A 72,089-nucleotide genomic window follows, 5' to 3' on the forward strand; every position below is an offset into this window, starting at 1 on the left:
TGATGAAACTTCTGTACCTTTTGCGGCGCATTGGTGAGATTTTCAGCTGGCTCTCACGTTCTCTCATTACTGTCGTAGCAGCACCAATGAACAAGATACTCCAACTTGCCCCACCTTCGTCGAGAATCCAGCACCTTTTCAACCTCATATTCCTCGTGGTTCTCAACCTCATATTCCTCGTGGTTCTCAATCTCAATACTAGGTGGCGGACATTGCACTCTTTCAGGAAAAGATGACTCTCGATAAGGCTCCAACAAAGAAACATGAAAGAATGGATGTACCTTAATAGAAGCCGGTAATTCCAGACGGTACGCCACTGGATTGATTTGCTTTTGGATGATAAATGGTCCCAATCTTCGATAGTCCAACTTATCACATGGTCGCTTGGTCTTGATATTCCGTCGAAGAAGCCATGCTTTATCTCCAATTTTGAAACTAGGTGCTTGATTCCGAAATCTATCTGCAGACGCCTTGTAGGATTCTTGAGTAGATTGTAATTGAAGCTTCAATGTATTTTGAAGCTCTGATAGTTGTTTTGCAAATCCTTCAGCTGCTGGATTGTTATTTGTTGATGGACTCAATAAATCAAGCTTTGGATGATACCCATAGTTGGAAAAGAATGGTGTGTATTGAGTCGACGCATGGAGGGTGTTGTTATATGCAAACTCGGCTAGCGACAGATATGTGGTCAAATCGTCTTGCTGATAGTTGATGCTGCATCGTAAGTATTGTTCCAAGACTTGGTTCACCCGTTCCGTTTGACCGTCACTTTGAGGATGAAAAGCTGAAGAAAGCTTGATATCCACCTTTAGTATCTCAAAAAGAGATCTCCAAAACTTCGACACGAACTGGGTTCCTCGATCTGATACGATATCATTTGGTAGTCCATGATATCGATACACATTATCGAGAAAGAGTCTTGCTGTGACTTCACTGGACGATGTCTTCTTACAAGGAACAAAGTGTGCCATTTTTGTAAGCCGATCTACCACGACAAAGATGCTGTCAAATGAGTTCGATGATGGCAGGTCCACGATGAAGTCCATGGAAATTGAAGACCATGGTCGACGTGGAATCGGCAATGGCTGTAGGAGTCCATAAGGGCGATGCCGAGGATTCTTGGATCTTGAACAGATGTCGCAAGAGAGGAAAAAATCTTTTACATCCTTTCACATTTGGGGCCACCAAAAATCTCGGGAAATAAACTCCAAGGTCTTGTTGAATCCAAAATGTCCCACAGCTGGAAAATCGTGGCGAGATTGAAGAACTCGGAGTCGTGCTAGTCCTTTTGGGATATATAACCGCTCCTCAAAGTATAAAAGATCTCCCTCCACCTTGAACTTGTCGTCATTGGCATGCTGCTTAATATCAATGGCTACTGAATCTTCAATGGTTACGGCACGTACCTGATTCAGGAAGTCAGCATCAATTGGCATAATAGTAGCGCGAGGCTGAAATTGCTCTGGCTTCAACAATGACGTAAATTGTTGATCAAACGCTGCTTCTCCAGCCTTTGGTACAAGATACGATCTCCTCAATAAGGCATCAGATAGTCCTTGCTGCTTTCCAGGTCTATAAGTGATAATAAAATCGAACCTAGATAGCAACATACTCCATCGAGCTTGACGTCAATTTAGAACTCGAATCAACATGAAATACTCCAAATTCTTCTGATCTGTGTGTACGGTCACTAGATGTGCAACTCCTTCAAGAAAGTGACGCCATTCTTGGAAAGAATCTACTATAGCAAGAAGTTCCTTATCGTGGATCTCATAATTGATTTCAGCAGCAGAGAACTTTCGAGAATAGAATGCAACCGGATGGAGCTTCTTGTCTTCTCCCATTTGTGAAAGTACAGCTCTCAAAGCAAAATCCGAAGCATCAGTTTCTAAATAGAAGGCCTTTGTAAAGTCTGGATGTACCAAGATTGGAGCCGTAGTAAATGCGGTCTTTGAGTTTTTAAATGCCTTCTCTGCTAGAGGTCTCCATTCCAGGTTATCCTTGCATGTCAACCGAGTGAGAGGAGCAGCAACTTGAGAGTAATTCTTGATAAAGATCCGATAGAAGTTGGCAAAACCAAGAAAGCATTGTACGTCTCTAACCGTCTTTGGAACTTCCTGGACACGATTGCTTCCACCTTCTTGGGGTCCATCTTCAAGCCTTCCGTAGTCACAACGAACCCCAGAAAATCCAACTCTATTTGGTGAAATAAACACTTCTCCAACTTGGCATATAGTCCTCGCTCGCGTAGTTTCTCCAATACCAAACGAACGTATTTTTTATGCTCTTCCTCATTTTTGGAGAATATCAAAATATCATCCAAATAGATGACAACAAAATCGTCAAGGTATTCTCGAAAAATGTCATTTATCATATGTTGAAAGACCGCTGGAGCATTGGTAAGACCAAAGGGCATGACATTATATTCAAAATGGCCATACCCTGTACGGAATGCTATCTTCCACTCATCTCCTTTCTTGATTCGTACGAGGTTGTAAGCATCTGTCACGGACCAAAAATACAAACAAGAAATCTAAACAAGAAGTTCAAGAAGAAATGACAAGAAGTAGATTATCAAATGAGTACAAGAGCAACGCCAAAAGAATTGAGCTAGAGCTTCAAGAGATGTGTTGTCGAGACTGAAGAACTCTTCAGCCTCGACTCCTATATATACTACTGGCCTATGGTTCTAAGGAAGCACATCAAGAAGCTTCCCAAGAACTATGAAGCTTCTCGAGCAACTACCCAAGAGCTAGGAAGCTTCTCAAGTAACTTCCTAGAATCTACTAGAATATTCTAAGAATCTTCTAGAGCCTTCTAAGGGAATCTTTAGAGAATCTTCAAAGAATTTTTAGGAAATCTTTGAAGAATATTCTAAGAGAATATTCAAGGAATCTTCTGGAAGTTTCTAGAGACTTCTTTCTAGAAGGTTCTAGAAACTTGTCTCTAGAAAGGTCTAAGGACTATGTCCCTAACAACTCCCCTTAGATCAATTTTTGTAAAGATTTTTGCACGTCCAAGTTGTTCTAAGAGACCAGAAATCAAGAGTAACGGGTGACGATTCTTCTTTGTTACCTTGTTGAGGCCTCGATAGTCCACGCACATCCGCAACGAGCCATCTTTCTTCTTCACAAATAAGATGGGTGCTCTAGTTGACGATTTTGAATGACGGATGAAGTTCTTAGCTAGATTCTCGTCGATGTACTTCCACAACTCTGCCAACTCCATCTGCGATAGATTGTAGATTGGGCCAAAAGGCGGTTGTGCTCCTTCCTGTAAGTCTATGGCGCAATCATATGGTCTGTGTTCCGATAGCAAGTCGGCATTTTTCTTTTGAAATACGTCTTTAAAATCCTTATATTGATCCGGTTTACTTGCTGTCGAGATCTTCTCCCCGGTAGTTGGAGCCGCATAATTGACAAACGGTGTGCCTCCCTTGGACAATCTTATAAATGCTCTTGCTCCAATAAATAAGGATTTCTCTATTTGGGGTTTTTTACTAGGCTTGCTCTTGGGTGGTTTTGTGGAAAAGGACATCTTCTGCAACTTCCAATCTATGGATGGGTTATGCTTTTTTAACTAGGAAAGACCAAGAATAACAGGATTTGATGGGGTTCTAATAATATTGAAAATAATATGACTACTATGGTCCTTAAACGTCACTTCTATAGGTTCTGATTCATGGGTGACACTACTAAACAATAAAGGTCGTCGATCTATGACCTCAACGTGAACAGGTTTTGATTTTTGTACTAAAGGGATCTTATGACGCTTTACAAATTCTTTGTCTAAAAAACAAGCAGATGCTCCTGAATCTGATAATGCTAAGGTTCTCAGTTTCTCAGGGCCAATAAACAAAGGGATTGTAAAACAAAGGGTAGGTTGAGCGGAAAGAAAAGAACCTGATTGTTGTTGTGATATTTCATTGTCCAACCGCATGGTTCCTATTGTGGCTGGGCATCCTCGTTTTACTAAATAAATGCACCCCTAGTCTTGATAATACGTTGATTTTGCTTTTTGGAGCAGTTTCCAACTTTGTGGCCTTCTTCATCGCAATACAAGCATAGACCTTCTTCCATATGCCATTTTTTTTCTTCTAGAGTAAGAGATTTGATTCGTACCGCATCAATTTGCATGTCTTCTACCTCTGAATGTGAATTCATGCTGCTTGCCGACATAGTTGTGGTGTGGCGAACCGTATGTTGTCTTGAACGTTGATCTTGGCGACGTTGGAATAGGCGATTATCGCACTTCACAGCTTGGCTAATAGCTTCGTTGAGTGTTTGTGGATCAGGAAGAGTTAACAGCAAATCCTTCACATCATCCCTTAAATCCCAATAGAATTGACTCATCAACGCTTCTTCATCTCAATTGATGTCGCATGCTAATTGCCTGAAGTCCGATGCATAGACTGATGTAGAACGCATCCCTTGTCGTAGTGACCGGATCTTTGTTGTAGTCCATCGAACCTTGTCGTGTTCACCAAATGCTTCCGCAAATGCCTCCAAAAAGGTTTCAAAGTTATTTAGTATGGACGATCGTTTCTCAAACAAAGGAACAAACCATGATAGAGCTTATCCTGTAAGTAAGGTTCCAACAAGCCCAACACGTGACTCCTCCGTTGGATAGCGTTCGGGCTGTAAAACTATTATCAACCTGATTTGGTTGACGAATCCTCGAAACTTGGAACGTGTACCATCGAACTTGTCTGGAAGGCTAACTCGGGGTTCCTTATGTTGTAGAACCAATGGTACTTGTCGAACCTGAGGCAAAGTTGCTTCTCCAAGTGTAGAAGTTTGAGGTTAGTGCAACCTAGATTGTGCCATCCCAGATGCTCCATCATTATGAAGCCTTGCCACGACTCCTTCAATCTTTGCAGTTCTTTGTGATAACGTAGCGAGGGCATTCATGATAGCATCTAACTTGGACTCTGAACTTTTCGTCATACTAATGTCTTGGCCCCCGACCATTCTAAGAGAAGGACAAAAATGACTCTATAAAAAGATAATATTGGTTTAGAGGAGGGTACTCCGCAACCTCTAAAATGCCTTAAGAGCTTCAAGAAAAGAGGTAATCCACTCTCTCCAAAAAGAATAAGATTCCAATATTATAACAAAAGAAGTATCAGTTTAGAGGAGGATAATCCACAACCTCTAAAATGCTAGTACACTTTCAAGCAGAGGGGTAATCCACACTCTAATAAAGAAAAAACTAGCTCTGATATCTGAGGTGAGTGTAGTCTCGATAAACTATCACGGACACAGAATACAGACTTGATATCTACCATGAAGTTCAAGAAGAACTGGCAAGAACTAGATTAATCAGATGAATACAAGAACAACGCCAGAGAGATGAGCTAGAGCTCCAAGAGATGTGTTGTCGAGACTGAAGAACTCTTCAGCCTCGATCCCAATATATACTTCTATTTAGGAAGCTTCTCAAGCAACTTCTACCAACTAGGAAGCTTCTAGAAGGTTCCAGAGACTTGCTTCTAGAAGGTTCTAGAAACTTATCTCTAGAAGGTTCTAAGGACTATGTCCCTAACATCTTCTACCAACTAAGAAACTTCTAGAAGGTTCCAGAGACTTGCTTCTAGAAGGTTCTAGAAGCTTGTCTCTAGAAAGTTCTAGAAACTTGTCTCTAGAAGGTTCTAAGGACTATGTCCCTAATATGTTGTCACATTTGGTGGTAAAGCTTGCAATGGGAAGACATTAACTAGCCCCTGAATATTGGCACTAGAATTGACCATTGTTTCTAACATCTAAGATGACTAAATAGTAATAAATCTTTTTTATTTATATTTTCATTATATAGTCGTGTTATAATATGACACTGGTCATTATGGAATTTTTTCTTCAAAAAAGAAGGAAGAGAGAAAAAGATTAATGTCACAAAAATACATAATTATCTAGATAAAAAATATTTGGTAGAAGGTAAATGTAGGTAGATTTGATTATATCTTATGAAGAAGATTTATGAATGCAAATTTGACTTTACACATATTTATAGTTGATTGGTGGATTGAAAACTTAATCAATGAATTAGCTACTTGTGATACAAGTTGATTATGAGTCACACATGTAAAAAAGTCATCTTATAAATTAGATACATGTTGGAGATTCTATAGAATGTTACAACATAATTTTTTAACTTTCATCTTTTTGAGGTAATTTTTACTAATTTGGACTTCTAACTCCTCCCTACATATGCTTATATCCTTTATTTTTCTAATCTACCTTATTTTGTCTTATTTATGGCCTTACAAAGTAAATAGAAGCATAATTTGTAAAAAGGTAGCATTAGCACCTTTAATTTTTCTACCCTTTGACTAATATCTATTTTTCCAAGATAATTTGCTACAATATTTTTGAAGTGAGATCTTCAAAACATGATATTTTCTTCACGCTTTCACTTGCTAGCCGTGTTATATCACGACAACGGAAGACCATGGTTGTATTGGAATAGGTAATAGATGAAGAAGTCTATAAGATTGATGGCAAGGAGTTTTGAAACTTCAACAAATATCACATGATTGTACAAAGTCTTTGACTACCTTTTTTATTTAAGGTCACCAAAAATATCTTAATATTAGTTTGAAAGTCTTATTGTATCTAAAATATCTAACTGTTAGAAAGTCATGACGAGTTTAAAGAATACGTAATTATGTCCTATCTTCTAGAATATATAATTATCTTTTAAAATAGAGTAGATTGTTTTTGAACTTGAATTCAAAAGTATCATGAGACTTAGAAGAATTATTCTTGATATTATGGACAAGAAAATCTAAGAACATACTTAATTGAATTTGCTTGACAAAGATTGAATCAATAGTCAATATTGTTTTTATTGCTCAAAAGTAAAAATGCTTCTTCTTCAAGAGAATTATTCTTTTTTAATTAAGTCATGCATTTCCTTCTTTTGGTATAAAATAAAAACATCTAGAAAGGACATCCAACAAACCTTATAGTTTTTCAAGTTGATAAGTGATCTTAAAATCAAATTTTGATAATGATATTCTTCAATGAGTTTGGTGATGATTCAAAATACGTGCTAACATGAAGTATTCAAGGTTCTTGTGATCTATATACACGATAACTAGATTTAAGGTGCTTTTTAAATGATGACACCATTCTTGAAATAAATTTATGATTGCAAAGAGCTCTTTGTTGTAGATCTTATAATTGATCTCAATTCTTGAAATTATTTTTGAATAAAAAACTACCGAATAGAATTTATTATCTACTTCCATTTATGATAATACTACACCTAAGGCAAAGTTTGATGTATTTGTTTCTATGAAAAATACTTTGAAAGAGAAAATACAATATAAAATTGATGCAAAAATATACTCCTTTTTTAAAGCATTAAAAAATGCTTTGGCTTCTATGCTCCATTCAAATTTATCTTTACAAGTCAAACGTGTTAGTAGAACTATAATTTAAAAAACATTCTTGAAAAAGATCCAATAGTAATTAACAAAGTTCAAAAAGTATTACATGTCTCTTATTATTTTTGAAATCTTCCAATCCATGATAATCTGGACCTTCTTTGGATCTATCATTAGTCCCACGTTAGAAATGATGTATCTTACGAAATCAACTTGAGTGATGTAAAAAACACACTTTTTTTTAATGTGGCATATAATCCTATATCTCTAAGTTTTTATAATACAAAATAAGCATGAATTTCATGCTCTTCTATATTCTTATAGTAAATTAAGATGTCAAAATAATAGACAAAAAAATCATCAAAAAATTCATAAAAGACATGATTTATTAGATATTGAAAAGCAGTTGGTACATTTGTGAGTCCAAAAGGCATGACATTATATTCATTTTCTTTGAATAATGTTGAGTAATGTATTTAACTTCTCTATAATATTAGCATAAATCCTCTTAAGATTATTGATTCTTTTTTTGCTTTGTGGGGATTTAAAATATATCATATTAATTTTTATTGGTTTTAGCCTTAATAAATAAGTTTTTGAAAACTTAAGAATTGCCTTCATTATTTGATTTGCTCCTTTTTAGTCAAGTCTTTATTCTTGACATCTTTTAAATAATTGATTGTCACATACAATGGCTTAAGCAATAAATTGTTCCAAAGATTTTGCTTTTAACATTATGAATAATATTTCTTTGATACTATCATTCAATCTAAATCAACATTAATTGATAAGAGCTTTATTATTTCAGTCCATGTTACAAGCAAGGTTTTGGAATCTAGTAATATATACAGTAGCTGACTATGATCCTTGCCATAAAGATAAGAGCTTGGTCTCTACTACTCTTTTTTGATCACTTTCTCTAAATGTGGTCATAACTACTTTTAGAAATGAATTCAAATCATAAAAGAGTCATGAATCTTTCTCTATTAAAGGTGCAAACTAAGAAAGAATACTTCTTGATAAAAGTGTGGCTATAAATCTAACTTGAATAAATCCATTGAGATATTGGAAGAAATGTAATTTTAGATAGAGCATGATTTTTGTAAAAATCCTTGAAATTTTGATCTTGTTCTATCAAACTTTTTAGACATACTAATTCTTATTCCTATCATACTTGCAGAAGAAAAATCCTATAGATTTGGTTGTAAGGTCAATCTACTTGCTTCTTTCAACTACAGAACTTCTTGCTATAGACCTTGAACTTCTTTCATAGGCGTAGGAATAGTATCTCTATGATTTATATTGAAAATACGTGAAATTTCCATTCTTACAATGTTGACAAGCTCATAAAGATCTATAATAGTTTCAAATCTATTCTCACTTCTATTGAAAATAGCATCCATAATCTTTCCTTTCATAGGTAAATAAATTCAAAAAGTTAACTTGAAGGAGGATAATCTGCAACTTCTAATATCAATTTTTTTTTTTTTTTACAAAAAAAGATAATATACTTTATTAAAGAAAAAGATTAGTGCTATAAAATAAGATTATTTGTTTAAACGTGGATACATCACAACCTTCAAAATACAATAATAGAAATAGAATAATTCACTCACTTCTAAAAATAAGACAAAAATAGTAAGTTAATATTCTTATCAAATTATCAAAGACATGAATCTCAAAGAAAAAAAATCCTCAATATACTCTTATGTCACTGAAAAGAATTATAAAGTCACTCAAAGATGGTATAATATTGAACTAGAATGGCCACTGACAAAAACAAAAAGACTATAAAGTCTTGAAATAAGACTAAGGACTAGAAAGACATTGGCAAGAATGAAGAAGACTTCACTCTTGCCTCCATATATACTCTTAACTAGGAGCTATGCGATAATATGCTATAGGACCTCCAAAACATGTTGACTTTGTAAGACATGTATCTTAACTTGTAAGGCAAGTTTTCTATATGTGTGCCACATACTTAGCTTGTTTTATAAGCTACTAATATGTGGTTAACTTATTGACTAAGTTTCTAACCTATTAATCAATTACAAATACATATAAAGTTATACTAGTATTTATGAAGCTTCTAAGAAGCTTTTCTAAAAGATATTATAAAATTAACCTACTTTTATCTATTTTTATCTATTTCTATCTAATTATATAGATATTTTCTAAAAAATATATATATATATATATATATATATATATGTATATATATATATATATCTATGATAACTAGTCTTTGATACTTTTATTAGATAGCTCTGTTGCCATACTCCACTTCTTTATCATCTTGGTGAATCTCAAGATTAAAAATCTACCTTAATTTATTGGAACTTGAATTTTGAAGCTTTGGATAATCTTTGATATTATAGCCTCACTTTTAAGAATAATAATATAATTCCTTCTATTTCAATATTTATTGTCTTTGTAGTATCAATAGTCTTTGCAAGGCATCAATCTCCATTAACATTGGTTGTTGTACTATAGTATTGTATAGTGGCATAGAATTTTGTCTTATAGGTTGTACTCCATAGTTTCTGAAATCTATAGTATCAATCCTATCATCAATGCTAATTGTCTCTTTAAATGTTTGTAGATCCCTTAATTCTACTTATTATTGAATCATGGATTTCAATCCTTATATAAATTGATTTATCATCTCTGTCTATGAAATATTATCAACTTAGAGACATAAAGACTTGAATTAATAAATACAATATTGTATTAACTTAGATTGTACAAAATTAGTCAATTGATCGTGTGCTAACTTTTTTGCATTGATGGATCAAAATTGATTCTTACGTTTGGTCTCAAACTCGTCTTAGTTACAAAATCCACCTTAAGCTTTATAGTATTGAGTTTGATGTTGCCACCAAATGACTATCATACTTCTTAAATAGCTAATTGCATACATAATTCCTTAAATGGTGCTTACTTTAGATAGTTGGGGGTATTCTCATGTACTGAAGAGCTATTGGTATATATTTTCTTACCTTGAAGTTTCAAAATATGTTTTGAATTTACTTAATTTCAAGCTAGAAGATATCAACTTTCTTACCTTAGAAGCTTTTATTTGTCCTTAAAAAATAGCTATTTGGTCTAGGAGGTGTTGCACCTGAGTTTCCATCTAAGGTGGCTCCATTATATCTTCCATGTTATAATTTCTTTGTCAAACTTTGCTATTATAATGCATTTTATCATTCTAATTGACTTCTTTAGAGCAGCTTGTGGTAGCTCTAAAATAATAATTGAAGTAATTAGAATAATTGATCTTTAATTAGATAGTTATTATTAATATATTATTAAAGAATAGACTAATAGTTACTTTGATATTAATGAAAGACAACTAAATTCTTTTAAAGATCTAAAATCCTTTCAATCTATAGAAACATAAATTTCGATAGAAAGTAGGATAAAACAGATTAGAATAAAATTGAAGAGGACTAAAAAAAATAGAATATAAAAGATAAAATAGAGTAAAAAGAAATAAAACAAAACAGAAGAAAAAATACAACCCATATTTTTATTGAGAGATAGGAACTAAAGCCATACCTAATTGTTTATCTCTAAATGACCTTAGTCCTATTTATACATTGTCCAACCATCCTAAAACTTTTTAGAATATTCTTAATGGTAGATCCTATGAATATAATTGCCCTTCTAGAAGCTTTTAGAAATAGGTGTCAAAAACATAAACTAAAATATTATGTATAAAGCAATGAAATCCGTGTCAAAGAAAGAATAAAAAAATAGAAATAAAGAAGTATGTATATTAAAAGAGACTAAAAAGGCTTATTGCCAAAAGACAAAAAAACTTGAGACTCTTGATACTAGACTAGAAGCAAGAAAGGAGTCGATAACAGTGAAGAGGGCGTCACTCTTATCTCTACATATTCTATCTAATTAGGGACTACGTGACAATATTCTACAGGACCTCCAATATGTGTTGACTTTGTAGGACACATACCTTGACTCAGAAGGCAAGTTTTTCTATGTGTGGGTCACATAGTTAGCTTTGTCCTCAAGCTAACAACATGTGTGGTACATGGCCAACTTATTGACCACTTTTTTAATCCAAAAAGTCAATTAAAGACATCTATAAAGCTTCTAAGAAGCTTTTATGGCAAATAATATAAAATTAACTCAATTTTATCTATTTTTATTTATTTCTATCTATTTATATATGTAATTACTAGCTAACATGCATATATCCATGACATTAGACTCTCTTCTAGGAATGAGTTCCACAAGGAGAGATCATCATATGTTGAGAAAATTTATGATTCAACAAATTATATTTGCCACATACTCTGAACTTATTTCTCTTCGTAGATGATTGATAAGGCCTTTCAACCATTGATAGTGTTCCATACCAGGGCAAAAAGACCATCCAATTATTTGATCATTGTTGAGGCCTTCATAACCTCCTTCAAATAAAATATTTAGAACACTATCAAGAAATGTTCCTAATTCTAATAAAATCACCAAATATTAGAAGTCCCATCCAAGGTCATGATACCAAATGCATTGTATCTTGCCATCTATTCGAGGAAGAACATGTCGTTCTTGAAGGTCTTCATCTCGATTGCGTCATCTTGAAGGTTGTCACAATTATAATGTCTCATCCAACAAGTTAGCAAATAAATTCTCTTCAGTCAAATCTGCTAGTTATTGGTTCTTCATCTCTTCAGCGTCACAACTATAAAGAAGCTAAAAACAAGGATTGAAAGTAGAATGTTATCTTGCCTAGATCTTGTTTCTTTTACAAAGAAGGTTTTTATCTTGATTTTGATGGATGTCATCGATGAAAAGCCTCTATTGCCTTTGCTGCATTTGCAAGATTCTTTACTGGCTCCCATGTGCATTCACTCATATCATATATGTGCCAATGGACAAGATATTCCAATTTATTTTGGTGCCGCCTTGAATCTAAGACTTCTTTCATTTCAAACTCTTCATTATTATCCACTTCTATAGGAGGAGGTGGAACTTATCTTTTTCTTGATATATCCATTGTCTTGTATGGTTTAAGAAGAGACACATGGAATATTGGATAGATTTTCATTGACTCCGATAAGTATAAATGATATGCAACTAGATTGATTTGTGTAGAAATAGAAAATGGTCCAAGTCTTCAATAGTCCAACTTGTCACAAGGACGAGTGGTCTTGATATTGTGACAAAGTAACCATACCTTATCACCTATGTCGAATGGTGGTTGTTCTTTTCGAAAGACATCCACATTGATCTTTTGTTGTGCTTGAGCTTCTTTTAACTATACCTTCATTATTGTATGTAGCTCTGATAAATCATTTGCTAAATCTTTTGTCACAAGATTATTAGCTTTTGAAAAGTCAAAAGTATCAAGTTATAGGTGATAACTATAATTGGTAAAAAAAAGTGTTTATTTTATAGAAAAATATATTGTGTTATTATATGTAAATTTTACGAATGGCAAAAGAATTATCCAATCATCTTATTGGTAGTTGATAGTACATCTTAAATATTACTCCAAAACTTGATTAACATGTTTTGTTTGTCCATCAATTTGAGGATGGAATGTCGAAGATAGTTTTATATTCATTTTTAGAATCTTGAAAAGAGTCCGCCAAAATCTTGATACAAATTGAGTTCTCTTATTTCATATAATATCCTTAGATAATCTATGATAGCGATAGATATTATTAAAAAAGAGCTTAGTTGTTTCTTCTCATGTCATGGATTTTGTATATGATACAAGATATGCCATTTTGGTAAAATGATCTTTTATAACAAATATAGAGTCATAAGAACTTGAGATTGGAAGATCTGTGATGAAATCCATAGAAACAGAAGACCATAGTTGTTCTAGAATGGATAATGGCTGAAGAAATCCGTAAGATTGATGATGAGGAGTTTTTGATCTTGAGCAAACATCATAAGATCATACAAAATCTTTGAATGCTTTTCACATTTAGAGCCACCAAAAGTCCTTGGATATTAGTTCCAAAGTTTTATTGTACCCAAAATGTTGTATTATTGAAAAGTCATAATGAGCTTGAAGAACATGTAATCAAGCTCCATCTTCTGGAACACATAGGCATCTCTCAAAATATAGTAGATTGTTCATGAATTCAAACTTGGAAGTATCATGAGGCTTTGAAGGATTTTCCTTAATATCATAAATAAGAGGATCAGAAGACATACTTAACTAAACTTGCTTAATGAAAGTTGAATCAATAGTTAGTATTGATTTCAATCCCTGAAGATGAAGATGCTCTAGTTTCAAGAAAATTATCTGTTGTTGATCAAAAGTAGCAACTCTTTCTTTTGATGTAAGGTAAGATTGTTTAGAGAGTGCATGTGACAAACTTTATTATTTTCTTAGTCGATAAGCGATCTTCAATTCAAATCATGACAAAGACATACTCCAATGGACTTAGCAATGATTCAAAATACATGCTAACATATAATATTCAAGATTCTTGACATTTGTATACACGATGACTAGATAAGAAGTAGTTTCTAGATAAAAGTATCATTCTTGAAACAAATCTATGATTGCAAAAAGTACTTTATCGTGGATCTCATAGTTTATTTTGGCTGTTGAAAATTATCTGGAATGAAAAGCTATTGGATGAAGTTTATCATCTGTTCTCATTTGTGACAATATGGTATCTAAAGCAAAGTGTGATGCATTTATTTCTATAAAATATGGCTTAAAAAAATCAACGTGATATAAGATTGGTGCAAAAACAAAGACTGTCTTCAAAGCTTCAAATACTACTTTTGCTTCTTGATTCCATTGAAGTTTGTTTATACAAGTCAAACATGTAAGTAGAGTTGCAACTTGAGAGAAGTCTTTAATGAAGATCCAATAATAGTTGACAAATTCCAAAAAGCATTAGACATCTCTTATCGTTTTTGAGATCTTTCAATCCATAATAGTTTGAACTTTCTTACGATCCATCATAAGTCCATCATTTGAAATGATGTATCCTAAGAAATCGACTTGAGTAGTGTAAAATACACACTTTTCTATCTTGACATAGAGTCCCGCATCTCTTAGTTTTTGTAACACATGACAAACATGAAGTTCATGTTCTTCTATATTTTTAGAATAGATTAAGATGTCGTCTAGGTAACAGACAACAAAATCATCTAAAAACTCCTGAAAAACATCATTCATTAGATGTTAGAATGTTATTGGTGCATTTGTAAGTCTAAAAAGCTTGACATTGTATTCGGAATGTCCATACCTTGTTCAAAACACAATCTTCCATTCATGTCTTTCTTTGATGCGTACTAGATTGTATGCTCCTCGTAGATCTTTTTTTGTATAAATCATAACTTGATTCAAGTGATCAAAGAGTCCAGATATCAAAGGTAGCAAGTACCTTTTCTTGATGGGAATCCTCGATAATCGATACACATCCATAATGATCCATCTTTTTTATTCACAAATAAAATTGGAACTCATTGTAGAGATTTGGAATGGCGTAAGAAGTTTTTGGCCAAATTCTCTTCAACTTACTCTTTGGATTCAGCGAACTCATTTTGAGATCAATTGTAGATCAATCCAAATGGCAATTGTGCTCCTTCTTGAAAGTCAATTGAACAATCATAGGAACGATGTTCCAAAAGAGTATCTACATTCTCCTTCTCAAATACATCTTAAAAATCTTGATTTTGGCTTAAAATGTCACTTGAAGTCTTTCTACCATTAGAAAGAGGTGCGGCATAAATGACACAAGGTGATCCTTCTTTTGTAACATGTAAGAAAGCTCTTGCACCTATAAATATAGGTTTAATTATAGTAGACTTATGACTTTCTACTTGATTAATTATGCTTTTAGTTATATTTTCAGAAAAATTTAAGACTACGAGAAGTCCAATCTATTTTAGGATTATATTTTTTTAGCCATGATAAATCTAAAATAACTGGATTAGAAGGAGATCTAATAATATTAAATATTATAAAGCTACTATGACCATTAATAGCTACTTCTATAAGAAGGGTTTCATGAGTAACATCTTCTGAAGACAACAGATGACCATCTATGACTTCTACATGAATAGATTTAGTTTTCTTTACTAAAAGTTGGCTATATCTTTTAGCAAATTCTTCATCTAAGAAACATACTAAGGCTCCTGAATCTAGTAAGGTAGAGGCTTTGTGATGTTTAGGTCCTAGAATAATATTTATTGTAAAACAAGGAGAGGGTTCTGAGGAGAGAATAGGACCTTTATAAGGCATTGTACAAGGTTCCAGCTGCACAGTTCCTACTGTAGCTAGATAAATTCATTTTTCGACTTGCTATCTTCTTTGGTCGTCGTATTCCTCATTTTGTGGTTGTGTTACTTCTTTCGGCAATGTTGAGTAGTGTGCTTAGGTTTTCCATAATATAAGTACAATCCTTCTTGATGTTGATAAGGCTTTTCTTGCTTAGTAAGAGATTTGAAATGTATCGCATCAATTTTCATATCCTCTACTTTCGAATATATGTGTTGAAGAGATGTTGGTGTTGCCATTGAATTATAATGATGTTGAGGTCCACCTGTATGATTTTGAGAAAAAAATTCAAAAAGATGATTGTTGCACTTCAGAGCAAAGTCAATTGCTTGACTCAATGTTTGAGGATCAAGTAAGTTGAGCATTAATGTTTTTATCTCATATTGTAATCCATAAAGAATTTGGCTAACAAATGCAACATCATCCCACTTGATATTAGTTGTAAGTTGTCAAAATTGTAATTCATACAACGTTACTAATTGATTGTCTTATCGCAAAATATGGATCTTGTTGATTGCAATACAAATTGCATCATGTTTTCTATACATGGATCAAAATTCTATCAAAAAAGGCTGCTCATTATTTAATATTGGATCTCGTTATTGAAGAAAAGATGAAAACTATGATAATATTGAACCTGAAAGAAGCATACCATTGAATCTAACTTGCGATCTTTGAGTTGGATAGCTTTAGGGTTGAAGTTCAATCACAAGTTGTATTTGATTGATAAATCATCTAAACTTTGATCTGGTACAATCAAACTTCTTGGGTATGACAATTCTTGATTCTCCAACACTAGAAGGGTGTTTCACTATAAGAAAAGGGACATGATTTGGTGTAGATGTTGAAGCATCTCCAATCATGTCTATATCTTCACTTCCTATCAATCTTGTTGCTCCTTGTGGTAGTAAATTGAGTTGATGCATTGCAAGCATTAACTTCCTCAATTGCTCTTGCATTTGTGCCATTGCATTCTTTATTTCAACAAGTGTTGCCATGATAACACTTAGAAAAGAGAATTGTCTAATATCGCTTAAGATAAATAGATTAGAGGACTTGAGAACAAAAAAAATACTAAGGACAATATCAGTTTACAAGAGGGTAATCCGTAACTTCTAATATGCTTATGTCTTATCAAGAGAAAGGGATAATCCACTCTTAATCAAGATTAGACAAAGCTTTGATATTGTAAGTGTACTCTTGTCAATTTGTCAAGGACAAATACTTGATAAAAACAAATAAATAAGTGAGACTTTTTTCAAAGAAAGATGAAAAAATAGAAATAATTCAATATATGTATTAAGAAAGAAAGTAGAATGGCTATTGCCAAAAGGCAAGAAAATTAGAGACCTTTGAAACTAGAAAAGAAGCAAGAAAAGAGTTGAGAAGAGTGAAGAAGTCTTCATTCTTATCTCTATATATACTATCTACCTAGAAGCTATGTGATGATGTTCTGTAGGACCTTCTAAAACGTGTTGACTTTTTATGACACATGCCTTGACTTATAAGGCAAGTTTTTCTACGTGTGGGCCACATAGTTAGTTTAGTCTTCAAGCTAACAACATGTATTGCACTTGGCCAACTTATTGACCACGTTTCTAATCCAAAAAGTCAATTAAGGACACCTATAAAGTCAAAGCACCATCTATAAAGCTTTTAGGAAGCTTTTGTGGCAAGTATTATAGATTTAACTAACTTTTACTTACTTTTACTTACTTCTACTTATTTATTCTTTTAATTACTAGTTTACATGCGTATGTTCATGACACCTGATCATATAATATTTGAACATTAATATTTAAACTATATATATATATTAAATATATATATATATATATATATATATATATAGTTGTGTTTTTAATTTTTTTTAAGAAATAAAGAAAGTTTAAAAGTTTGTACTTTTAGTTACATTTAAAAAGAGTTGATTCTCTAAATGATATTAAATTTTATTTTTTAATTATTCTTTGATTTTTTTTCTAAACTAATGATAGAAAGTTGTTTGAGTTATTAGAATCGATGATTCTATGCAATATAAAAAAGATTAAACATTTGTAATTAAGATATATCAATTAGCACCACAAAATAATGAAAAAAATTTTTCTATTTCTATACTACAGAATATTAAACTAAGATCTTGTTATAAACAATAAGAAATCCAATTGAACAATTCAAAAGAGAACATGAGAATCTTCTACAAATCATGGCTTCAATCTTAGCATGATATATTTATAGGCTATTGTTAATGCCAATGCAATTTTTGCTATTGTTACTACAATCCAGAATCCATTTGATACATTTATATTGTTTTATATTTTTTTAATTATGTTTCTATTAATATTTTTAATACATATATCAAATTATTTAGAAAATAAGTAAAAATTTAATAATAATAATAATAATTTTTTAAAAAAATACTATAATATATTATATATATATTGATGTGTGTATATATATATATATATATATATATATCTACATATATAAGAAATTATACTTATTTATTTATTTAGCATTGATTAATGGTGTGAGTGACATGTGGTGGCAATAGCAAAAATTGTAATGACATTAACAATATCCAATATAAAAATATATATAAAAATATGTATTGCATAAAATGAGAAAGGCTTCAAATGATTTCAACTCCCACCCAGCACTCATGCATAGTGAAACTCATGAACTCCGTTCAATTTCCGCAGTTCCAAAGTCCTTTCCACTCATCCATCTACAAAAATTGTACATTTTCCCGTTATTACTCGAGACAACACATCACAGCCAAAAAGACACATCCATATAGAAAATAAAGGACATAAAACGAAAAGAAAAAAGAAATCACAGTCACCTCCTCCTCTGGGCAGCCCGAAATGATGCTGCGGCACGAAGTAGAGAAACCACCGTCGCAATGTATGCGAGAATGAATGCGAGAATGCGAGCGTGCAAGCGAGCGAGTGAATTTGTCGCAGACCCTGCCTGCCCTGCGAGGGAGAGATCTCACGCTCCCACGTCGCTGGATTGTAACCGACGCGAGCTCAGAGGAAAGGAAAGGCATTCGATGCAAGTCTGGCCACGATGCTGCTGCTGCTGCTGCAGTAACAGTAGCAGCCATGAATGAAGGCACCGCAGAGCATCGTTTCCAGAGAGAGAGACCATCTCGACTGAGCCAGATTGCAGAGGAATGAGTGTCTGTCTGTCTCTCTGCATGAGCTGCTGCTGCAGGCACGCTTCCTCGCGCTGGAGCAGGGCTGGGCTCGCAGCGACGGGGGAGGCAACATGAACCTCGTACCTGGCTCCTCCTCCTCCTTCCTGCTCGGAGTGGGCGTCGTCCTCGGGCCACAGCCCGTCTTTAAGTTGGCCTCACCGAGTCATGATTCGTCTTCGCATGCTGTCATGGCCAAGCGCGCCTTGTGCGGGAGCATTAGTCATGAGTCCATGCACAAGCCTCGCACGTGTGGCGTTCATTGTATGATGTGGGGTCTCCACTGCCCCTCTGGCAGAAGTGGAGTGAACCCGTCCCTGTGTGTGTGTGAAAAGAAGGCTTTTCGGGCGGCTGGCTCGGGTTTCAGCGCACACATTGCCTCACCCCCGCCCTTTGCAGTTGCTGATTGAGTTGTGTCATCGATTGATGCCTGGATTGCCACAGACACGCTGATCCATAAACCTCTCTCTGGGCGACGTGTTCTTTAAGTCCGCACTGGTAATCAAGCTCGCGGTCTCTCCTTTTCCTCTTCAGGATATCTTCTCTCTCTCTCTTTCTCATACTCCTGGTGCTCTTGCTGTAGCTTCAATCGTAGGCTCTATGTATCTTCCGTGGTGTGCTGTGGTTGAAGTGGCGAGGAAACTATTGAGCAAGAGAGTCTAAGGTGATTGCTTGAGTTCTGGGTGGTTCCTCTGTCCCAAGGATGTAGAGAGCAACCATTTGGCAAAAGTGGGTCTTAGATGTTGTTCGTTGTCTTCAAAATTTTGGTGAAGGTCGTTCTTGGTGGAGCTTGTTCGGAAGTCGTCGCGGAATTGGGTACTGGAGATGATATATTCCGAGGGATCTCGCATTGAAGTAAGTACTGTATCATCTGCATTTCTTGCGTATTCTTTCGCTGCAAGGAAGTGAGTAACGCATGTCTATTAGTTATTTTGTAAGCCTTGAGTGAGTACTCAGAATCGAGAGCGCGCATCCACTGTGGAAAATCTAGATCTGATTCCCTCTTAACTCAGATTCATCGCAGAACTTTTCCGCCTGTGGGTCCTTGGTAAAGCGTCTCGAGTCTCTGAATACATTTTAAGAGATTTTGAAGTTCTTTCAAATTATTTTAATGCATTCTCTGTGTACATCGTTATATGATTAACTCGAGATATCTCTTTAAACCAAAGCGAAGTTACCTGATATCATCTATCGCTCTAGCCAAGTTTTGTATTCTACCGAGACATTTTGATTTTGAACGTGTTAGCAAGAAGAGCATCGCAGCTACTAGTTTTGAAGGGCACAGATTGATCAGTTTTGTGAAGTAGAGGTCCAGCATTGCGCTTCTGGGTTGACATTGCGGACCTTTCGTAGAATTCTAAGTTCAGAAGTTGCCATAAATGTAGCAAAGGTCCACAGTACCCGATAATAATAAGAATAATAATAATGAAAACAATAACAATAAGTATGAAATAAATAAACAACAACAGCAAACACATCATACTAAAAGCTGGAAAAAGTTTCAAACTATAGCTTCGACAATGGTTCCGACGAATTGAACCGGGTGAGGAGGAGGGATTTTTTGTGAGAGGGACGAAGGAGAGTTCAAGGAATTTCGTTGAATGCTACTGGTGGTCCTGTTGCCGTGGCCATCTCAGAACTTAGTGCCGTGACGTTGTAGGAATTTGTTGAGATACTAAATTCACCTGCTTATTTCATATTGTTGAGTTGACGAAGTATACCATCCCAAACGTCTAACTGGTGTTTTGGAACCTACTGGCAGCTCGATCCTTGGTGCATTTCAATTGGGAATGCCAAAAAATTAGCCTCTTCTAAATCTGGCTGTGGGAATGGAATCCGGGCTATTTGATGTTTCGCAAACGCTTGCTCTGAGAAATAAAGAGTTGGAGAAGCAGTAGAATACTCACGTTGGGGTCCAAAGACACAACATGAAGTTTGTGAGAAGATCAACATCTAGGCCATGAAGGATAGAGGGATGCTGTTCAGTAAGTACATTTGTGCTTGGCAACCAGTCCGAGTGATGCATGGTGACGGCCATGTTCGAAGCCTAACGCGACCGGTAACAGTGGGAGACTTGCTTAAATGTCACCCTCATCACTTCGTCTGCAAGCCCAGCTCAACTGGACCGCTTTACCACAGTAGCATGCTGCCCTCAGACATGGAGCTCGAAGAAGGCAGAATATACCTGCTCCTCCCACTTCCTCGGCTGCTGCCTAATCTCAGCAGTGCATTATCCTATCCACCGTCATGCCCATGCTTCTCCCACCTAGAGGCCACTCAAATATATAACGATGACGGCAGTCCCGACTCCAAGTCTTTCATTGGAGAGTATTCAAGGATGAAGTGCTGGATTGCGAGGAGACATGGCCAGTTCCAGGTTGCAGCCAACACAATTCGGATGCTCAAGCACAGAGTAGCCAAGTCGAAAATCATGAAATCGTTGGTACGCATGAGCAAGAGAACTCTCCCGGAGAGGCTGCTATTTCGGTTATGTTTTCAGAAACTTGAGGATAACATCCTATTGCCTTCATCATCACCATCTGATGTAGAAAAACCAGGGCAATGCTGCTCAAGGAACCGGTGGAGACCAGGGTTGGAATGTATCTCAGAGATTGCTTTAATTACGGGCTTGCTTCGAGACTCTGAGGTTAGTGAAAGATAAATTACACTACCTCTCAGCGACATGTACAAGTGGCCCCTCATCTTTAAGAAGGAAGATTGGAGTGTCGGTGGTCCATCGTGTCATGCTTTATCCACATCCCTACCATACAACAAGGCGATGCGAGACTGAGCTTTCGAATGAGAAGGACCTGGCATAGCTACAGGTTTTATCAATGTGCACGTTACTCGTGGGAGGCTTTCAATGACGTGGGATGAACGGCGTGGTGATGTACACAAGGGGTCAACTTGACGGATCCTAAGCGACGCTTCGGATTATGCTCCATATGAAAATAAACTCCTCTCTGAAACACTTTCACTATTCAATTAAACCATTTGTAGCTTTTCTGACAATATGTTGTGTCCATTTATCCACAACAGTCAGTTGCTCTATCTGAGCTTCTGGCAACACTGCTCTGCAGGTTAGAAACCCTTTCTCTCTCTTCACGTGCGGGAGTTTGGATAAGTTCACGACATATCCACAGCTTAAGGTTATTATATCATTGATTGGCATTTTGTTTCGAAGGTATGCAATTACGAGAACTTTGGCAATGAGGAACATTGCTCCAACAATTGATGCCAGAGCATTCTCTCATTTAACTGATTTTGTGGGTTAACTTTCAAATTATCTAGCCATCTCAAAGTATTTCACTTAAGGTGCTGTTACGAAGAGAAACTGATGTACCCAGCAGTGATGGGATCGTGATCACCTCTTCCTACTGAAAACGCCATGCTCATCTTCCTACCAGCAATTTCAAAGATCAGTGCAGTCATTCATGTCACTGCTAGAATCAGAGAGCATGGGCTAAAAACCAAAGAGATCGGAATAAAGGCCATAATTGTAATGATGGTTTCTGGAGATGATCTATCTTTCTAATGATGGTTAGAATATGATGGATTTATTTAGTAAATGGGTGAGTCATTTAAACATTTTTCTATATATATACCTACTTATAATATTAAAAAACACAATTTAAAAAATTGCTTAAAGAATTAAGCAATGAGAGTTCACTTGGATACATCAGGATCATGTTTGTTTGTTAAACCTTTTGGTTTCGGATTTCTTACAGTGGTAGTGGAATATTAACTCTCCTATTGTTATCAACCTTTATTGGTATCATGGATCTCCAAGGCTTAATTGTATCCAATTGCTATACATTTGATTTTTATTTATTTCATTGAATTTTAGAAGTTTTGATGGTTTTATACATTTTTTTCTTTGTTATAAGCAATTCTTTGCTCTTTTTTCTAATTAATAATTTTTATATAGAATAGGTTTAAATTAAAAGAAATTCTAGTTGGATGTCTTTTTCTTATTGTATGGACACTTTTGTGCCACACCAAAGATATACCATTACTATAAGTTTTTTTAAAGTTGGATATTAATGAGGTTGAAAGATATAAAAATAATAACAAAAATAACTACCTATAACACAAAAATATCAACAATAAAAATCTAATGAAAGAAAATAAAACAAATACTCAAAAAGAGGTATCTACCTTATGAAATTATTATATATACATCTTATTCAATTGATTTGATTTTTTTAGCTTTTGTATTATAAATGTTCATATGTTGCATGTTATTATATTTATGTCATGGACATATACATTTACCTCAATAGTTACTTATATGATTAGGTAGAAATAGATAAATATAGATTGATTTCATAAAGTCTTCTAGAGAAGCTTCTTAGAAGCTTTATAGATGCAATTTTGACTTTAGATGTGTTTGTATGTTAGAAACTTGGCCAACAAGCTAACCATGTGTTGGTAGCTTGTGGAATAAGTTAACTCAGTGTAGTAGCTTGTGGAACAAGCTAATTATGTGGCGCATACATAGATAACTTGCCTTATAAGTTAAGACATGTAGTTAATGAAGTCAACATGTTTTGGAGGTCTTATAGGACATTGCTATGTAGCTTCTAGTTATAAGTATATAAGGAAGTAAGAGTGAAGCCTTCTTCATTCTTATCAACCCCATTCTAGTCCCTAGTTTTGTTTCAAGACTTTCTAGTCTTCTTGTTTTTGGCAATAGCCATTCTAATTAATATTACATTACCTTTTGAATGACTTTCTAGTTCTCTTCAGTGACACAAGCGTGTATTGAGGATTCTCTTTCTTTGAGACTCATGTCCCTAACAGTTTAAGAAGAGTACTAACATATTTTTTATTTATTTTAGAAATGAGTGGATTATTTCACTTCTATTGTTGTGTTTGAAGGTTACAAACTACCTATCTTTTAAACAAAAAAATCTTATTTCCTAACACTGATCTTTCCTTAAAGAGAGTGGATTATCTTTCTTTATCAAAAAATTTATTAGAGGTTACAAATTACCCTTCTCTAATTTAACTTTTTGGATTTTTTTGAATTGCCTATGGAAAGAAAGATTATGGACGCTACACTTCGTAGAAGTGAGAATAGATTTGTAACTATTGCAGATCTTCATAAGTTTGTCAATACTCTTAGAGTAGAAATCTCATGTATTTCTAACCTGAATCATAGAGGTACTATGCCTACACCTATGGAAGCAGTTCAGAGTCTGTGGCAAAAAGTTGTGCAATTGAAGGAAGCAAGTAAATCAACCTCACAACTAAATTCAAGGAGTTTTGCTTCTACAAGTATGATGGGGACAAAGATTAGTATGCTTGCGAAGTTTGATGGAACAAGATCAAAATTTTGAGGATTTTTATAACAAGTCAAGCTCTATCTAAGATTACATCTTTTTCAATATCCTCATGGATTTACTAAATTTGGATTCATAGGTATACTTCTATGAAAAAGTGTTGTCTCTTGGTTTGCATCTTTAATGGAAAAAAAATTTGTAACTCTTTTATGATTTGAATTCATTCTTAGAAGTGTTTATGGCAACATTTGGAGAAAGTGAACAAGAACATGTAGCAGAGACTAAACTCTTATTTTTACAATAAGGATCATGATCAGCTACCACATATGCTACTGAATTCTAAAACCTTGCTTACAATCATCAATCAATTTTGACATGGATTAAAGCATAGTATGAAAGATTTGTTATTAATAATGCCAAAAATAAAATCTTTGAAAGAATTTATCGCATAAGCCATTGCATGTGACAATTGATTATTTGAAAGGTGTCAAGAACAAAGACTTGGTTATAGAAGAAAAAGTCAAGTAATGGCAATAACTTCCAAGTTTTTCGAAACGTATTCATCAAGGTCAGAACCAATGTAAATTGATATGATACATTTTAAAATTTTAACAGAGCAAAAAAAGACTCGACGTTACTAAAAGGATTTGTGTTTATATTGTAGAGAAGCTAAGTACACTACTCAACATTGTCCAAAGAAGCAATGCAATTATAAAATGAGAAGCATAATTATCAAAAAAGATAATGTTTCAAAAAATAAGTTATTCCAACTATAATAGGGACTATGCGATTGGAATCATATGCAACACCTAGTAAAGGTTCTATTCTCTTCTTAGTGTCAAGGACAAGAACTCGATGAAAAAATAATTCAGACAAGTGAGCCTTCACTCAAAGAGAGATAACAAAATATATATAAACAAGTATATATATTGAAAGAGAAACTGGAATGGCTATTGCCAAAAGACAAGAAAACTAGAGACCCTTGAAACTAGACTAGAAGCAAGAAAGGAGTTGACAAGAGTGAAGAAGCCTTCACTCTTGTCTCTATATATACTATCTAACTAGGGGCTACATGGCGATGTTCTATAGAACCTCCAATATGTGTTGACTTTGTAGGACACATGCCTTGACTTACAAGGCAAGTTTTTCTACGTGTGGGCCACATAGTTAGCTTGATCTTCAAGCTAACAACATGTGTGGCACATGGCCAACTTGTTGACCACGTTTCTTATCTACAAAGCCAATTAAAGACACCTATGAAGTCAAAGCAGCATCTAAGGAGCTTCTAAGAAGCTTCCATATTAAATATTATAGAATAAACTTACTTTTATCTACTTTTACTTACTTCTACTTATTTGTATATGTAATTATTCGCTTACATGATTATGGCCGTGACATAACCCCCCCTTCTAAAGATGAGTTCCACGAGGAGCGGTCATCATATGTTGAGAAAATCTATGATGCGACGAATTGTATTCATGACATACTCTGATCTTTGTTCTCTTCGAAGATCATTGATAGGACCTCTCAACCATCGGTAGTGTCCCATACCAGGGCGGGAAGACCACCCAGTTATTTGATCATTGTTGAGGCCTTCGTAACTTCCTTCGAATAGAATATTTGGAACACCATCAGGAGTTATTCCTACCTCTAGCAAAATCACCAAACATCGAGAGTCCCTCCCCAAATCGTGATACCAAATGCGTTGTATCTCGCCATCTATTCGAGGAAGAACATGTCGTTCTTAAAGATCTTCATCTCGATTACGTCGTCTTGAAGGTTGTGACAATCTTAATGTCTCGTCTGGCAGGTCAGCAAATGAAGGCTCTTGAGTTAAATCTGCTGGTTGTTGGTTCTCCATCTCCTGAGCATCACTACTACAACAAAGCTACGAACAAGAATTGAAAGTAGATTGTTATCTTGCCTAGATGTTGTTTCTTTTATAAAGAAGGTTTTCATCTTCATTTTAATGGATGTCATCGATGAAAAGCCTCCACCGCCTTGGCTGCATTTGTAAGATTCTTTATTGGCTCCCATGTGCGTTCACTAATACCATATTCGTGCCAGTGGATAAGATATTCTAATTTATTTTGGCGTCGCCTTGAATCTAGGACTTCTTCTACTTCAAACTCTTCATTATTGTCCACTTCTATAGGAGGAGGTGGAGCTTGTTGTCTTCTTGATGTGTCCACTGTCTTGTATGATTCAAGAAGAGTCATGTGGAATAATGGATGGATTTTCATTGACTCCGGTAGATGTAAATGATATGCAACTGGTTTGATTTGTGCAGAAATAGAAAATGGTCCCAGCCTTTGATAGTTCAACTTGTCACAAAGACGAGTGGTCTTGATATTATGATGAAGTAGCCATACCTTTTCACCCAAGATGAATGATGGTTGTTCCTTTCGATAGACATCCGTATTGACCTTTTGTTGTTCTTGAGCCTCTTTTAACTGCGCCTTCATCGTTGCATGTAGCTTTGATAAATGAATTGCCAAATCTTTCGCAGTAGAATTATCAACTTTTGAAAAGTCAAAAGTATCAAGTCGTGGATGATAACCATAATTAGCAAAGAAAGGTGTTTGTTTTGTAGAAGAATGTACCGTGTTATTGTAAGTAAACTCTGCCAATGGCAAAAGACTTGTCCAATCATCTTGTTGTCACGGACACAAAATACAGACTTGAAATCTAATAAGAAGTTCAAGAAGAAGTGACAAAACTAGATTAAACAGATGAGTATAAGAACAACACCAGAAAGGTGAGCTAGAACTCCAAGAGATGTGTTGTCGAGACTGAAGAACTCTTCAGCCTCGATCCCTATATATACTCCTACTTAGGAAGCTTCTCGAGCTACTTCTATTAATTAGGAAGCTTCTAGAAGGTTCCAAAGGCTTCTTTTCTAGAAGGTTCTAGAAACTTCTCGAGCTACTTCTATTAACTAGGAAGCTTCTAGAAAGTTCCAGGGACTTCCTTTCTAGAAGCTTCTAGAAACTTCTCTTCTATAAGGTTCCAGAGACTTCCTTTCTAGAAGCTTCTAGAAACTTTTCTCTAAAAGGTTCAAGAGGCTTCTCTTCTAGAAAGTTCTAAGGAATATGTCCCTAACATCACCCCCTCCTTTAGCTTCGAGGTCTCTGAGAAGCAATGTTGTTGATTAGTACCAACGCAAGAAAATAAAGATCTGTCGCATAACTTCTGCTATGAACTCTAACTGTTGTTCACGAGGCAAGTGGTTCATCGACCCTTGAAGCCAACGGTAGTGGCCCATGCCTTCGACTTCTGACCAAGCATGAACTTCCGTGTCCTCATTGTGAAATTGTCCTACAAACACGCCTTCTGGCTGACCATCGTAAGCAGGCTCGATCTCAAATACGATCACCAGTGATCGGTTACTCGGTATCCTCCATCGTCATCGTGGTACATGTAGTTCTTCATCTCGGGGTCGCCTTCCTGAGCTACTCGGTTGTGATACTCTGACTGGCATAGTATCTATCTCTTGTCTATCCATATCAAAAGACCAAACTATGATCTATCTTGAAGAAAATAACTACATCAACTACGAATTTTGTTGGTGCTCTCCTCTTTTCTTATATTGTTGGGAGAACAAGCTTCAGAAAGAAGCTATCATCGAATTGATTTAGGTTTATCAGGATGTCGTTGATGAAACTCTTGTATCTTTTATGGCGCATTAGCAAGATTTTCAGCTGGCTCCCACGTTTGCTCATTAATGTCATAGCCGCACTAATGAACAAGATATTCTAACTTTCTCCACCTTCGCCGTGAATCCAATATCTTTTCAACCTCGTATTCTTCATGGTTCTCGATTTCAATACTAGGTGGCAGACATTGCACTCTTCCAGGAAAAGATGACTCTCGATAAGGTTCCAACAGAGAAACATGAAAGTTTGGATGTACCTTCATAGAAGCTGGTAACTCCAGCCGATATGCCACTGGATTAATTTGCTTTTGGATGATAAATGGTCCCAATCTTCGATAGTCCAACTTATCACATAGTCACTAGGTCTTGATATTTCGTCGAAGAAGCCAAGCTTTGTCTCCAACTTTGAAAGTAGGTGCTTGATTCTGAAATCTATCTGCATACGTCTTATAGGATTCTTGAGCGGATTGTAATTGAAGCTTCAACATAGTTTGAAGCTCTGATAGTTGTTTCGCAAATCCTTCAGCTGTTGGATTGTTATTTGTTGACGGACTGAATAAATCAAGCTTCGGATGATACCTATAGTTGGAAAAGAATGGTGTTTGTTGAGTCGATGCATGGAGGGTGTTGTTATATGTAAACTCGGCTAGCGGTAGATATGCAGTCCAATTGTCTTCCTGATAGTTGATGCTGCATCATAAGTACTGCTCCAAGACTTGGTTCACCCGTTCCGTTTGGCCATCAGTTTGAGGATGAAAAGCTGAAGAAAGCTTGATATCCACCTTCAATATTCCAAAGAGAGATCTCCAAAACTTTGACACGAATTGGGTACCTCAATCTGATATGATATCATCTGGTAGTCCATGATATCGATACACATTATTGAGAAAGAGTCTTGCTGTGACTTCACTAGACGATGTCTTCTTACAAGGAACAAAGTGTGCCATCTTCGTAAGCCGATCTACCACGATAAAGATGCTATCAAATGAGTTTGATGATGGCAAGTCCATGATGAAGTCCATAGAAATTGAAGACCGTGGTCGACGTGGAATTGGCAATGGCTGTAGAAGTCCATAAGAGCGATGTCGAGGATTCTTGGATCTTGAACAGATATCACAGGAGAGGACAAAATCTTTCACATCCTTCCACATTTGGGGCCACCAAAAATCTCGGGAAATAAGCTCCAAGGTCTTGTTGAATCCAAAATGTCCCGCAGCTAGAAAATCATGGCGAGATTGAAGAACTCGGAGTCGTGCTGGTCCTTTTGGAATGTACAATCGCTCTTCAAAGTATAAAAGATCTCCCTCCACCTTGAACTTGTCGTCATTGGTACGTTGCTTGATATCAATGGCTACTGAATCTTTAATGGTCATAGCACGTACCTGGTTTAGGAAGTCAGCATCAAATGATACAATAGTAGCACAAAGTTGAAATCTCTCTGGCTTAATTAATGTTGTACATTGTTGATCAAACGCTGCTTCTCCAGCCTTTGGTGCAAGATACAATCTCCCTGATAAAGCATCGGATAGTCCTTGCTGCTTTTTAGGTCGATAAGTGATAATAAAATTGAATCTAGATAGCAACATATTCCACCGAGCTTGATGCCGATTTAAAACTCGAGCCGACATGAAATACTCCAAATTCTTGTGATCCGTATATATGGTCACTGGATGTGCAGCTCCTTCAAGAAAGTGACGCCATTCTTCGAAAGAATCCACTATAGCAAGAAGTTCCTTATCGTGGATCTCATAATTGATTTCAAGAGCAGAGAACTTCCGAGAATAGAATGCAATTGGATGGAGCTTCTTGTCTTCACTCATTTGTGAAAGCACAGCTCCCAAAGCAAAATCTGAAGCATCAGTCTCTAAAAAGAAGGCCTTTGTAAAGTCTGGATGTACCAAAATTGGAGCTGTAGTAAATGCTGTCTTCAAGTCTTGAAATGCCTTCTCCGCCAAAGGTCCCCATTTCAACTTATCCTTGCATGTTAATCGAGTGAGAGGATCAGCAACTTGAGAATAACTCTTAATGAAGATCCGATAAAAGTTAGCAAAACCAAGAAAGCATTGTACGTCTCTAACCGTCTTTGGAACCTCCCAAGACATGATTGCTTCTACTTTCTTGGGGTCCATTTTCAAACCTTCTGTAGTCGCAATGAACCCCAAAAACTCCATCTCCATCTGGTGAAATAAACACTTTTCTAATTTGGTATATAGTCCTTGCTTGCGTAGTTTCTCCAAGACCAAACAAACATGCTTCTCATGCTCTTCCTCGTTTTTAGAGAATACTAGAATATCGTCTAAGTAAATGACAACAAAATCGTCGAGGTGTTCTCGAAAGATGTCATTCATCATATGTTGGAAAACTGCTGGAGCATTGGTAAGACCAAAAGGCATGACATTATACTCGAAATGACCATACCTTGTACGGAATGTTGTCTTCCACTCATCTCCTTCCTTGATTCGTACGAGATTATAAGCTCCCCTTAGATCAATTTTTGTAAAGATCTTTGCACGTCCAAGTTTTTCTAAGAGACTAGAAATCAAGGGTAATGGGTAACGATTTTTCTTTGTTACCTTGTTGAGGCCTCGATAGTCCACACACATTCGTAGTGATCCATCTTTCTTCTTGACAAATAAGATGGGTGCTCCAGCTGATGATTTTGAATGATGAATGAAGTTTTTGGCTAGATTCTCGTCGATGTACTTTCGCAACTCTGCCAACTCTGTTTGCGATAGATTGTAGATTGGGCCAAAAGGTGGTTGTGCTCCTTCTTGCAAGTCTATGGCACAATCATATGGTCGGTATTCCGGTAGTATGTCGGCGTTCTTCTTTTGAAACACGTCTTCAAAATCCTTATATTGCTCTGGTATACTTGCTGTTGAGATCTTCTCCTCGGTAGTTGGAGCCGCATAAATGACAAATGGAGTGCCTTCCTTAGATGATCTTATAAACGCTTTTGCTCCAATGAATAAGGATTTCTTTTTTCGAGGTTTTTTACTAGGTTTTTTCTTCGATGATTTTGTGGGAAAAGTCATCTTCCGCAACTTCCAATCTATCAATGGATTATGTTTTTCCAACCAAGAAAGACCAAGAATAATAGGATTTGATGGGGTTCTAATAATATTAAAAATAATATGACTACTATGGTCTTTAAACGTTACTTCTATAGGTTTTGATTCATGGGTGATGCTACCAGATAATAAAGGTCGCCCATCTATGACCTCAACATGAACAGGTTTTGATTTTTGTAATAAAGGGATCTTATGACGCTTTGCAAATTCTTCGTCTAAAAAACAAGCAGATGCTCTTGAGTCTAGTAGTTCTAAGGTTCTCAGTTTTTGAGGGCCGATAAACAGAGGGATTGTAAAACAAGGTGCAGGTTGGGCAGAAAGAAAGGAACCTAATTGTTGTTGGGATATTTCATTGTCCAGCCGCACGGTTCCTACTGTGGCTGGGCATCCTCGTTTTCCTGAACAAATACTCTCCTAGTCTTGACTATGCCTCGATTTTACTTTTTGGGGCAGTTTCCGACTTTGTGGCCTTCTCCACCGCAATAGAAGTATAAATTTTCCTCCATACGTCGCTTTTTTTCTTCTATAGTAAGAGATTTGATACGTACCACATCAATTTACATGTCTTCCACGTCTGAATGCGAATTCACACTGCTTGCCGATATAGTTGGAGCATGGCAAATTGTATGTTGTCTTGAGCGTTGGTTTTGGCGACGTTGGAATAGGCGATTATCGCACTTCACAGCTTGGCTAATGGCTTCATTGAGCGTTCGTGGATCAAGAAGAGTTAATAGCAAATCCTTCACATCATCTCTTAAACCCCAATAGAATTGACTCATCAACGCTTCTTCATCCCAATTGATGTCGCATACTAATTGACTGAAATTCGAAGCATAGACTGATGTTGAACGCATTCCCTGTCGTAGCAACCGGATCTTTGTTGTAGCCCATCGAACCTTATCGTGTTTACCAAATGCTTCCGCAAATGCTTCCAAAAAGGTTTCGAAGTTGTTTAATATGGATGATCGTTTCTCAAACAAAGGAGCAAACCATGATAGGGCTTGTCCCGTAAGTAAGGTTCCAACAAGCCCAATACGTGACTCCTCCGTTGGATATCGTTTGGGCTGTAAAACTGTTATCAACCTGATTTGATTGACAAATCCTCGAAAATTAGAACGTGTTCCATCGAACTTATCTGGAAGGCTAACTCGAGGCTCCTTATGTTGTAGAACTAGTGGTTCTTGTCGAACCTGAGGTAAAGTTATTTCTCCAAGTACAGAAGTTTGAGGCTGGTGCAGTTTAGATTGTGCTATCCCAGATACTCCATCATTATGAAGCCTTGCCACCACTCCTTCAATCTCTACAGTTTTTTGTGATAACGTAGCGAGGGCATTCATAATAGCATCTAACTTAGACTCCGAACTTTCTGTCATACTAATGTCTTGACCTCCGGCCATTCTAAAAGAAGGACAAAAATAACTCTACAAGAGGCAATATTGGTTTATAGGAGGGTAATCCACAACCTATAAAACGCCTTAAGAATTTTAAGAAGAGGGATAATCCACTCTCTCCAAGAAGAATAAGACTCCAATATTATAATAGAAGAAGTATCAGTTTAGAGGAGGGTAATCCGCAACCTCTAAAATGCTAGTATACCTTCAAGTAGAGGGGTAATCCACACTCTACTAAGAAAGAACTAGCTCTGATATCTCAAGTTAGTGCAGTCTCGACAAAATATCACGAACACAAAATACAAACTTGAAATCTAATAAGAAGTTCAAGAAGAAGTGGCAGAATTAGATTAAACAGATGAGTACAAGAACAAGACCAGAAAGGTGAGCTAGAACTCCAAGAGATGTGTTGTCGAAACTGAAGAACTCTTCAGCCTCGATCCCTATATATACTCCTACTTAGGAAGCTTCTCGAGCTACTTCTATTAATTAGGAAGCTTCTAGAAGGTTCCAGAGGCTTCCTTTCTAGAAGGTTCTAGAAACTTCTCGAGCTACTTCTATTAACTAGGAAGCTTCTAGAAAGTTCCAGGGGCTTCCTTTCTAGAAGCTTCTAGAAACTTCTCTTCTATAAGGTTTCAGAGACTTCCTTTCTAGAAGCTTCTAGAAACTTCTCTCTAAAAGGTTCAAGAGGCTTTTCTTCTAGAAAGTTCTAAGGAATATGTCCCTAACACTTGTTGGTAATTAATGGTACATCTTAAATATTGCTCTAAAACTTGATTAATACGCTCCGTTTGTCCATGAATTTGAGGATGGAATGCCGAAGTTAGTTTTATATCCACTTTAAGAATCTTGAAAAGAGTCCACAAAAATCTTGATACAAATTGAATTCTCCTATCTGATATAATATCCTTGAGTAATCCATGATAGCGATAGATATTGTCAAAAAAGAGCTTAGCTGTTTCTTCACCTGTGATAGATTTTGTATATGGTACAAAATGTGCCATCTTGATAAAATGATCTACTATCACGAATATAGAGTCATAAGAACCTGAGATTGGAAAATCCGTGATGAAGTCCATAAAAACAGAAGACCATGGTTGTTTTGGAATGGATAATGGTTGAAGAAGTCCAAAAGGTCGATGACAAGGAGTTTTCGATCTTGAGCAAACATCACATGATTGTACAAAATCTTTAACTGCTTTCCACATTTGAGGCCACCAAAAATCCTTAGATATCAGCTCTAAAGTCTTATTATATCCAAAATGTCCTGCTGTTGGGAAGTCGTGACGAGCTTGAAGAACACGTAAACGTGCTTCTACTTCTGGAACATATAGGCGTCCTTCGCAATAGAGTAGGTTGTTCTTGAATTTAAATTTAGATAGATCATAAAATTTAGAATAATTGTTCTTGATATCACGAACAAGAGGGTTTGAAGACATACTTAACTGGACTTGCTTAAGAAAAATAAAATCAACAGTCAATGTTGATTTTATTGCTCGAAGATGAAATTGCTCTGACTTCAAGAGAACCGTTCTTTGTTGCTCAAGAACTGCATCTCCTTCTTTTGGTGCAAGATAAGAACGTCTAGACAAGGCATCGGATAAACCTTGTTGTTTTCTTGGCCGATAAGTGATGATGAACTCGAATCTTGATAAAGACATGCTCCAACGAGCTTGGCGACGATTTAATACACGTGTTGACATAAAATATTCGAGGTTCTTGTGATCCGTATACACGGTGACTAGACTAGAAGTGCCTTCTAGATAATGACGCCATTCTTAAAAAGAATCCACAATTGCAAGAAGTTCTTTGTCGTGGATCTCATAATTGAATACTGCTGCTGAGAATTTTCTTGAATGAAAGGCTACTGGATGAAGTTTGTCATCTGTTCCCATTTGTGATAAAACCGCACCCAGAGCAAAGTCCGATGCATCTGTTTCCATAAAGAATGCTTTGAAAAAATCAACATGATACAAGATTGGTACAGAAACAAACGTTGTCTTCAAAGATTCAAAAGCAACTTCCGCTTCTTGATTCCATTGGAGTTTGTCTTTACAAGTCAAACATGTAAGTGGAGCTGCAACTCGAGAAAAGTCTTTGATGAAGATCCGATAGTAGTTGGAAAATCCCAAAAAACATTGGACATCTCTTACCGTTTCTGAGATCTTCCAATCTATAATAGTTTGAACTTTCTTACAATCCATCATAAGTCCATCATTTGAAATGATGTAATTTAAGAAATTGACTTGAGTAGTGTAGAATACACACTTTTCTATCTTGACATAGAGTCCCGCATCTCTTAGTTTTTGTAACACATGACAAACATGAAGTTCATGTTCTTCTATATTTTTAGAATAGATTAAGATGTCGTCTAGGTAACAGACAACAAAATCATCTAAAAACTCCTGAAAAACATCATTCATTAGATGTTAGAATGTTGTTGGTGCATTTGTAAGTCCAAAAGGCATGACATTGTATTCGAAATGTCCATACCTTGTTCAAAACACAATCTTCCATTCATCTCCTTCTTTGATGCCTACTAGATTGTATGCTCCCCGAAGATCTATTTTTGTATAGTTCTTAGCTTGATTCAGCTGATCAAGAAGTCTGGATATTAAAGGTAGTGGATACCTGTTTTTGATGGTAATCTTATTGAGTCCTCGATAATCAACACATATCCGCAATGATCCATCTTTTTTCTTCACAAATAGAATTGGAGCTCCTGCCGGAGATTTAGAATGGCGTATAAAATTCTTGGCTAGATTTTCTTCAATATATTCCTTGAGTTCAGCCAACTCATTTTGTGATAAACTATAGATTGGTCCGAATGGCAGTTGTGCTCCTTCTTGAAGGTCAATTGAGCAATCATAGGGATGATGTTCCGGGAGTGTATCCGCATTCTTTTTTTCAAATACATCTTAAAATTCTTGATATTGGCTTTGAATGCCACTTGAAGTCTTTTCACCAATAGAAACGGGTGTAGCATAAATAATGTATGGTGATTCTTTCATAGCAGCATGCAAGAAAACTTTTGCACCTATAAATACGGGTTTAATTAAACTGGACTTATTACTCTCTACTTGCTTAACTACACTGTTAATTATACTTTTAGAGAAAGTGAGAGTTCGGGAAATCCAGTCTATTTGAAGGTTATATTTTTCTAACCACAATAAACTTAAAATGAATGAATGGATTAGAGGAAGATCTAATGATATTAAATACTACAAAACTATTATGATCATTGATTATTACTTCTATAGAAAGGGTTTCGTGAGTAATATCTCCAGAAGACAATGGACGACCATCTATGACTTCTACATGAACAGGTTTAGTTTTCTTTACTAAAGATATGCTATGTCTTTTAGTAAATTCTTCATCTAAAAAACACGCTGAGGCTCCTGAATCTAACAAGGCAGAGACTTTGTAATGTTTAGGTCCTAAAATAATATTTAATGTAAAACAAAGAGAGGGCTCTCAGGAGAGAATAGGACCTTTACTAGAAGTTGTGCAAGGTTCCAGCCGCACGGTCCCTATTGTAGCTGGACAAACTCGTTTTCCGACATATTATCTTCTTTCACAGCCATACTCCTCATTTTGTGATTGCATCGTTTCTTTGGACAATTTTGAGCACTGTGCTTTGGTTCTCCACAATATAAACATAATCCTTCTTGATGACGACAAGTCTTTTCTTGCTCAGTAAGAGGTTTGAAACATACTGCATCAATTTGCATATCCTCTACTTCCGAATGTATGTGTTGAAGAGGTGTTGGTGTTGCCATTGAATTATAGTAACGTTGAGGTCGACTTGTACGGTTTTCAGATCGGAATTCAAAAAGACGATTGTCATACTTCACAGCAAAGTCAATTGCTTGACTCAATATTTGAGGATCAAGTAAGTTGAGCATTAATTTTTTTACCTCAGATTGTAATCCGTAGAAAAATTGGCTAATAAGTGCAGCATCATCCCACTTGATATCAGTTACAAGTTGTCGAAATTGTGAAGCATATAATGTTATTGATCGATTGCCTTGTCGTAAAATACGGATCTTATTGATTGCAACACGAATTACATCATGTTCTCCATACATGGATCGAAACTCTGCCAAAAAAGCCTCTAGATTATCTAATATTGGATCTTGTCGTTCAAGAAAAGATGAAAACCACGATAGTGCTGAACCTAAAAGAAGCGTACCAATGAATCTAACTTTTGATCCTGGAGTTGGAAGCTTTGGAGTTGAAGTTCAATCACAAGTTGCACTTGATTGATAAATCCTCGAAACTTGGATCTGGTGCCATCAAACTTCTCGGGTAGGGCAATTCTTGGTTCTCTAACATTTGAAGGGCGCTCCATGATAGGAGAAAGAACATGGTTTGGTGCAGATGTTGAAGCAGCTCCAACCATTTTTATATCTTCACTTCCTTCCAATCTTGTTGCTCCTTGTGGTAGTAAATTCAGTTGATACATTGCAAGTATTAACTCCCTCAATTGCTCTTGCATTTGTGCCATTGCACTCTTTATTTCAAGAAGTTCTGCCATGATAACACTTAGAAGAGAGAAGATGTCTAATATCGCTCAAGACAAATAGAAGAGAGGACTTGCGGACAAAGAAAATACTAAGGACAATATTAGTTTAGAAGAGGGTAATCCGTAACTTCTAATACGCTTATATCTTATCAAGAAAAAGGAGTAATCCACTTTTAATCAAGATTAGAAAAAGCTCTGATATTGTAGGTGTACTCTTGTCAATCTGTGAAGGACAAGAACTCGATGAAAAAACAATTCAGACAAGTGAGCCTTCACTCAAAGAGAGGTAACAAAATATATATAAACAAGTATATATATTGAAAGAGAAACTGGAATGGCTATTGCCAAAAGACAAGAAAATTAGAGACCCTTGAAACTAGACTAGAAGCAAGAAAGGAGTTGACAAGAGTGAAGAAGCCTTCACTCTTGTCTCTATATATACTATCTAACTAGGGGCTACATGGCGATGTTCTATAGGACCTCCAATATGTGTTGACTTTGTAGGACACATGCTTTGACTTACAAGGCAAGTTTTTCTACGTGTGGGCTACATAGTTAGCTTGATCTTCAAGCTAACAACATGTGTGGCACATGGCTAACTTGTTGACCACGTTTCTTATTTACAAAGTCAATTAAAGACACCTATGAAGTCAAAGCAGCATCTAGGAAGCTTCTAAGAAGCTTTCATATTAAATATTATAGAATAAACTTACTTTTACCTACTTTTACTTACTTCTACCTATTTGTATATGTAATTATTAGCTTACATGATTATGGCCATGACACTTAGACCCCTTATCTTGTTTTACAATAGATGTGCATTTAGAACCTAAAAATCACAAAATCCTTGCTTGATAAGATTCAGGAGCCTTAGCCTGTTTTACAGACAAAGATTTTGTCAAAAATCAAAAAATATCTTTAGTCAAAAAAACTAAATTCGTACATGTAGAAGTCATAGATGGTCATTCGTTGTCTTCTGAAAATGTTACCTATGAGACTGTTCTTTTAGATATAACAATTAAAGATCATAAAAGTATAGTAGTATTTAATATAATAATTTCTCCCTCTAATCTAGTTATTTTATGATTATCGTGGCTAGAAAAATATACCCCTAAAATAGATTGGATTTCTCGTAACCTTGATTTTTTTGGTAGTATAATTCAAAATTGAGTTAACAAAATAGAAGTACAAAAGTCTAATACTTCCAAACCTTTACTGGTAGGTGTGAAAGTTTTTATGCATACTGCAAAAGGAGGATCATCTTTTGCTATATATGTTATGCCTATTTTTAATGGTGAAAAAATACAAAGTGGTATTCTTAGCCAATATGAAGAATTTCAAGATGTTCTTGAAAAAAAGAATACAAATATTCTTTTAGAGCATCCATCTTATGATTATTCAATTGATTTATAAGAAAGAGTTCAACCACCAATCTATAGCTTACGGCAAAATGAGTTGGTTGCATTAAAGGAGTATATTGATGAAAACTTAGCAAAGAATTTAATATGTCATTTTAAATCCCGAGCCGGAGCTCTTATCTTATTTACAAAGAAGAAAGATGGATCTCTCCAAATATATGTGGATTATCGAGGACTCAATAAGATCACCATCAAAAATAAGTATCCTTTGCCTTTGATTTTAGGACTTCTTGACTAACTCAATCAAACAAAGATCTATACCAAAATAGATCTACGAAGAGTATACAACTTAGTTCGTATCAATGAAAGAGATGAATGAAAGTCTGCTTTTTGAACTAAGTATGGATATTTTGAATATAATGTCATACCTTTTGGACTCATGAATGGACGAGCTACTTTTCAATATCTTAAAAATAATATTTTTTGTGAATTTTTAGATGATTTTGTCATTTTTTTATTTAGACGACATTCTAATCTATTCTAAGAATATAGAAGAACATGAACTTCATATTTGTCATGTATTACAAAAACTTAGAGATGTAGGATTATATGCTAAGTTAAAAAAGTATATATTCCACAATACTCAAGTTGACTTTTTAGGATACATCATTTCTAACAAAGTTCTTATGATGGATTCCAAGAATGTCCAAACTATTATAGATTGGAAGATTCCAAGGACCGTGCGAGATGTGCAATGCTTTTTAGTCTTTGCTAATTACTATCAAATCTTCATCAAGAACTTTTTTCAAGTTGCAGCTCCACTTATATGTTTGACTTGTAAAGACAAATTTCAATAGAATAAAGAAGCAAAAGCATCATTTGATGCTTTAAAGAAATAAATTACTTCTACACCAATCTTGTATTACATCAATTTTTCTAAGGCATTTTTTTATGGAAGTAGATGCATCAAACTTTGCTATGGGTGCCGTGTTGTCACAAATGGAAACAGATGATAAACTCCACTCAGTAGCTTTTCATTCTAGGAAATTTTTAACAGTCAAAATTAATTATGAGATCCATGATAAAGAGCTCCTTGCAATTGTGGATTCATTTTAAAAATTACATCATTATCTAGAAGGCACTTCAAGTCCAATTACTGTATATACAAATCATAAGAATCTCAAGTACTTCATGTCAGCACATGTTTTAAATTGTCGTCAAGCCCATTGGAGCATATCTTTATCTAGATTCAATTTTAAGATCATTTATCGACTCAAAAAATAAAGTCTATCAGATGCTCTTTTTAGACATTCTTATCTTGTATCAAAAGAAGGAGATGCATCTTTTATTCAACAAAGAATGATTTTCTTCAAGCCTGAGCATTTTCATCTTCGAGCAATAAAGTCAACATTGATTGTTGATTCAATCTTTATCAAGCAAATCTAATTAAGTATGTCCTCTGATCCTTTTGTTCATAATATCAAGAATCTTTCTTCTAAGTCTCATGATATTTCAAAGTTCTAGTTCAAGAATAACCTTCTTTATTTTGAAGGATGTCTATATGTTTTAGAAAGAGAAGTACGTCTATGAGTTCTTCAAGCTTGTCATGACTTTTCAGCCATAGGATATTTTGGATACAATTAGACTTTAGAGCTTATATCTAGAGATTTTTGGTGGTCGCAAATGTGGAAGGCAATAAAAAAACTTTGTACAATCATGTGATACTTGTTCAAGTTCCAAAACTCCTTGCGATCGACTTTGTAGACTTCTTCAACCATTACCAATTCTAGAACAACCATGGTCTTTTATTTCTATGGATTTTATTACAGATCTTCCAATCTCATGTTCATATGACTTCATATTTGTAATCGTAGATCCCTTCACCAAAATATCATATTTTGTCCCATGTACAAAATCTATTTCAAGTGAACAACTGAATATTTTCTTGGCAATATCTATCACTATCATGGATTACCAAAGGATAATATATCGAATGAAAAGACTCAATTTGTATCTAGATTTTGAAGAATCCTATTTAAGATTCTAAAGGTAGATATAAAGTTTTCTTTGGTATTTCATCCTCAAACTGATGGACAAACGAAACGAGTAAATCAAGTTTTGAAGTAGCATTTGAAGTGTACCATCAACTATCATGAAGATGATTGGACAACTCTTTTTCCATTGGTAGAGTTTACATACAATAATTTGGTATATTCTTCTACTCAACAAACATCTTTCATTGCCAATTATGATTATCATCTACAACTTCATACTCTTGATTTTTTAAACGTTGATAATCTTGCGACAGAAGATTTAGCAAATCAATTATTAAAGCTACATACAACAATTAAGATACAATTAAAAGGAGCTCAAGAATATCAAAAAATCAACGCAGATTCCTATCGTAAAGAACAACCACAATTCAACGTATGTGATAAGGTATGGTTACTTTGACAAAATATCAAGACTACTTGCCCTTGTGATGAGTTAGACTATCGTTGTCGTGTTGTAACACGATTATACAGTGAAAATAAAAAGAAAGGGGAATTTTATTAATATTCAGTTACCTCGAATATTGGGAGCATCGACCAACTCCAGTACAAATACTGAGTGGTCAGGTTTAGTCACTCCGTTACAGTCAGCCGGGGCATACTGAAATGCTCCATTCGATCCCAATAACGGGAGTCAGCAGGAAGAGAAGGACCAATTCACAAGACGGGTTCGAGGAGCCAATTGGATCCAATTTCAATAATCCAATCCGTGTCCTCTTATCCAATATGAGACCTGAATTGGCCGGTCAACCCAGTGTAGTCTAATTACGGAAAATCCAGGTCTTACTATGGGTCTTAGCCAATCTGACGCGAGGACCAATTTGACCCAATTACTGGAACATCCAGGTTACTACGGGCATCTTTCCCAATATAGGACCTGAATTGGTCGGGCGACTCAATGTGGTCCCGATTACGGGGTTCGATTCTGTTTCAGGCTGTCCTGTTCTCTGTGCCGTCTCAGGGAACGTTGTTTTCGGTAAATGGATTTCTTAAAGGCAAAAACGGAGGAGAAAGCTTGACGGCGAGAGCCAATTTCGGATCCAAGCTTGAGGTGGGAGCCAATTCCGGATCTAAGACGGAAGATTGAAGAAATGAAGTGGGTTTGAATACTCTTGACTGTTTTGTGAAATCGAGTTACGTCTGTGATTGAAGGATTAAAAGGGTGTCTATAGGATTGAGTATGCGGAGTGAATGAAATTTATTGGGTTAATCTAACAAGACAGTCAGTGGATACAAGATCGTAAGTACAAAGCAGTATTGAAGGTTAACAGTTTGGGTTGTACGGGGTTCTCTGTAACGTCTAGAGACCTACCGGTTGGGGCAAAAAGGACTTCGACAAGCAGTCGAAGAGCACCTGATAGATTTACGGTACATTGTTGCAGTCGTTTATATTCCAGCAGTCAAAAACTGATAGACTGCTTGACTATCGGCGAATCTCCATACTACCTTCTACAGCCAGACGCCCGGCGCGTTCTCAAGCAGGAAAGCACGTAATACGACATAAGTGGTGAACCGGACGTGAAAGCTTGAGGTAGAAGGTATTGGATTTCGGTTGATTTTATCTTTATTTTTATGGAAAATAAAAATAAAAATTTTGAAGGATTTTTGGGAGAAATTTCTGGGGGGGAGTCTTCTAAAGGACAAGGTATGCACATGGATCCGTCTATTGCTAGTTTGTTTCAAGCCTTCTCATTGTCAATGCAGCAACAACAAAGCAATGATCGAAAGGAAGCTTTGGCAACCAAAGCATTGCAAGCAGTGGTCAATAAAATTGATCAATTTGATGGGAGGAATATTTCAAGGTATTTAAGATGTTATGTTCGTGAAATGGAATTAAATCGGATTTCTGAGAAGAAAATGGTTGCACTATTTGGACTTGCCACGATACCGGAGATAAGGGACCACATTACATCGATTACGGATCGTTGTGGGAATTCATGGGAGGATTTTTCACATGCATTGAAAGACGAATATTTCTTGGAAGATGCTGATCGCGTTACTAAGAAGTTGTTTCTGGGATGGATTGAACGGCCCAATAAGAATTTGCAAGCAACAGAGCTACTAAGGGAATTTGAGAGGCAGTACTCTCAATTATCGAAGGTAGAAAAATTGACATTGGAGCCGAACAAAGTTGATCTATTTCTTCAAGCTGCTGATGGAGAATTGCAAGAGAAATTAGAACCCCTTCTTGAAGACAAAGAAGAAGATGAAGGATTGATAACGAAGTGGAAGAACGTTGAAGATGCGGTGGGGTTGCTTACAAAAAAAGAAAGGAGGAAGGATAGGAGCAATATTCCGAAAACAGTACAAGCACCCAAAGCTCCAGTACGTACAACACCACCGACAATGCCTACAGTTCAACCTTCGACATCCTTGTCAAAGAAAACAGATATGGGTATGGAAGAAATTATACGAGGAATGCGAGATCTTCAAATCAAATTGGCAAGACTTGAAGAGAATACTTCTATAAATAATTCGAAGAATGTTTCAAAACAAGGATATATACAAAGATGCATTTGGTGTGATGATGCTTCATACACTAGAAAAGATTGCAATGAATTTAATAATATGATACGGTAGGGAATTATTTGCTGGAAAGATGGGAAGATAGCATTGAAAGATAGGGAGGATCTTCTTCAAACCAATTTTGGCAAGGGAGGAATGAGAGCATTGGTTCAAGATTACTTAAAAGAGCATGAAACAGTAGTACGAGAAAGTGCAAGTTATGGTGCTAGAGTAGATGATGCAATTGGTGGAAGTACGGAAACTAGTGAGTTTTGGGCTTCTGCCGTTTCTACAATGCAAGAAGGGAAATTACCTCGAGAAGCGTTATTGAGAACTGCAGCTACAATACGAGGAAGAACAGGTTGGGAGGATCCTGTTGAGTCTCTTTCAGTTCATGCATATATTGCTAAGAGCCAACATGAAGCTTTGATGGAAGAAAAAAGACGAGGAAATTTTGATGATACTAGAGAAGGAAATTCTTTTAAGAGGCAAACTCGAGGAGACAAGGCTCGGGAGGCAACTTCACAAGAATTGCCTGTAAAGGATACCTCAGCATCATTGGGAGAAAAAACAACGGAGACAAAAGATAAGAGCAAATCAATTGCTTATAAGCTACTTTCTGACATTGAAGCGGCAACAAATTTGAAAGGGGTGTTGGAAGAACGTATATTAAATGCTAAGGTGGAATTCACATTGAAAGAAGTCTTGGGAATTGCAAAGAAGGAGTTTCATGATGTTATCATTGACAGCATTAAGCGAAAGAGGCAATTAATGAGCGAAACTGGAATGAGTCATGCTATTGATGCAAGAATATGTAGAGATGAAGAAGAGGTTGATATTGGTTACAAGCAACCAACAAATGAAAAGAATGGATATAATCAGCGAGTACATTTCAAAGATTCTAGTGACAAGGGAATGGAAACTTTGAGCCATTATACTCGAAAGCATTGGGCAAGGGCAACTACTGAGGTATTGGTGAAGGTAGGAGATATAGAAGAACCAATTGTTGCTTTAGTCGACCATGGTTCTGAAATAAATCTCATGTCTAAAGATCTTTATAAGAAGCAAAAATGGCCAATTGATATGGAACATGGATGGGCAATACGAGCAGCTAATAACACATGAGGCGAATTATATGGAGCTTGTCCAGATGTCAAAATTCGGATTGGGGATGTTGCGACGGAGCAACATTTCTTCGTTCAAGATACAACGTCTTATCCGTTGATTTTAGGACAACCTTATATCACGGCAACACGGATGGAAACAAAGATACTTGACGATGGTTCTGCTTATGTAAGGATACAGAGCGAAGATGGGAGGAAAGCTGTACAATTTCTATCAGTACCTCCTAACCATGAACGGAATCGAGATAGGTTGAGGGAGAAACCATTGCCAAAGATTGTTGAAGGATTTAAGGATTTTGGGGAGGTACCACTGTAAAGCGAGATCATGAAGGTACAAAAGAGGAGGTACTCTCGCGAGATGAAGGTGCCTTTGATGCGAGTTTTATTGGTATATTGGAGAATGGAAATATTATGTATAAGAAAGTTGATGATTTTAAAAGAAAAGAAAGAAAAAGATTATATGATATTGAAGGACAGTTATGCAAGATAGGTACATTGCAAGATGATGAGAGGATTTTGGGTGTTTATGAAGAAAATGGACTGGAAGATTCATTGGAATTGATTACATCTATTGGGTTAGGGGATAATGATAAGATTGTTGAGATTCATTCGAGAGAGGTTTATACCATGCTTGAATCTTTTCAAGCACCAAAAGTCACAGTAGAGACGAGATATAAAACGGCAGATAAGAAGGTAAAGCCTGTTGCCGGACCATTACTAGAGGATTCTAAAGAACAAATGGGAGAAGCATCAAAAGAAGCGAGTTTAAGAGATCCAATGAGTATTGGACATCAGTTTACTGAAGAGACTTTTGAAGAATTGAAGATTGGTTCTGATGGTTCTTTATTGCCAGAGGAAATTACTTGCTTCAAAAAGATGTTGGCTAAACAAGGTAGATCGTTTGCCTTCGAATCTCATGAAATTGGGTGTGTGGATCCAAATATTATAACACCTATGGTTATCTTCACTGTACCGCATGTACCTTGGAATCTAAGACCAATTCCAGTACCGAGGGCACATTTACCTAAATTGGTGAAACTATTGAAAGAAAAGATAAAGATGAAAATATTAGAACCTTCATTTGCGCCGTATTCTAGTCGATGGTTTACGGTACCTAAGAAGAATGGGTCACTACGGTTTATTCAAGATATGCAGCCGGTGAATGCTTTAACTGTCAGGAATGCAGGAATTGGACCTATTGTGGATGAATTTGCTGAGGCGTTTGCTGGAAGGGCGATCTATTCAATGGATGATTTGTATTCAGGTTATGATCAATTTCAACTTGCCGAAGGAAGTAGAGATATGACAACGATGAGAACACCGCTTGGATTGGTTAGAATGTGCACTCTTCCTCAAGGCGCGACCAACTCAGTTGCGCATATGATGAATGGGATGAATAAAGTATTGAGAGATTTTATTCCGGAAAAGACTATGCCTTTTCTGGATGATGTTCCTATAAAAGGGTGCAGAGAAGGAGACAAGGATGAAACTTTAGATACGAGGGGATGTCGCAGATATATTGTTGATCATATACAAGATTGTGAAAAGATTTTAACTCGGCTTGGAGAAGTTCATCTTACATTATCGGGTATGAAGTCCGTATTTGGAGTGCGAGAGGTTGTAATTGTTGGACATTTATGTGGATCTTACGGAAGAAAACCAGATCCGACTAAAGTTGATGCAATTGGAAGGATGAAAGAGGATTGTGGTTCTTTAACAGAGGTTCGCAGGTTTTTGGGTGCATGTGTATTTTATCGAATCTGGATCCCTCATTTTGCTCACATAGCGGATCCATTATATGAACTGTTACGCAAGGGTTACCGATTTGAATGGAAAGAAAGGCATATTCAGGCAATGCAAAGATTGAAGAAATTATTGATGTCACCTCCAATATTGAGGAAGGTTGATTATAAGTGCAATAGACCAGTGATTCTTACTGTAGACGCTAGTCCAATTGCCGTTGGATGGGCGGTGGGTCAAGATGATTCGAATGGGAGTAGATTTGCAGTTTGATTTGGGACTAAAGTTTTAAGTATTCGTCAGCGTGCATATTCGCAAGTCAAAAGAGAACTTTGGGGAGTCGTTTCGGCTATGAAAGTTGAAAAGGACTATTTGATTGGGGCAGTAGTAGTAATTGAAACAGATTGCTTGCCATTGCTTGGAATGATTATTAACTGTTCAACGCCAGATATTGCAATGTTGAGATGGATTGCTTATATTAAGTCACTAAATCCAGAATTTAAGCTTATCACTGGAAAGGACAATTTAGTAGCAGACATGCTATCTCGAGCAAGATACGAGAGGGAAGACAAAATGGTTGAAGACATTGATGATGTCGGATTGAAATTCTATTCAATATCAAATCTCAACAGAGAAGGCAAGCTATTTCTTGAAGAATCTTATGAAGGAGAATTATTGGATATTGGTCATTATTTGAATACCTTGTCTAAGCAGGGGAATTGGTTTACAGAAAAATTCAAACAAATAAGAAAAAAAGCATATGGATTTTTACTTCGAGATGGATTCTTATGGAAGAGACCGAAGAAAGGAATTGGGATGCCACAACAAGTGATAGGCAAAAGGGAAGAAAAACTAAAATTATTAAAAGAGTTTCATGATAGTTTATGGGCAGGGCATAGAGGAATCTGGGCTACTTTTGCTAAACTCAAGGAACAATATTGGTGGAAAAATATGTATCAAGATGTGCTCTCATTTGTAGAGTCATGTGAAATCTGTCAATCATATTCTAATATCCAACATCGAGATGGTCTTCATCCTACGTATCCTCTGGCTATTCATTTTAAATGGGTTGTTGATTTGGTTATTATGCCGGTTGGGTTATGGCAGATGAGATATTTGGTTTAAGATTGTGAAGATTTATCAAATCAAGTAGAAGGAAGAGCATTGAGGACAAAATCTACAGAGGGGATTTGTAGGTTTTTGCTTGAAGATGTCATTTGCCATTACGGGTGCGTAGGAAAAATCACTGCAGATCGTGGAGAATTAAATGCACAAGAAGCTCGTAAGTTCTTTGAAAGATGTGGAGTTAAACTATCACTGACTACTGCTTATAATCCGGAAGGGAATGCGAAAAGCGAACGCGGTCACCCGCCGATTGTGAAAGCATTGGTTAAAGCTTGTAATGGGAAGGTTAAAGAGTGGCCACGGCTTTTGTCATTTGCATTATGGGCTGATCGAACAACACATAGTTCGGTGACAGGATATATGCCAGTAGAACTTATGACAGGTCAAAAACCAATTATGCCGATTGAAGAAAAGGTACTTACTTGGAGTATGCTACCATGGGAAGATGGATTGACAAGAGAAGAACTTCTGGCTATTAGGATTCGACAATTGGAGCAAAGAACGGAAGATGTGCAGATAGCATTGGAAAGGTTAAAAAGAGCAAGGTTACAAAATAAGGCGTGATTCGATAAGCAACATCGATTGAGACCAAAAGCAATCGAGGAAGGTGACTGGGTACTTGTTTATGACAATAGTCTGGATAATCAACATAGTACTTTGCGGAAATTTTTAAAACGTTGGTTTGGACCATATGTTGTAACAACTGTTCATGATAATGCGACTTACTCATTACGGGAGTTAGATGGTACAAAATTGAAAATACCAATTGCAGGGAAGCGAGTAAAAATATTTAAACGAAGACACGCGGAGATGAATATGGAAGACTTTAATGAAGGTACAGAGATTCCGCAGCAAGAAGATGAAAGTGATATGGATAATGAAGGTGACGACGACGAACTGGACAAAGACGTAGGGGATATATTCTGAATCAAACAGCAATTGGATAAATTGGTGCATACCGGAGGATGCACAGGTTCAGAGGGGGTGGATGTCGAGTTGTAACACGATTATACAGTGAAAATAAAAAGAAAGGGGAATTTTATTAATATTCAATTACCTCGAATATTGGGAGCATCGACCAACTCCAGTACAAATACTGAGTGGTCAGGTTCAGTCACTCCGTTACAGTCAGCCAGGGCATACTGAAATGCTCCATTCGATCCCAATAACGGGAGTCAGCAGGAAGAGAAGGACCAATTCACAAGATGGGTTCGAGGAGCCAATTGGATCCAATTTCAATAATCCAATCGGTGTTCTTTTATCCAATATGAGACCTGAATTGGCCGGTCAATCCAGTGCAGTCTAATTACGGGAAATCCAAGTCTTACTATGGGTCTTAGCCAATCTGACGCGAGGACCAATTTGACCCAATTACTGGAACATCCAGGTTACTACGGGCATCTTTCCCAATATAGGACCTGAATTGGTCGGGCGACTCAATGTGGTCCCGATTACGGGGTTCGATTCTGTTTCAGGCTGTCCTGTTCTTTGTGCCGTCTCAGGGAACGTTGTTTTCGGTAAATGGATTTCTTAAAGGCAAAAACGGAGGAGAAAGCTTGACGGCGAGAGCCAATTTCGGATCCAAGCTTGAGGTGGGAGCCAATTCCGGATCTAAGACGGAAGATTGAAGAAATTCAGAGGATAAGGTTAGGTGGGATATAGTTTTGGGGGTGGGTTTTTTTTGAAGGAAATCGGGGGGGGGGGGAGCGAGTTTTCAAGCTTCTGCAAGGTTACCAGTTCGGTTTTCATTGGAGGTTTTTGAAGATCAAGGGAATTAGAGAGAGGAGCTTCATGCTTCGGGTCGGGGAAGGAAAGACATAGAATTTGGATTTTTCTTCTTCGTAGAGTTTTGGGGAAGACTGAGGCAATCGCTGCTGAAGTCAGTGTTGTAATGGTGAATCGGGATTTTTAAATGAAGTGGGTTTGAATACTCTTGACTGTTTTGTGAAATCGAGTTACGTCTGTGATTGAAGGATTAAAAGGGTGTCTATAGGATTGAGTATGCGGAGTGAATGAAATTTATTGGGTTAATCTAACAAGACAGTCAGTGGATACAAGATCGTAAGTACAAAGCAGTATTGAAGGTTAACAGTTTGGGTTGTACGGGGTTCTCTGTAACGTCTAGAGACCTACCGGTTGGGGCAAAAAGGACTTCGACAAGCAGTCGAAGAGCACCTGTATAGATTTACGGTACATTGTTGCAGTCGTTTACATTCCAGCAGTCAAAAACTGATAGACTGCTTGACTATCGACGAATCTCCATACTACCTTCTACAGCCAAACGCCCGGCGCGTTCTCGAGTAGGAAAGCACTTAATACGACATCGTAGGTTAGGACCTTTTTCTATTGCTTATCGATTACATATATTGATCTATAACTCTTTGGCACATATATAGATGACTTGCCTTGCAAGTTAAGACATGTAATTAGCAAAGTCAACATGTTTTGGAGGCCCTATAGGATATCACCACGTAGCTTCTAATTATAAGTATATAAGGGGACAAGAGTGAAGCCTTCTTCACTCTTGTCAATGCCATTCTAGTCCTTAGTCTTGTTTCAAGACTTTCTAGTCTTCTTGTTTTTGGCAATAACCATTCTAATTAATATTACATTATCTTTCGAATGACTTTTTAGTTCTCTTTAGTGACATAAGAGTGTATCAAGGATTCTCTTTCTTTGAGATTCATATCCCCGAAAATTTATATCTTTTGGTCTTAAGAGTATCTAGCTTGTTAAAAACTTGTAGCAATAGTATATTGTTGGTATAGCATTAGTGGCGTCTGTAAAATAAAATAAAACTATCTATTTAGCAATCTCTTAAAATAATTTAATTTTTTTTCTTGATTAATATTAAGATCTTGTTAATTTTTTCTTTATATATCTATAATTCTTTAGATTTCTTTAGACCATATGAATATATTTGTATCCAATAGTTTGAAATTGGCTTATATTTTAAATTATTTAGATATTTTTTTAATATATAAAATATTATATAATATTCTAATGATTTATCTTTTTTTTTGAAGTATTATTCAAATTATTTAGATCTAAAACATGTCTTAGAAAATAAGGTTTCAATTCATAGTATTTCTTATAATTTTTATAAAATACTAAAAAATATAATTAAATTTATTATTTCTAATATATTTTTATTGAATACATCTTACTTTTAGAATAATTATATATCAAAAAATTATGTTTTAATATAAGCTTTAAAATATTTATTATAAAATGAATTTATTTTATTATTTTATTTATTTTAATATATTCTTGGATAAATTTTTAATTTATAATATAAATCTTTTTGTCATACTAATATATTATTTTAATTTTTATTTGCAATATTTTTTATTTTTTTGTATATTTTATTTTTAGATATTTTAGATCTTTAAATTTTACTTTTATATTCTATCATGATTATCATATACATGCTTACTTATATTAAAAAAAAACTTATGACTTATTTACATGTACAAATACTTTTTATACATAAAAATATTTTTTATGCAATTACTTATAAAAACTAAGATAATATTTTATATATATAAGTATTTGATTTTAAATTTTGTTTTAAAATATATTCTAATAGTATAAATAATTTCATTATATTATAAATATTTTATATGAATGTATTAATATATTTTAAATTTAATATATAGATACATATTTAACATTAGCTTAATTATAAAATAATATAAAAATCATTGGAATATAACCAATATTTTGATATTTTTATTGACCATTAAATATTTTTATATTTTTTAAAATCTATATAAATGTCTTTATGAAATATTTCTTATAATTGTTAGTTAGTATGGTATGTATACTCCTAGTATATCAGGTTGTCTTTAAAGAATATTCTGTTTTTTTTGTTTTATTTAAAATTCATAGAAATAATTAAATTTAATTAGTGATTTAAATCTATCAAAGTAATATTTTGTTCAATATATGGTGTAAAGGAAAAAAACATGTAAATTTGTTCTAATTTTATTTTAAAAAATACTTATTTGATTATATTTATTTTTTTATTTTTATTTTATAAAAATTATTATAGTATCTAAAATGATCTGCTATATTATAATCCACTATTTATAAGAGAATGATAAAGCAATCCAATTTTTTACTAAAGCAATCCACCTTATTTTATTTATCATTACATCATTGCAGCCCTTGTCTTTGTTTCCAGCTATTCCTCTGTCCTTAGCCCTCCCTCCATTCTCTATTGTTCCTCTTATTCTTAGCTATCACCTCCCTAGCTCTTGTCCTCAACTCAATCCCTTAGCCTCTATCCTCCATGCTAAAAACAAGGGCAAAATTAGAAATAAAAGAATGGCCAAGAATAAGGACAGACTTGAAAGGATAAATTAATGGTTTAAATATGTGGATTTATTTAGTAAAAAATTTGGATTCTATTAATCATATATATATATATATATATATATATATATTACCTTTTCTATTACAAATATAAAATGATTAATTATATATATACAAATAAAAATATATAAAAATATATAAAATATGATTTACAAAATAAATACACATATAACTTTATTAAATTAGCTTATACATTCAACATTTATTTTTGATTTGAAATTATATATTTTTAAATTTGTAAAAGCAAAATTAAATACAAACACTTAAATTTACTACAATTAAATGTATCCAAGCTTCATGGAAGATAAATATTATTTATCTTTATCAAATAAAGTTAATTTCATTTTCATCTATGAAATCAATAAATTTAATATTATTTAAAATAAATATCTTCAATTAAGATTATATATTTTTAAATACAATATATTTTTATTTATATATTTTTTATATAAATTAGCTCAAGGAGATAAATCAATAAGATAAACTAAAAGAGGCAAAAACCATCTTTGATTGGCTGCATATCTCATTATTTTTATCAAAAAATAAAAAAAAATAAAAAGTAACTCAACTTTTGATCAATAAAAGATCAAAATTTGTATGTTGTTGCTACAGATTGCTAAGAGTAGTATTACAAGATCACTAGGCATAGAGTTCAAAAGATTTGAATCAAAGCAATTACTATTTTATTATAATTATAATACTATTTCATATTATAATATAATTATCAATTGTTCAAATATTTTATCATCAGCAACATATGTTTTTATTGAGATATATATATATATATATATATATATATATATATATATATTAAAAATTATTAAAATTCTTTGTATATTTTATATTTATCATTTAATAATTATTTTTTATACCATATTTTAAAATCTTACCAACTTTATTTATCTTTATAAACATTTAAATCATATTTTAATAGGTTAATTTATTAATAATATTTTATTTTAAAAATAATTAATTTTAAAATATAAATCTATTATTATTAATATCTTTAGATATTTTTAGTAGTATTTTTTTATTAGTAATAAACTAAAATATTTCAATTTATTTATCTTATTAAGTTTATTATTATTTTTTAATTTTTTAATAAATTAATATGATTATTTAATCTAATTAAAATATTTAGAATAATTTTGACTTTTTTACGAAAAATAGGTGTGTCTATATGTTAACTTTTATTCAAAAAAATTAAATGATGTTCTTTGAGTTTATTTTTTAAAGTTTTGATGCAAAAAAATCTCAAAGCTAATTTAATTTTATTCAATCTATATATTAAGAATGCTCAAGGAGACAAGTAGTGACTCTTATTTGTTGCATGGATAGTTTTTTTTTTCAATTAAAAATGTTCATGTTCTATAGAATTTACAATCCGTTTTATAGTTCATTACTATGTTTTACAATTAATAAGGGAGTTCTACATGGCATTTTTTATGGCATTTCATAGGACATTTCTCTCTCCTTTCTTACATTGATGGTAGAGCAATACAACTCACATTTTTTAGCTTTGTTATATTGATTAAGTTTTTGTTTTATTAGCTGAGTTGTAAAGAATGAAGCAAAACAAAGTAGATTCACAATATGTTAAATTTTTGTATTTGAGGTAAAAGTGATGTGTTTTGTGTGTTTCCTTATAAGTTTAAATCCACATCTAGCTTATGCAAGTGCAACATCTAGCATGTACAAGTACAATAGATTTGTCAAGAATTCAACAATTATAAAGGAAAAATTAACATAATTGCTGCCATTTTTTTTGTAAGCTCTACTCAACATTGGAGTATGTTAAGCATATATTTATTTAAATATAATAATTTTTTCTTCCTTGGATTTATGCACTTCATATTATATAATAGTATATCAATTTATTACCATACATTCACAAGGAAGACAAATACATTGAAGAAGGCTCAGCAAGTTATTTGAATTTATGCTATATATGAATAATAATCTTGTAGATAGCACCAATTTTGTCAAATTTATGCTATACAAAAATTATAAACTTGAAGACAATACCAAAATTTGTCAAATTTTTGTTTTATTTATTATTTTATTTCTTTTTTTTTAACATTGGTATTTTATTGAATTTATGCTATACACAAATTAAAAATTACAAATTATCATTGTGCTTTTTATTTTAGAATTTCAAAAGTAGATTTGTAATGGCATTGCAAGTCTATTCAATTTGAGCATAGGTATTTTTTATTTTTGAATTGGAAAACACCAAAGTTTATCATATATATATATATATATATATATATTTCTTCAATCATTGGTATTTGGAGATAGTAATTCCACCATGATTAGATATCATACTAGCAAAGATTTTAGAGGCGACAATTGAGCCTCTAAATTATGAAGCTTCAATTGTTGTTCTAATATTAGATGACATGCTTATTCTAGATTGGGTATTAACAAATTATGAGAAAAAATTGTTGTTGGCATTACACAAATTAAACTGTCTTTTTAACCACTATTAATGTCCTATCATTGTGCTTTGCATTTCAAAATTTTCATTGTGCTTTGCATTGCATTACAAAAAAATTAGAAAAAAAATTTAATGCATTGAGTAGGATTAAGCAACAACACTTCTTTGTTGCAATTGACATTGATTTTTATTTTACTATTCAAATTCATTTTATCGCAAAAAAATCTTTAATTTACGGAAGTTCATTCTATAAGATGCTAAGTTTTTTATAAGATTCAAAATCAAGGTAACTAAACTTGGACTTTATTTTTATTACAATAATTGTCAAATTTTATTTTGGATTGGATATTTTAAGTTGTCTTGCTCCAGAGCAAGCAAATGAATTTATTTGTAATATTTTTATGATAATTAAAGTTTACTTTCTCTAGTCAAATTTACATAATGAAGTAATTTATTAAAGACATCATAATAAATTACTTTGTTGGACTTCATGATATCATTATTCCAACAGACTTTGTTTGATTTTTTTGTAACATCAAAATTATACTTTATAAACAAAAAGCAGCTCATAGTAAAAAAAGTTAAATAAATTATAAAGCCAATTGAGAGGAAAATTTAAGTAATTATTATTTTTGAGTATTGTGAAGTGCAAGCATGAAAATTAAAAAGATAAAATAACAACTTTTATAAGTATTATGTAAAAAAACCATAAATAGAAGTATTTTATATTTGACTTTTTTAATTCCGCTCAGCACGCATTTCACATCTTTCAACGATCATCTTTCTTTTTTTTATAATAAAAGCTAACATAGCATTATTTCATTATATTTATATTTTTTTTCCTTGCCTTGAGTAACAATCTTCTGTAGTACCTTATTATAGCTACTATCTTTGTTGCTACAAGGACTCATCCTTTATATCACTTCCCTGTTTTTAAAAAATAGTTCTATGAGTTTTATTGTTGTTTGGATATTTTGAGCTTCCTCGATATTTTGAGTATAATGTTAAAGGATTTGTCACAAGCTTAGGTACTCACAAGAATATTAAAGATACTTTGATTATTACTAATTATAATTATTGAAACAAAGATGGCCTTTGAAATTAGGTCTAAAAAGTACTCCATTATATGTGATATTTATACATCTCCTATACTATGGCCAACAAGAATCACGTGTTGACAAATAAAAAAGTCATGAGAATTTGTTTTCAGTACTAAATTTGAATGTACAACTAATAGATTGCCTACAAACTTAAATACATGACTCTAATATCAATGGGTTTATTTTGATATATTATGGTATAAATCATCCATAAAAGAGGTCAAAAAATGAGTCATTTAAAAGTTTTCATATTTCAAACCATGTTTATGAGAAGGACTAAAGAAATAATTCCAACAAATTTTAGACAAGTTTTAGGCATCCGTCACTTATCAAAGATGCAATATAAAAGCAAAAGTGAGAGAGTGGAGGAACAACAGAAGGTCTAAGAAGAAGCAAGAACCACTTCAATCTATTAGTTGCTAGTATTTCAAGAAGGTTCAATTCGTTCAAAGTAACTCAAAAATGGTTCATTTTTGAGAAAGACTTGAAATCAAAGTTTAAAAGCACGGATGGAAGAAGATGAGGCTAGCTGTAAATGATTGTTTGTACCTTTATTAAGTAGTAATCCATAAAAATAATTACAATTTTTATTGAACTTGATGAGAGTCTTAGAAATTAATTCATATTTAAAGTACTAAATTGAGATATTTCATCTAATTTTTTATTTTATATTAATATTTTTTATCTTTATAATTATACTTATAGTTTTTATAATTTTTATATTATACTTAATATATTAAATTTTATATTACATCTTTATTCTAAACGAAATTCTTGAGCAAAAAAGTTTTATTGAAATTTTAAAAGTATTGTCAACTATTGTGAGAATTTCTTTATAAAAATTTAATAATAAATATTTTATTTTTTTCATTTATATAAAATTTTTAATATTCAATTTTATATATTTATACACATAAATATTTTTTATATAAGTAAATAAATAAATATTAAATATTTTTAATAAATATTATTTAATATTATTAAATATTTACTATTTTATTTATTTATTTGATTTATGAAATATAATATTTTAGAAAAATTGAGCAAGTTATTATAAAAATATGTATAATCATGATTAGTAGGAATGCATAGATATAGAATATTTTTGTTAAAGCATTGTGGCATTATAATTTGACTAATTAAGCTATATATGCTTAATTTTATTATATAAGTACTATGTTATTGTGCTAAAATATTTAACTAATAAGTTTTATTGAAATTTTATAAAAATTCTATTTTGATACCTATAAGCTTATTCCAATTTTTTCATGGAACTTATGTTGTTATGAACAGTCTAATTTTAACAATGAATCAAAAACCAGTTGCTCAATAACGGGATAGGAAACGTGAGAGAATACAAAGGGAAGCTGAAATAATTACAAGTGCTAAAGCCATACATAATTTAGAAAAGATGAATGTGTTGTGTCTTCATTGTAATGCATTACATGGATCTAATGAACATTTAGTCCAATAGCCAAAGGAGCTTCTGTTATTTAGACAATGTTGTTATGAAAGAAAAGTTTTTCTACCATCTCTACTTTTTTGTTTTTGCTTTTGAGATACTTATTTGAGGACAAAGATGTAAGAGCAAGGGAGTTTTAAGAAATTATTTGTTAATACAATACTACACATGCATTTACTTCCTTAGATATAAAATATTGATCAATTTGTGCTGTAAGAAAATGAACTATATGATTTTATAATAAATAGAGAATTGTGCCATTTAGTACGAGTATTATTATGAGAAGAAGGTATTAATCCAATTTTTATACAATTCTATATCTACAATACATTATTTGTACAAGATAGAAGAATAAGATGTAATCATGGTTTATTGAGAAAAATTATGCAAAAAATTGGAGAAGTTTTGAAATATATATATATATTCTATTATGTGAAGTCTACTTGAAAATGTACCAAATACCTAGCTGTGGAAGGAAAAATGGAACTTGCAACAAGATGATCTTAATGACTCTAATAGAATTTTAAATAAAATATTGTTAAATTATAACAGCACTAATTAATATTTAATTAAATCCAATAAAAATTCATTTATAGATGAAAATTTTCCTTAGATGAAACTTTAACTTTGATGAAAATTAATATAAAAATAAAATAAAATAAAATTATATAAAAAAATGATTGAATCATATAAAAAAATTATCAAATGTGTGATTTTTTTTGTTAATTAAGTATCTTGTATTATTTTTGTGGATTTTTAAGTGTGGATTTTTAACTAATTAAGAGAATCAAGAATTTAAATTGAAATAGAAGGTAACTTAAGCAAAAAAAAGTATAAGCTAATTAAAGATTGTGAATTAGAATAGATCATCTATTTGAAGGATTTATTTAGATCTTAATTGAAGAGATATAAGACTTCTTAGACCTTAAATCAAATATTAATTAATTATTACTAAAATAATTAAATAATTATAAATTAAATAATTAAATAATTAAAATAGTTTCTCAATTAATAGAAGTTTATCTTAGTTTATACTAGGTGTGGACATTTCAAATATAATGTCATGTCTTTTGGATTCACAAATATATCAATCACTTTTCAATATTTCATAAATGAAATTTTTTGTGAATTTCTTAATGATTTTATTATCTATTATTTACATAACATTCTAATCTACTTTAAGAATATAAAAAAAAATAAACCTCATGTTTTTCATGTGTTACAAAAACTTAGAGATACAAAATATATGTCAAGACGAAAAAGTATATAATCCACACTACTTAAGTTGAATTCTTTGAATATATCATTTCCAATAAAGGGCTAATAATGGATCCAAAGAAAGTCCAGACTATCATAGATTGGAAGATTTCAAGAATAATAAGAAATGTGCAATGCTTTTTAGGTTTTGCCAATTACTTCTAGATCTTCATCAAAAACTTTATTCAAGTTACAGCCTTATTTTTACATTTGACTTGTAAAGACAAACTTAAGTGGAATAAAGAAGTCATATCATTGTTTGATGCTTTAAAGAAGGAAATTAATTTTTCACCAATCTTATATTATATTAACTTCTCTAAAGCATTTTTATGAAAACAAATGTATTTGACTTTGCTTTAGATGCAATATTATCATAAATAGGAATAAATGATAAATTCAATCTTATAATTTTTTATTTTAGGAAATTTTTAGCAATAGAGATCAACTATTAAATCTACAATAAAGAACTTCTTACAATTGTAGATTCTTTTCAAGAACGGTGTCACTATCTAAAAAGTACTTCTAATTCAATTATTGTATATATAAATTATAAGATCCTTGAGTATTTCATATCAATACAAGTGTTGAATTATTGCCAAACTTATTGAAATATTTCATTATGAAGATTTGATTTTAAGATCATATATAAACTTAAAAAACAACAAAGTTTGTTAGATATACTTTGTAAAAATTCTTATCTTGCATCAAAAGAAAGAAATGTAGCTTTTAATCAACAAAAAATGATCATCTTGAAGCTTGAGCAAATTCATCTTGGAGAAATATAATCATCATTGACTATTGATTCAACATTTATTAAGCAAATTCAATCAAGTATGTCCTTTAATCTTCTTATTCATTATATCAAGAATACTTCTTTTAAGTTTCATAATACATCCAAGTTTGAGTTCAAAAATAGCCTACTATGTTTTGAAGGCTGCTTATATATTCTAGAAGAAGAAGCATATTTACATTGTGATGTAATATGACTATATAGTGAAACTATAATTAAAATTAAATTTCTAATTAATATCTAATTATCTTGATTCAATAATAATTCAATGTATCTAAATATGGCTTTTATAAAAGCCTCTTAGTTTATTATCTTATCTTAATAGTTAATAGCTTAAAAGTTGGTCAGTACTTTTACCCTCTAAGTTGTAGAGACTCTTTTACTACTTTAGAAAGACCATAAATTGATAAAATTAGATTAAAAGAGATAAATAAGTAATATGGTTGATACTAGGATTAAGTTCAAGATAATATTGGACTAAAAAATCCTTAGGATAGGTTAGATTGATACTTGGAGATCAACTGTTTGTGAAATACATTGAAATTAGATCTCTAACCACTAAAACAACTGCCTAGGGCAAAATAGGAAGGCATTCAAAGATCAAAGTTTAGGATTTGAGAGCTAAATTAGAATTTCTTATAGAAACATAAGGCTAGTTTTGATACAATTTTTTTGGACTTTGCAATTTTTATTCAAAGTTAAGATTTGTATTGGCAACTTGGAATTTATGCAATATAATTAGGGCTAGCACTCTCAGCTAATTCATAAAAATGATGTCTCATCTATAGTTAAAATTTTGAAAATTCTTGGCTAATTAGGTGTGCTAAATGTATGTATAATTTTGTAATAATCCAACAATGCAATTTTAGAGCTTATATCAAGAGACTTTTTGTAGCTGCAAATGTAGAAGGTTATAAAATACTTTCTATAATCATGTAATATTTTTTCTAGATCAAAAATTCTTCATCATTGATCCTATTGACTTCTTCAACTATTGCTTATATCAAAACAATCATTTTTTTATTTCAATAGATTTTATTATAGATCTTTCAAATTCAATTTATATAACTCTATAATTGTGATTGTAAATTGCTTCATCAAAATTGTATATTTTATATTATGTATAAAATCTATTTTAGGTAAAAAATAGCTAAGTTTTTTTTTGATAATATCTATTTCTATAATGGATTATCAAAGGATATTATATTAGATAGAAGGATATAATTTTTATGAAGATTTTGAAAAAAAAAATAGATATTAAAAGTAGATATAAAACTGTCTTTGGCCTTTTATCTTCAAACTAATGGATAAATAGAATGGATAAATTAAGTTTTAAAGCAATATTTGAGGTATACCATCAACTATCATTAACATAATTGGATAGCTTTTTTACCTTTGGTAGAGTTTATTTATAATAATTTGATACATTAGAAATTCAACAAACACCTTTTTTTTACCAATTATGGTTATCATCCATGATTTAATACTTTTAACTTTTCAAAAGTTGATAATTCTATTATGAAAGATTTGGCAAATCATTTGTCAAAGTTACATGCAACAATGAATGTGTAGTTAAACAAAGCTCAAAAACAACAAAAGATCAATATAAATGTCTATTACAAAAAATAACCATAATTCAATATTAGTGATAAGGTATAGTTGCTTTGTTGCAATATCAAGACTACTTATTCTTGTAATAAGTTAATCTATTGTAGACTTAGTTCTTTTCTTATTTATAAACAAATCAATCTTATCTCTTATTGATTATATCTTATAGAGTCTATGAAGATCCATCATGTATTCTACATATCTCTTTTTGAACCATATAAGATGATGAATATCTTAAAAAGAAGATAATTTTTCTTATATAAGTAAATAATAATCAAGAATTTAAGGTAGAAGAAGCTTTAGATTGAAGGTAATACCAAAATTGATTGGAATATCTTATTCATTGGCATGGTTATGATATTAATAAAGTCATGAGAGCCATCAAAGAATCTTGCAAATCTAGCAAAGAAAATTGATGTTTTTTTATTAATAAAATCGATCAAAATGAAGATAAAAGATAGTAAATCTTTGCTATAAAAGAAACAAGATATAAAAAGATAGCATTCTATCTTCTATCCTTATTCCTAATTTTTATATATTTGTGGCATTAAAGTGATAGAGAATCAACAACTTGCAAATTCATTTCAAAAAATATTGTTTATTGAGAAGAAATATATTCTTAGAAGCTTCATAGATGTAACTTTGACTTTATATATGTTTATATTAATTGATAGATTAGAAACTTGGTTAATAAATAAGCCATGTATCAAATATATTAATAGCATGTAGAATAAGCTAACTATGTGTCACACATATAAAAAATTTATCTTATAAGTTAAAACATGTATTTAGCAAAATGAACACATGTTGAAAGTCCTATAAAAAATTGTTATATACCTCTTAGTCAAAGAGTATATATGGAAGCAAGAATGAAGTCTTCTTCACTCTTATCAATGTTTTTTTAGTCTTTAGTTTTGTTTCAACTCTTTCTACTCTTCTTGACTTTGGCAATAGCCATTCTAATTTAATATTATATCATCTTTAAGTGATTATCTAGTCTTTTTGAAGTAGATAATAATATTTTGATCTTTCAATTCTTCAAGATTTATGTCTTTGATATTAATCCATATTAAAGGTTTACAATTATTTGAGCACTTAAAAACTATTTGTAGAATTTTCTATCCAACATTTAAAAGTAAAGGTATAGCTTTAGGATTGCTTGAAGATGATGAAGAGTAGTAACAATGTTTAGAAAAGGCATCAAGAATATAAACTAGATCTCAATTTAGGTCATTGTTTGCTAATTTGTTACTACACAAAAAAATTCTAAATCCATTAAACTTTTAGGAAAAGATTTTGTAAAAAAAAACTTAGTTAATTCAATGCTTGTTTGCAAAGAAAATGTAGAATTAGCAATTTAATGGAAGAAAAAATTAAGGATTTTGGATTTTTTTTTTTTTTTGTTGGATAAGTTTTTCAAAGATTACAATGGATTTTTTTTTTTTTAAAAAAAAATTATAAAAACTAGTAAATCATTTTTCTACAAAATTTTTATAATTAAAGTTTGATTAATGCAAAAGATTGTCATATGTATTTTATCTTTGAAAATTACTGCATTGCCACTTAAAAAAAGAAAAATTGTCTATTTTACATTTAAGATTCCATTAGATTGTATCAAAGACTTTTTTTCTTCAATTATTAAGAATTTCAACCATATTGAGTTTATTTATCAAATTTTGCTTATTATTTGGAATGAACTTTTGATGTAACATTGTTATTATCCTAAGACAATTGATTGTTTCTTTAAAGACATTCAAAATATTGATTGTCCATTTTAAAGTACTATAATAGTCTTTGGTAGAAATTTTTACATAATATTACTAATAATTATGAATAAAACTTGAGAGGAAATTGTAATAGCATCTTTTTGGCATTTAGCACTTTGGCCTCAAATAAAAATTTATACATTAAAAGAAAACATGAGATTGAATATAAATACACTTTAAGCAGATATCAAGTTTACTAATTAGCTTCTTTGGATATAGAATGCATGTACATGTTGTATATATTAATAGTGGTGCATTTGAATTTTTTATGGTTGCATTATTATTGACAAATATTTCTATTTATCACTTATCTAATAATATAATTATGCTTTATAATGACATAAATGTTGATTAATAATTAATATCTTTAATTAATATTTTTTATCTAAAGGTGGCAAAAGAGGGTGTATCAAATGATGCATTCTTAAGAAATATAATTATTTTATCTATACAAAATAATAACATAAAGGATATTAATAAAAATATTATGGCCATATTTTTTGAGGAAGAATAAGAATATCTAAGCACCAATAAAATTATTATCAAAGATGGTATCAAAAATAATAATTTTTATTTAGTTGAATTAACTAAGTTACTTATTCCATCTAGAATGGCTGTCACGGATATACATATAATTACCTACAAGAGTCGATAAAAGTATGTAAAAGTAGATAAAAGTAGGTTAATTATGCAATATCTTCTAAAGAAGCTTCCTAGAAGCTTCATAGACGCTGCTTTGACCTTATAGGAGTCCATAGTTGACTTTTAGGTTATAAACTTGGTCAACAAGTTAGCCATGTGCCACACATGTTGGTAGCTTGAAGGACAAGTTAACTACGTAATCCACTCATAGAAAACTTGCCTTGCAAGCAAAGACATGTGGCCTAGAAAGTCAACACATATTAGAGGTCTTATAGAATATCGCCACGTGGCTTCTAGTTAGATAGTATATATAGAGGCAAGAGTGAAGCTCTCTTCGATCTTGTCAACTCCTTTCTTGCTTCTAGTCTAGTTTCAAGGGTCTCTAGTTTTCTTGTCTTTTGGCAATAGCCATTCCAGTTTCTCTTTCAATATATATATTTGTTTATTTACCTCTCTTTGAGTGAAGGCTCACTTGTCTGAATTATTTTTCATCGAATTCTTGTCCTTGACAAATTGACAAGAGTGCACTTACAATATCAGAGCTTTGTTTTTCTTGAGTAAGAGTGGATTACCCCTTTCTCTTGACAAGACATAAGCGTATTAGAAGTTTGCGGATTACCCACTTCTAAACTGATATTATTCTTAGTATCTTCTTTGTTATCAAGTCTTTCTTTTCTTTTGTCTTGAGCAGTATCAAACAAATTTTTCTTCTTAGTGTCATTATGGCAGAGCTTGTTGAAATGAAGAGTGCAATGGCACAAATGCAAGAGCAAATGAGGGAGTTAATGCTTGCGATGCATCAACTCAATTCACCAACATAGGAAAGAACAAGAATAGCAGAAAGTGGGGATATAGAGATGATCGGAGCTACTTCAACATCTACAACAAATCACGTTCCTTCTCCAATTGTACAACACCCTGTAAGCACTAGAGAACCAAGAATTGCCTTACCCGAGAAATTTGATGGTACGAGATCAAAGTTTCGAGGGTTCATCAATCAAGTACAATTGGCAATTGAACTTCAACCGCAAAGCTATCCAACTCGAGGATCACAAGTCACGTTTATTGGCACTCTACTTTCTGGTTCTGCATTATCGTGGTTTTCGTCTTTTCTTGAACAACAAAATCCAGTATTGGATAATTTGGAAGCTTTTTTGGCGGAGTTTCGATCTATGTATGGTGAACACGATGCAACTCGTATTGCAACAAATAAGATCCAAATTCTGCGACAAAAAAATCGCTCAGTAACAGTGTATGCTTCACAATTTTGACAACTTGCAATTGACATCAAGTGGGATGATGCTGCACTCATCAGTCAATTTCTTTATGGATTGCAATACGAAGTAAAGAAATTGATGCTCAACTTACCTGATCCTCAAACTTTGAGTCAAGCAATCGATTTTGCGATAAAATGTGATAATCAACTTTTTGAATTTCGATCCAAAAATCATTCACGGGAACCTCAACATTATTACTCAATGGCAACATCAACATCTTTGCCAAACGTACATTCGGAAGTAGAAGACATGCAAATTGACGCGGTACGTTTTAAACCCCTAACTGAGCAAGAAAAGTTTCGTCGTCGTCAAGAAGGATTATGTTTATATTGCGGAGAACCTAAGCACACTGCTCAACATTGTCCAAAGAAACGATGCAACTATAAAATGAGGGGTACGACGGTCAAAGAAGACAACATGTCGAAAAACATATTCGTCCAGCTACAATAGGAACCATGCAGCTGGAACCTTGTACAATTCCTTATGAAGGTCCTATCCTCTCCTCAGAACCCTCTCCTAATTTTATAATAGACTTATATTTAGGACCTAAGAATTACAAAGCCTCTGCTTTATTAGATTCGAGAGCCTCAGCATGTTTTTTAGATGAACAATTTGTTAAAAGTCGTAAAATACCTTTTGTACAGAAACCTAAACTAGTACATGTAGAAGTCATAGATGGTCGTCCCTTGTCTTCTGGAGATGTCACTCATGAAACTCATCCTATAAAAGTAACAATAGACGGTCATGATAGCTACATAGCTTTTAACATAATTAAATCCCCGTCCAATCCAGTTATTTTAGGTTTATCTTAGCTAGAAAAATATAACCCTCGAATAGATTGGAATTCGCGTAAACTTGATTTTTTCCAGAGCGTTATTAATAGTTCTACCAACCAAGTAAAAAATTATAAGTCTAGTATAGTAAAACCCGTACTGATAGGTGCAAAAGCATTTATACATGCAGCAAAAGAAGGATCAACTTTTGCTATTTATGCTGCACCTATTTCTGAAAACGTAAAGACTTCAAGTGGCATTCCAAGTCAATATCAGGAGTATCAAGACGTTTTTGAAAAAAAGAATGCAGATATTCTTCCTGAGCATCGCACATATGATTGTTCAATTGACCTCAAGGAAGGAACTCAGCCACCATTTGGACCAATTTACAGTTTATCGCAAGATGAGATGGCTGAACTCAAGACATATATTAACGAGAATTTAGCGAAGAATTTCATACGCCATTCAAAATCTCCAGCAGGAGCTCCAATTCTATTCGTAAAGAAAAAAGATGGATCTTTACAAATGTGTGTTGATTATCGAGGACTCAACAAGATCACAATCAAGAACATGTATCCATTACCTTTGATATCAAGACTCCTTGACCAGTTGAATCAAGCTAAGATCTATACAAAAATAGATCTAAGAAGAGCATATAATCTAGTACGGATCAAAGAAGGAGATGAATGGAAGACTGCGTTTCGAACCAGGTATGGACATTTCGAATATAATGTCATGCTCTTTGGACTCACGAATGCACCAGCTACTTTTCAACATCTAATGAAAGATGTATTTCGTGAATTCTTAGACAATTTTGTCATCTGCTATCTAGACGATATCTCGATCTATTCTAAGAACGTCGAAGAACATGAAATACATGTTCGTCAAGTATTACAAAAACTTAGAGATGCAGGATTGTACGCCAAGATGGAAAAGTATGTATTTCACACTACTCAAGTTGACTTTTTAGGATACATCATTTCAAATGATGGTCTCATGATGGATTCTAAGAAAGTCCAAACAATCATGGATTGGAAGATTCCAAAGACAGTAAGAGATGTCCAATGTTTCTTGGGATTTATCAATTACTATCGGATCTTCATCAAAGATTTCTCACAAGTTGCAGCTCCACTTACACGCTTGACTAGTAGAGATAAATTCCAATGGAATCAAGAAGCGGAAGCAGCATTTGAAGCCTTGAAGACATCGTTTGTCTCTGCACCAGTCTTATATCGTGTTGACTTTTCCAAGGCATTTTTTATGGAAACAGATGCATCAAATTTTGCCTTGATGCAGTTTTATCACAAATGGGAATAGATGACAAACTTCATCCGATAGCTTTTCATTCAAGAAAATTCTCAGCAGCCAAGATCAATTATGAGATCCACGATAAAGAACTTCTTGCGATCATGGATTCTTTTCAAGAATGGCATCATTATCTAGAAGGCGCTTCTAGTCCAGTCACTGTGTATACAAATCACAAGAATCTCGAGTATTTCATGTCAGCACGCGTGTTGAATCGTCTTCAAGCTCGTTGGAGTATGTCTTTGTCAAGATTCGAGTTCATTATCACTTATTGGCCAGGAAAACAACAAGGTTTGTCTGATGCCCTATCTAGACATTCTTATTTTGCACCAAAAGAAGGAGATGCAGCTTTTGAGCAACAAAGAACGGTCCTCTTGAAACCAGAGCAATTTCATCTCCGAGTAATGAAATCAACATTGACTGTTGATTCAACTTTTCTCAAGCAAATCTAGTCTAGTGTGTCCTCAGATCCTCTTATTGATGATATCAAGAATAATTCTTCCAAGTCTCATGATCCTTCTAAGTTCGAGTTCAAGAATAATCTATTATATTTTGAAGGACGCCTATATGTTCCAGAAGGAGAAGCACGTTTACGTGTTCTTCAAGCACGTCATGACTTTCCAGCAGGAGGGCACTTTGGATATAATAAGACTTTGGAACTCATATCAAGAGATTTTTGGTGGCCACAAATGTGGAAGTCAGTCAAAAACTTTGTACAATCATGTGATATTTGTTCAAGATCAAAAATTCCTCGTCATCGACCTTACGGACTTCTTCAGCCATTACCTATACTAGAACAACCATGGTCTTCTGTTTCTATGGATTTCATCACAGATCTTCCAAGCTCAAGATCTTATGATTCTATATTTGTGATAGTAGATCGTTTCACCAAGATGGCACACTTTGTGCCATGTACAAAATCTATCACAGGTGAAGAAACAGCTAAGCTTTTCATTGATAATATCTATCGCTATCATGGATTACCTAAAGATATCATATCGGATAGGGGAACTCAATTTGTGTCAAGATTCTGGAGGACCCTTTTCAAGATTTTAAAAGTGGACATAAAGCTATCTTCGGCTTTCCATCCTCAAACTGATGGACAAACAGAGTGCGTAAACTAAGTCTTGGAGCAATATTTAAGGTGTACTATCAACTATCAACAAGATGATTGGACAACCGTTCTGCCATTGGCAGAGTTTGCTTATAATAATACAATACATTCTTCCACGCAACAAACACCTTTCTTTGCCAATTATGGCTATCATCCACGACTTGATACTTTTGATTTTTCAAAAGTTGATAATCCTGCAGCAGAAGATATGGCAAATCGGTTGTCAAAGTTACATGCAATAATGAAGACGCAATTGAAGGAAGCTCAAGAACGACAAAAGATAAATGTAGATCTATATCGTAAGGAGCAACCACAACTCAACGTGGATGATAAGGTATGGCTACTTTGTCGCAATATCAAGACTACTCGACCTTGTGACAAGTTGGACTATCGTAGGCTTGGCCCCTTTTTTGTTTGTGAACAGATCAACCCAGTTGCATATCGGTTACATCTACCGGAGTCAATGAAGATCCATCCTGTATTCCACGTGTCTCTTCTTGAACCATATAAGACAGTGGATATACAAGGAAGAAGACAAATGCCACCGCCTCATATAGAAGTAGATAATAATGAAGAATTTGAGGTAGAAGAGATATTAGACTCGAGGCGGCGCCGAAATAAGCTGGAATATCTTGTTCATTGGTGCGGATATGATATTAGTGAACGCACATGGGAGCCATCCAGAAATCTAGCAAATGCATCAGCTAAAGTCAAAGTTTTTCATCAACGACATCCATCAAAATCAAGATGAAAATCTCTCTTATAAAAGAGACAAGATTGAGGCAAGATAACATTCAATTTCCTATCCTTGTTTGTAACTTCTTTACATTTGTGACGCTAATTAGATGGAGAGCCAACAACCAGCGGATTCAACTCAAGAACCTTCGTTTGCTGACTTACCGGATGAGACATTGCGATTGTCACAACCTTCAAGATGACACAACCGAGATGAAGACCCTCAAGAACCACATATTCTTCTTCGAATAGATGGTGAGATACAACGCGTTTGGTATCACGACCTTGGAAGAGATTCTCGATGTTTGGTGATATTACTGGAGATAGGAACGATTGCTGATGGTGTTTCAAATATATTATTTGAACGAAGTTATGAAGGCCTCAATAATGATCAAATAACAGGGTGGTCTTCTCGTCCTGGAATGGGACACTATCGATGGCTAAGAGGACCCATCAACTACCTTCGAAGAGAACAGAGATCAGAGTATGTAGCAAATACAATTTGCCGCATATTAGACTTTCTCAACATATAATCACCGCTCCTCGTGGAACTCGTTCCTAGAAGGGGGGGTAATGTCACGGATATACATATAATTACCTACAAGAGTCGATAAAAGTATGTAAAAGTAGATAAAAGTAAGTTAATTATACAATATCTTTTAGAGAAGCTTCCTAGAAGCTTCATAGACGCTGCTTTGACCTTATAGGAGTCCATAGTTGACTTTTAGGTTAGAAACTTGGTCAACAAGTTAGCCATGTGCCACACATGTTGTTAGCTTGAAGGACAAGCTAACTACGTAGTCCACTCATAGAAAACTTGCCTTGCAAGCAAAGACATGTGGCCTAGAAAGTCAACACATATTAGAGGTCTTATAGAATATCGCCATGTGGCTTCTAGTTAGATATTATATATAGAGGCAAGAGTGAAGCTCTCTTCACTCTTGTCAACTCCTTTCTTGCTTCTAGTCTAGTTTCAAGGGTCTCTAGTTTTCTTGTCTTTTGGCAATAGCCATTCCAGTTTCTCTTTCAATATATATATTTGTTTATTTACCTCTCTTTGAGTGAAGGCTCACTTGTGTGAATTATTTTTCATCGAGTTCTTGTCCTTGACAATGGCTACATCAATGACTTTGTCTTAAAATTTGGATTTTGGTTATACTTCTAAGAAATATTGCTCTTTACCAAGGACTTTGCAATGGAACTTGATTGGTAATTACATAACTAATAGATTAAATTCTTAAAGCAAGAATTATTCAATGACAATTTGCTTGAAACTTGGTATTTAACTTGTAGATTATATTAACTTTCACAACAAAAGAACTTCCATTCATTCTAAGATAGAAAAATTTCCAATCATCTTATATTTGTAATAAAAAAAAAAAAAAAAATCAAGAAAAATTGGTGAAGTACGATAGTTTGGATCTATGACAATCTATTTTTTTCCATGGTCTACTTCATATAATATTCTCTTAATGTACTTCTTCATGTTTTATTAAGTTTCTTCATCCTAAAAATAAAAATTTAAATTCTACATTGAATATTATTTTTCCAAATTTTTTAATTAAATAGATGTTAGTAATTTATTATTTATATTTATAATATAATTTATTTATATATAATTTAAAATTTTAAGTCTAGTACATCTTTGAATGTCTTTATATAATTTTATGATTTTTTTAATATAATTTAATATTTTTTTCAATATTTTTAAAAATATTTTCTTAAATAAAATTAACTTCTTTTTTATACAAATTCATTTACAAATTCATTTAAAATTTGTATCAATTAAAAATATTATTTTTAATTTCATTTACACAATATATTTTTGCATAAAAATTAATATTTATGTATTAATTTTATTTTATTGATTATATAGAATATTAATATATTTTAATAAAATAATATTTATTAATAAAATAGAGCTTAATCAATCTAAAATTAAGAATTTATTTATCAAGTTATATCTCTTGTATTACCAAAAACAAAAGATAAAAAGACAAAAAAACTTTAGAAAAGATTTTGAGGTCAAAATACCAATGAAATCTAAATTTATGATGGATACATTCTTTAATTGAGATATGAAAGTATTAAAATTAAAATATATTTTTATTGCACATCTTATCAAAAGAAAAATAATTTTTATATATATATTCAATCGTTAATTTTATATATATATATATATATATATATATATATATATATATATATATCTTAAGTTTTACATACTTTTTGTATACTTGCATGCTTTAAGCTAATTAATAGCTATTGAATTGACAAATCTAACTTTAATTAGCTTAAAGCATGCAATTCAAAAGCCTCATTAAAGTTAGATTTGTCAATATACTTTTATTATATTATTTTGATATACACTATTTTTGAGAATAAAATTTTAATTCAATTACCTTTGAAATATTTATAATAAAAATAAGTGAAATATTTGAATAAAGTAAACGAAAAATAGTTCATAAGAAAAAATAACAAGATTATTAACAAAAAAAACAAATAATTTTTTTTCCGAATTTTCTCCTATTTTTTGAAAAAACTATATATGATCTTATTAGGAGAAAAAAAACCTTCATCAGATAATTTTAATTTAGTTTCATTGGAAAATTTAAGAGCTTTTTTATTTAAGATACCAAATGCTATTATTGTGAATTCTTAACATTAATTTTTCCATGTAATAATTACATATTTAAAAGATGTAAAATAAATAAAATTTGGATCTTATAATATACATCAGATATTTACATCAATATATTATCCAAGATTTTTACATCAATCTATAAAATATTGTGTATATATTATTGAAATAATCTAGATTTATTAATTTATTTTTATGCAAACTATTAACACAAGAAATAAGGTGTAAATGACAACTTAGTGAGTTGTATATGTAGCAAGTTAAAATATTTTGTAAGTTTTTTATTCAACAAGAAGGAATTTAAAGTTTATGGTAATAGCTAATAGATAATATGCACATCCTATTGAAAATATAATGCTTAATAACATAAAGATTTTGCAATCAGGTATTATTAGTTATATTTTCGAAATGACTCTATAATTTTTTAATTCTAAACTATATATATATATATATTGTAAATTAATTTTAAAAATTAAAAAATTAACAAGTTTCATTGATTTTTTGTTTTTGAACAATATTATTTAATGCATGTTAATTATTATTTTTTAATTCTGAATTGAAATATTTGTAGACGACATTAAATATCAAATGACATTTTTACATTAATATAACACTTGATAGAATCTATTATAAATTAAGCATCACATTTTATTTTTTTTCTTTGAGACACTTAATTCTTGCACTTCAATAGTTTTGTTTTAAAAAAAACTAAATTAGTTGGCCATTTTAATTTTTGATTGAAGAGCATTTTATTTGAAATAGACAAGTAGAAATTATAATTATAAGAAAAGAAAATATATGTCATATATTTTGTTAAAAAATAAAAAATAAATATAAGAAGCTAAGACAAGTAAAGAATTTGTAGTAAATTTTATACCACTAAATTCTTTAATTATAAGTCCAATACAAACTTATCTATTCAACATTCTAAGCTTAAGAATTAATGCTAAGAAAAAACAATTATAAACATGTTTCTAAAACTTTTATTGCATAATTTCATAAATAAACCATAAATAAATTAATAAAAAGATTTTTTTTAAATGATTCTTCAAAGTGTTTTAGAAAAATAAATTATTAATAATCATAAAAAGTTGGATGAAAATTTTAAATTTTCAACTTCATTAATACATTGGATATACTCTATTTTGTGTCAAAATAATAGATGTATAAATAAATGTTGAATGAAAATTGAAATATATCATGTTATTATAAACAAATTTTACTTGGATTATCACATTCTTTATCAAAACAAAGATTCTCTCTCTTTCTCCTGCTTGCTCTCTCTCTCTCTCTCTATATATATATATATATATATTTAAATCAATTGTGGAATAGAATGTATTTGATGATTCAATCTTTAATAAAAACAAATTGGTAATTTATAATATTGTTTTGTATAGCCACTATCTTTTGTGGCATTAAAAAAAATGTATATAATAAATAAATAATAGTGAAGACTTTAAATCTGATTAGACATCTAAGTTTGTAGATGTCTCCAACTAAAAAAACCACATAATTTATATATTCTACAACATTCATCCATCCAATGTGACTTTGTATTTGGTGCCACACTACATGACAAATACTGTTCTTTCTCTTTGATGCTTTCAATATAAATGGTACACACGTTTTGGATGATTAAATTTATACTTCTATCTGAAAAAAATGCTGTTATCATGTTCTCCACATTTTTCTATATGCAAGGGACTTTTTCAAATGGCATCAAAAAGGGGGCTTGGTCAAAAGGCCCTCGGGGATCTAGTCTTTCCTATGCTGCCCGCTGCCCCCAGAGGTCTGCCCCGAGTTGTGGTAAAAAGCCTACGGAGAGCAAGAAAAAATACTAACTTCACAAGTCACGGTGAAAATTTACCACCGGGCAGGAGAACGGGCAGCCCCGAAAATGTCTTATTGACCCATTTCCGTGAGAGGGTCGCGGTCTCATCCTTCAAGCTCCGGTCCCATTACCGTGGCTCAGATTTCTTCAATCACGGCAAAGAAAGAGCTGTTCCTGTCTCTGTTGCCATCAGTAACTCAACAAAATACCACAATACGACCACCCCCTTTAAAACCCACCTCGCCCTTTCTTCGAATTCAGCACCATATGTTGCCACCCC

General features: G+C 33.1%; 2 protein-coding genes across 3 annotated transcripts; one reads left to right on the forward strand and one right to left on the reverse strand.

Moving 5' to 3' along the window:
- Nucleotides 1–18,254: 18,254 nt before the first annotated feature.
- LOC149987909 (uncharacterized) lies at nucleotides 18,255–18,936 on the reverse strand. Its single transcript, XM_090255209.1, has 2 exons — nucleotides 18,508–18,936; nucleotides 18,255–18,390 (listed from the first exon to the last, which is right to left on the reverse strand). The coding sequence occupies exons 1-2, from the start codon at nucleotides 18,769–18,771 to the stop codon at nucleotides 18,352–18,354; spliced, it is 303 nt and encodes a 100-aa protein (XP_090111335.1). The 5' UTR covers nucleotides 18,772–18,936; the 3' UTR covers nucleotides 18,255–18,351.
- Nucleotides 18,937–18,986: 50 nt separating this feature from the next.
- Nucleotides 18,987–22,380, forward strand: LOC112290306 (uncharacterized). 2 transcript variants are annotated; one of them, XM_090255208.1, is made up of 3 exons: nucleotides 19,041–19,359; nucleotides 19,635–19,716; nucleotides 20,624–22,380. In XM_090255208.1, the coding sequence occupies exon 3, from the start codon at nucleotides 20,822–20,824 to the stop codon at nucleotides 21,521–21,523; it is 702 nt and encodes a 233-aa protein (XP_090111334.1). In that variant the 5' UTR covers nucleotides 19,041–19,359; nucleotides 19,635–19,716; nucleotides 20,624–20,821; the 3' UTR covers nucleotides 21,524–22,380. The 2 variants fall into 2 exon arrangements, with proteins under 2 accessions (XP_024392225.1, XP_090111334.1); XM_024536457.3 differs by having other exon boundaries at nucleotides 18,987–19,716.
- The last annotated feature ends 49,709 nt before the right edge of the window (nucleotides 22,381–72,089 follow it).

The sequence above is a fragment of the Physcomitrium patens genome, chromosome 13 (assembly GCF_059467195.1).
Source record: "Physcomitrium patens ecotype Gransden chromosome 13, ASM5946719v1, whole genome shotgun sequence".
In the NCBI taxonomy this organism is placed as follows: Eukaryota; Viridiplantae; Streptophyta; class Bryopsida; order Funariales; family Funariaceae; genus Physcomitrium; species Physcomitrium patens.

Bases quoted from the DNA above. Each gene is read 5' to 3' on its own strand.
- LOC112290306 (XM_024536457.3), top strand. From the start codon at position 20,822: ATGAAGGATAGAGGGATGCTGTTCAGTAAGTACATTTGTGCTTGGCAA.
- LOC149987909 (XM_090255209.1), bottom strand. From the start codon at position 18,771: ATGGCTGCTACTGTTACTGCAGCAGCAGCAGCAGCATCGTGGCCAGAC. The intron at 18,391-18,507 runs GTGACTGTGATT...CAATTTTTGTAG, and splicing joins CGGGCTGCCCAGAGGAGGAG to ATGGATGAGTGGAAAGGACT.